A 72,089-nucleotide genomic window follows, 5' to 3' on the forward strand; every position below is an offset into this window, starting at 1 on the left:
CTTGGAATTCATATAATCATGTCTGAAGGTACTTTTTCAAGCCTTTTAAAATAAAGCACAGCAACAGTAAACAACTATTTCTTTTTCTTATGAATAACCCGAAGAGTAATTAGTATCTGGTTATTATGTGAAGCATATACAGGGCACCAGAAAGAAATGAAGCAGCAGGAACCTAGCTTGTAGTTTTAGGAATCCTACCACAAAGGGCCGTATACCTATCTCCCATTTGAACTTTGAGAAGAACCAGCTGCAATTATTGCATTGTGACACCCCAAGAAGGTCATTTTAATATAGATATAATTTGATCTCTGTTGAGGCAGAGAGAAGCCATAAAAAACTGGTCTCAAGTTTTTCATTCATGACCAGAAGTTTTAGAAGGAAATATCCATGAGTTTTAGGAGAGATTAAAGGTAATTGAACAAGTTATGCTAAAGAAATTGAGATTTCTAAAAGGCTGAGTGTCAGAGCCAGGTTGTGACAAATTGCTCAAACTTCGAACCCAGAGGTCAGACCAAAGATCCCACAATTTAGCAACAAATACAGCAATACAGATGCCAACAGCCAAAATCCAATGGGTGAGTACATGAGCAAAAGATCTTAAAGACTGGAATTGCACAGTATGCACTAAATTACCCATCATTAGGTTCCTGATGATCCACTGTGAGCTAGATGGTGTGCAAGGTAGTGGACCACAGTTATTGGAGGGGGGGGTATCTCAAGTACCTACCCAATGAGGACCACATTTCAGTAAATAAACTGTTGTTTTCTCTTAAAAAATAGTAGAATATAGAAACTCTGAAAAATGCAATGAAGAATAGAATAATAGAACATGGAGTGGAGATAGGATTGTGTGCTGGGAGAGAAGCTGTTGCAATTTATAATAGAATGTTCCTCTTTGTTTCACTAAAAGAACAAAGACCTAAAAAGTGGGAAGGTGCTGCATGTGATGTAGAAGGGGAAACATATCCCTGCCAAGGGAGAAGGCAAGCACAAAAGCCCTAGGGCAGGAATAGGCATGGAGCGGAGAGAAGGTGAATAGGAAACCATACTATTAACTAATCAAGAGTGAGGTCATGTGGGGCTGCTCTGGCAGGCCCTACAAGGAGTTTGAATTTTATTTTAAATGAGATGGAAATTATTAGAAAATTTTGAGCAGAACAATGATGGTATCTTCCCCTAATTCTCTACCTGTGTCCAATGCTATACCCTGAAAGAAGAAAAGGAAATTCACTTTAGAGAGGAATATAAAAAACTTGAAATTGATTGACAGTGCATCATAAATTGGTCAATAACAATAAGTGTTATTTGTAAATTAGAAAGGACACTGTTATCCTGAAAAAAAATGAAATAAAGGTTTTCTTACCTTTAAGTATATTGCGTTGGTGCAAGTTTAGTTTAAAATTATGGAACACAAGAGAAGCTGTATTTATGTCTATCTGAGAAGTGTTTATATATTTGAAAACTTTTTCTTTTATATGATCAAGCAGTGAGGTGAATGGTACCAATAATTCAGCTGGTACCATTAGAATGTGGTAGTAATTGGTGTGTCAACATATGTATGTATGTGTAGGGGAGATCAATTTAAAATTCTTTTTAGCTCTACATAACATTAAAACATTTCTGGATCATCTTTTTTTAAAAAAAAACAGACATCAAACTTTTATTTATTTATCTTTTTAAATTTATATATGACATCAGAAGGCATTACAATTCTTATTAAACATAGAGAGCACAATTTTTCGTATCTCTTATTGTATATAACGTATATTCACAGCACTTCGTGACTTCATAGCTGTACTTTGCATAATAATGATCATCATATTCCACCATCATTAACAACCCCATGTCCACTCCTTTCCCCTCCAACCCCTCGGCCCTATAGGAGTTCGTCTATTCTTCCCATGTTCCCTCTCCCTATCCCACTATGAAATCAGCCTCTTTATATCAAATAAAACATTTGGCATTTGGTTTTTTAGGACTGGATAACTTCACTTAGCATTATCTTCTCTAACTCCATCCATTTATCTGCAAATGCCATGATTTTTTTTTCCAGCATTGATAGATTTTTTTTTTATTTTTTATTTTTTTATTGTTGGTAGTTCAAAACATTACACAGTTCTTAATATATCATATTTCACAGTTTGATTCAAGTGGGTTATGAACTCCCATTTTTACCCCGTATACAGATTGCAGAATCACATCAGTTACACTTCCACTGATTTACATATTGCCATTCTAGTGTCTGATGTACTCTGCTGTCTATCCTATTCTCTACTATCCCCCCTCCCCTCCCCTCCCCTCCCTTCCCCTCTTCTCTCTCTACCCCCTCTACTGTAAATCATTTCTTCCACTTGTAATATTCTTCTCTTACCCCTCCTTTCCTCTTATATGTAATTTTGTATAACCCTGAGGATCAACTTCCATTTTCATGCAATTTCACTTCTCTCTCCCTTTCCCTCCCACCTCTCATCCCTGTTTAATGTTAATCTTCTTCTCTAGCTCTTCGTCCCTACCCTGTCCTTAGTTACTCCCCTTATATCAATGAAGTCATTTGGCATTCGCTTTTTAAGGATTGGCTAGCTTCACTTAGCATAATCTGCTCTAATGCCATCCATTTCCCTCCAAATTCTATGATTTTGTCGTTTCTTAATGCAGAGTAATACTCCATTGTGTATAAATGCCACATTTTTTTTATCCATTCATCTATTGAAGGGCATGTAGGTTGGTTCCACAATCTTGCTATCGTGAATTGTGCTGCTACAAACATCGATGTAGCAGTGTCCCTGTAACATGCTCTTATTAGGTCTTTAGGGAATAGACCGAGAAGGGGAATAGCTGGGTCAAATGGTGGTTCCATTCCCAGCTTTCCGAGAAATCTCCATACTGCTTTCCAAATTGGCTGCACCAATTTGTAGTCCCACCAGCAATGAACAAGAGTGCCCTTTTCCCTGCATCCTCTCCAGCACTTATTGTTGTTTGACTTCCTAATGGTTGCCAGTCTTACTGGAGTGAGATGGTATCTTAGGGTAGTTTTGATTTGCATTTCTCTGACTGCTAGCGATGGTGAGCATTTTTTCATGTACTTGTTGATTGATTGTATGTCCTCCTCTGAGAAGTGTCTGTTCAGGTCCTTGGCCCCTTTGTTGATTGGGTTATTTGTTATCTTATTGTCTAATTTTTTGAGTTCTTTGTATACTCTGGATATTAGGGCTCTATCTGAAGTGTGAGGAGTAAAGATTTGTTCCCAGGATGTAGGCTCCCTGTTTACCTCTCTTATTGTTTCTATTGCTGAGAAAAAACTTTTTAGTTTGAGTAAGTCCCATTTGTTGATTCTAGTTGTTAACTCTTGCGCTATGGGTGTCCTATTGAGGAATTTGGAGCCCGACCCCACAGTATGTAGATCATAGCCAATTTTTCTTCTATCAGATGCAGAGTCTCTGATTTAATATCAAGCTCCTTGATCCATTTTGAGTTAACTTTTGTGCATGGTGAGAGAAAGGGATTCAGTTTCATTTTGTTGCATATGGATTTCCAGTTTTCCCAGCACCATTTGTTGAAGATGCTATCCTTCCTCCATTGCATGCTTTTAGCCCCTTTATCAAATATAAGATAGTTGTAATTTTGTGGATTGGTTTCTGTGTCCTCTATTCTGTACCATTGGTCCACCCGCCCGTTTTGGTACCAGTACCATGCTGTTTTTGTTACTATTGCTCTGTAGTATAGTTTGAAGTCTGGTATCGCTATACCGCCTGATTCGCACTTCTTGCTTAGCATTGTTTTTGCTATTCTGGGTCTTTTATTTTTCCATATGAATTTCATGATTGTTTTATCTAGTTCTACAAGAAATGCTATTGGGATTTTGATTGGCATTGCATTGAACTTATAGAGAACTTTTGGTAATATTGCCATTTTGATGATGTTAGTTCTGCCTATCCATGAACAGGGTATATTTTTCCATCTTCTAAGGTCTTCTTCTATATCTCTCTTTAGGTTTCTGTAGTTTTCATTGAATAAGTCTTTCACCTCTTTTGTTAGGTTGATTCCCAAGTATTTTATTATTTTTGAGGATATTGTGAATGGAGCGGTTGTCCTCATTTCCATTTCAGAGGATTTGTCACTGATATACAGGAATGCCTTTGATTTATGTGTGTTGATTTTATATCCTGCCACTTTACTGAATTCATTTATTAGTTCTAATAGTTTCTTTGTAGACCCTTTTGGGTCTGCTAGGTATATAATCATGTCACCTGCAAATAGTGATAATTTAAGTTCTTCTTTTCCTATTTTTATGCCTTTAATTTCTTTCGTCTAATTGCTCTGGCCAGTGTTTCGAGAACTATGTTGAACAGAAGTGGTGAGAGAGGGCATCCCTGTCTTGTTCCAGATTTTAGAGGGAATGACTTCAATTTTTCTCCATTCAGAATGATGCTAGCCTGAGGCTTAGCATAGATTGCTTTTACAATGTTGAGGTATGTTCCTGTTATCCCTAATTTTTCAAGAGTTTTGAACATAAAGGGATGCTGTACTTTGTCTGATGCTTTTTCTGCATCTATAGAGATGATCATATGGTTCTTATTTTTAAGTCTATTGATGTGGTGAATAACATTTATTGATTTCCGTATATTGAACCAGCCTTGCATACCAGGGATGAATCCTACTTGATCATGGTGCACAATTTTTTTGATATGTTTTTGTATCCGATTCGCCAGAATTTTATTGAGGATTTTTGCATCTAGGTTCATTAGAGATATTGGTCTGTACTTTTCTTTCTTTGAAGTGTCTTTGTCTGGTTTCGGATTCAGGGTGATGTTGGCCTCGTAGAATGAATCTGGAAGTTCTCCCTCTTTTTCTATTTCCTGAAATAGCTTGAAAAGTATTGGTGTTAGTTCCTCTTTAATGATTTTGTAAAACTCTGCTGTATACCCATCCGGTCCTGGGCTTTTCTTAGATGGTAGTCTTTTGATGGTTTCTTCTATTTCCTCAATTGATATTTGTCTATTTAGGTTGTCTATATCCTCCTGACTCAATCTGGGCAGATTATACGACTTAAGAAATTTATCGATGCCTTCACTATCTTCTATTTTATTGGAGTATAAGGATTCAAAATAATTTCTGATTATCTTCTGTATTTCTGAAGTGTCTGTTGTGATATTGCCTTTTTCATCCCGTATGCTAGCAATTTGAGTTCTCTCTCTTCTTCTCTTCGTTAGCATGGCTAAGGGTCTGTCGATTTTATTTATTTTTTCAAAGAACCAACTTTTAGTTTTGTCAATTTTTTCAATTGTTTCTTTTGTTTCGATTTCATTAATTTCAGCTCTGATTTTAATTATTTCTTGCCTTCTACTTCTTTTGCTGTTGTTTTGCTCTTCTTTTTCTAGGATTTTGAGATGAAGTATGAAATCATTTATTTGTTGGTTTTTTCTTTTTTTAAGGAATGAACTCCAAGCAATGAATTTTCCTCTTAGAACTACTTTCAATGTGTCCCATAGATTCCGATATGTTGTGTCTGTGTTTTCATTTAACTCTAAGAAGTTTTTAATTTCCTCCTTGATGTCTTCTAAAACCCATTGATCATTCAGTAACCTATTGTTCATTCTCCAAGTGATGCACGATTTTTCCTTCCTTCTTTTATCGTTGATTTTCAGTTTCATTCCATTATGATCAGACAAGATGCATGGTATTATCTCTACTCCTTTATATTGTCTAAGAGTTGCCCTGTGACATAATATATGATCTATTTTTGAGAAGGATCCATGTGCTGCTGAGAAAAAAGTGTAACTGCTTGATGTTGGGTGGTATAGTCTATATATGTCAATTAAGTGTAGGTTGTTAATTGTGTTATTGAGTTCTATAGTTTCCTTATTCAACTTTTGTTTGGAAGATCTGTCCAGTGGTGAGAGAGGTGTGTTGAAGTCTCCCATGATTATTGTATGGTGGTCTATTAGACTCTTGAACTTGAGAAGAGTTTGCTTGATGAACATAGCAGCACCGTTGTTTGGGGCATATATATTTATGATTGTTATGTCTTGTTGGTGTATGGTTCCCTTGAGCAGTATGTAGTGTTCCTCTTTATCCCTTTTGATTAACTTTGGCTTGAAATCTATTTTATTTGATATGAGTATGGACACTCCTGCTTGTTTCCACAGCCCATATGAGTGATATGATTTTTCCCAAGCTTTCACCTTCAGTCTATGTATATCTTTTCCTATCAAATGCGTCTCCTGTAGAGCATATTGTTGGGTCTTGTTTTGTGATCCATTCAACTAGCCTGTGTCTCTTAATTGGTGAGTTTAAGCCATTAACATTTAGGGTTATTATTGAGATATGGTTTGTTCTTCCAGCCATATTTGTTTATTATTGTTACTAAACCTGATTTGTTTTCCTCTTTGATTATTTTCCCCCCTTTACTGTCCTACCTCCCACTGTTGGTTTTCATTGTTATTTTCCATTTCCTCTTCCTGTAATGTTTTGCCAAGGATTTTTTGAAGAGATGGTTTTCTAGCTGCAAATTCTTTTAACTTTTGTTTATCGTGGAAGGTTTTAATTTCATCTTCCATCCTGAAGCTTAATTTTGCTGGATACACAATTCTTGGTTGGAACTCATTTTCTTTCAGCGTTTGAAATATGTTATTCCAGGATCTTCTAGCTTTCAGAGTCTGTGTTGAAAGATCAGCTGTTATCCTGATTGGTTTACCCCTAAATGTAATCTGCTTCCTTTCTCTTGTAGCTTTTAAAATTCTCTCCTTGTTCTGTATGTTGGGCATCTTCATTATAATGTGTCTAGGTGTGGATCTCTTATGGTTTTGCATGTTTGGCATCCTGTAGGCTTCCAGGATTTGGGATTCTGTCTCATTCTTCAAGTCTGGGAAGTTTTCTCGTACTATTTCATTGAATAGATTGTTTATTCCTTTGGTTTGGAGCTCTGTGCCTTCCTGTATCCCAATGACTCTTAAGTTTGGTCTTTTAATATTATCCCATAATTCTTGGATGTTCTGCTCATGGTTTCTTAGCAGACTTGCTGAGCTGTCTATGTTCTTTTCAAGTTGAAATACTTTGTCTTCATTGTCTGATGTTCTCTCTTCTAAGTGATCTACTCTGCTGGTAGTATTCTCAATTGAGTTTTTAAGTTGGTTTATTGCTTCCTGCATTTCTAGGATTTCTATTTGTTTGTTTTTTATTACCTCTAACTCCCTGTGAAATTGATCTTTTATTTCCTGGATTTGTTTATGTAGTTCCTTGTCAAAGTGATCTTTCATTGTCTGATTTTGCTGTCTCATGTCTTCCTTGAGACTCCAGATCATCTGAAGCATGTATATCCTGAATTCTTTGTCTGACATTCCATCTGTTGCAGCTATTATCTCTTCTAGAGTTGAGTTGACCTGCATTGCTTGTGGTCCTTTCTTTCCTTGTCTTTTCATATTGCTCACATTTCTTTCTGCTTGGTGAAACTGTTGTGTTTTTGAAATTTTCCCTCTATTTATTTATATTGCTCTTGTATAGTTGAAAAAACTCCCTTGCAGGGCAGGTAGTGGCTGTGATCCTCCTCCAATTGGGGTGATCTGTCTAACACGCTGGTAGGCTGCTGGGTCTGCTCTGCCGGTCGGTCGCAGGTCCGCCTACCCTCAGGCGCGTGGGACAGCTCTGTCACTCCTCAGGTTCCTGGGCCTGACCTGCTAGTGGGTCGCAGGTCCGCCTCTCTGGATCATCTTTATATGCAATGTTAAAGGAGTTTCCTTAAATCTTTGCAGGACTAGAATATTTATAGATGACTGTCTCTCTTACCTATCTCTCTCCTATCTTTCTCTTTTATTTTCATCCTAATATGATGATGAAATATATTAAGTACAGTTTAGTGCCAAGTCCTTGGGGTGAAAATCTACATTCTCATTAGGATTTTTAAGTTCTTTATTCTCTGTATTGATGACTCTCAGAATTCTTGGAACAGTAGTATCAGCATCCCCCAAGATCTTTTCAGAAATGCAAATTATCTTTCCATAAACTAGACAGATTGAATCTGAAACTGTGGGTAAGGCCAGCAATGTGTGTTTTAATAAGCCCTCCAGGTGACTTACCTGCATTCTGTACTTTCAGATCCAATATCTAAGTAGTAGAAGAAATTCAGCTATTGAATTACAGCTCAAAATGCCTTCTGTGGACTGCTGCTGCTCCTGTAGCTAGTGTAATGGCTTTATTGGACCTTCCACCCTCTTCCACAATCACCTCTTGCTGATTGAGTCTCTCTGCCTTTTAAAAGCAATTTTCACCTAATTTGACTAAAAGATATGTCTTTCCTTCATTTGAAATATTGGTAGAGCTCATGAACAAATAAACCTGAGTGTTTTCATGATGGTCATCTTCATTCTTTATTTTTACTTTAAGATTTTCTGATAGTGGGGATTGAAACCAGGGGTGCTATTTGACTGAGCTATAGACCAGATACACACACACACACACACACACACACACACATATAATATTTATTTATTTATTCTAATTTGTTATATATGATAGCCGAATGCATTATAATTCATATTACACATATAGAACACACTTTTTCATACCTCTGGTTGTGTATAAAATATATTCACAACATTTGTGTCTTCATGCATGTACTTAGGGTAATGATGTATACCTCTTTCCACCATCTTTTTTACTTTCATGCCCCCTCCTTTTCCCTCCCACTCTTTGCCCTATCTAGAGTTCATCTAATCCTCCCTGCTCCCCCTCCCAACTCTACTATAAATCAGCTTCCCTATATCAGAGAAAATATTCAGCATTTGTTTTGGGAGGATTGGCTAACTTCACTTAGCATTATATTCTCCAACTCCATTCATTTACCTGCAAATGCCATGATTTTATTCTCTTTTATAGCTTAGTAATATTCCATCATGTATATATATCACATTTTCTTTATCCATTCATCTACTGGGGGGCATCTAGGTTGTTTTTTATTTGGAGACTTGAACTGTTTCTCAGACTGCAAGTAAAATATGAGGGGAAATATGGGAGAGGATGCAGATAAGTTTTCAAAGTTTTATCAGATGACTAAATTTAGGGAGCATAGCCTTTCTGGTATTTAGTAGAAAGAGGAAGTGTTACTGAAAATTTGAAATACTCCATACTGGAAATATTACATCACTTTGATTGCTCTCTATCTGGATTTTGATTGAACTATTCTTACTAAAGGCTGCTATTGACCTTCTCTCTCAGTAGTTTGATGAAAAGTTTAAAAAAATCAAAATTATAACAAAGAATTTGCTCATTGTTTCCCTGCATGGGGTATTCAAAATTGATACAAGTTTAAATTAAAAATCTTCTGATAACCACACCTCAAAGCCATCAACCTACCATCTCACATCACCCCTCTCATTATCTCCTGACAAAGGCACCTGCAATCATGGACCACAGTTGCAAGAGTCTCTTGATAGACAATATACAGGTATAAAATGATTCATATGCCCAAAAGATCTTTTCACAGTTTATAGCTAGTTATATAGAGAAAACAAAATATCTAGACAAAAGATAGCCCTCCATTCAATGTCTTCAAATGACATTATTAAGTCAATTGATTATACTTTGAATATGGGCTATGAATTAAATAAAATTGCTGTATTGATGTTAAATTTTCATCATGATTAAGAACTCTATTTGAGTCTATTTGACCTAGGTCAATTTGAGCTAAAAACTACATGATAGCAATGGACTATATATATGATAGCAATGAAATAGAATAAAAATCCATAAGTATACACTGATATAAACATTTTGGTAGATAGATATAGGATAGATGAGGGAGAAAACTATCTGCTCTTTAAATTAGAATGTAAACTCATAATAGAGCATGATAAAATTAACAAATCATAATTGGCTTAGGCAGTTGTTGTAGATGGATGCTAAAACTGGTGGGTACAAAGTTTACGATTAATAGATATTTTATTCTCAAATTATATTCCTTCAAATTATTTATCAATTATATTTAACTTCCAGCAGAAAACATGGTAGACATCAATCTGCTTGTGCCACCTGGTTATGATGCATAGAAAAAAATACACATCATTTCTATTCTTTCCAAATTGCATAAACATAAGTACAATTATGAATAAACATCAAAAAAACAATTGTAGGAAGATTCTATAAAAATAAAATGACTGTACTCTTCAAAAATATGAAGGTCAAGGAAGAGGAACAACAACATAAGAAAAACTACAGAACTATTATGGAGTTAAGGAAACGAATGGGACATGACCACTATGATCCTGGATTGCATCTTGGGCCCAGAAAACGATAGATCAAAAGACATTATGAAGACATGTGAACATGTCTTAATAATATTATTATTTCTTAGATAATATTATTGTATTGATATTAAATTCTCATTGTGATTAGGAACCACACACCAGAGTATTTGTAAGTAAAGAAACTTCAGCTTGTTCCAGTTTTGGGATTTTTTTTCTTCCACTTTCAATTAACAGTGTAGATTTCTAAATTTTAACAAGTCCCTTTATTTATTTTGTGAACCTAAAAATTTTTAGTTGGATTTATAAAATCTAAGACTATAAAATGGAGAATGGTAGAAAATGGATAAGTAAATCAATATAGATTTTCTATATTTGTTACATCTGGATATGATTTTTAAAAATTAATTTCTGAATTCCAAATCATTCACTGACATTATTAGACATGTTGAAATTTTTTTCCAATATCAAAGGAAATGTAAGGGGAGAGAGTTGGGTGATGATAGATTCTTTTATTTTTTCTATCAGGTAATGTATCAGTAAGAACTATCTTCATCACTAAAAGGGAAGAAAAATATTTTCTTCTCTTTCCCTCAAAATAAATAGGGATCAATGAATGGAGATCTGGTCCATAAATATCCATATCCACCCAAAGAAAGAACTTTGTATTTTCTAAAAGGGCTTTTTTTTTTTTTTTGGTGGGGGGGTTGGAGAAGGAGGGACTCTGCTTCTACCCCAAGGCCAGGAAGCTTAAGAGACACTTTTCATTCTTTCTGGAGGGGAAAACAAACCAAATTTCTCAAAATGGCTTAAGGGACATTATTGCCGTGAGAAATTGAGTTAGTGATATCCTAAATTCTAAGGCTATGAACTTGGGACTTTTAAAAGAGAGATAGAGAAAAGAAAGAGAGAGAGAGAGAGAGAGAGAGAGAGAGAGAGAGAGAGAGAGAGAGAGAGAGATTCCTATAATTTAAAAAATGCTCTTTGCTATAAATTTATATTATTTTCAGTTGTGATCTCAGAAAAATCCTAATTTAATTATTAGTGAGACTGTATCAATTATAATTAATATTCCATTATATGAAATACGAGGCTAATATTTTGAACATTTACATGATGACTCTTTAGTCCCTAATCTTAGAGTAATAAAAATTCAAAGTGATTTTAAGCCTCCCAAATTCTGAAGCATAGCAATAATCTGAAAAAAATTGTTATTTTACTATACTTCAACCTTTTAAACTTTTTATGCTGTTTGTGAGGAGAAAAGCTAGGTATTATGATCTTGAGGACATAAAAAATTAAAGATTACCCACAGGCATTTAGCTATTTTTCCTAAAAAACAAAACCATCAATAATGGGGGGAAAACATAATTAAATATAATAAAGAAATTCTTTCTTCACTGGCATTAGTGCCATAATTTATCATATTTTTTATAAGATAAAAGGTGTTCATAGGCAGTCTCTTCTTAAAAGATTTCATAGTAACATGTTCTTCTACTACATAGAATTTAACAAAGTCCTTATTTTACATTAATTTGTAAAATATTTTATTTACTATCTGTTCCTTAGCTAGACATAGAACCATGATAACTGGAACCACACTTATTTTGCTCCCATCATATCCTTAGTACATAATTTACTGAATGGAATATAAAAGTGATTTATTAAATATTTACTGGGGGAAGAAAGTGAGGGAAGGAGGGAGAAAAGAAAAGAAAAGAAGGATATTGAGGAAAGAGCTAAGGATCACTCAACTTTCAGGATAGAGAAATTGTATGAATGACCCCAGAGAATCAGTCAAGACCCTGGAGAATTTGGGAAAACCTAGGAAGGAAAACATGTGTACTGAGGGAATATAATGAGTTTGGTTTTACAGAAACTGAGGTTCATATTCTTGAGTGATATATATTAAGATGTGAAATTAGTGATTAGCTATGCTATACTACCATTCAGACAGGAGACCTGACAAAAGACACATACTGAGGAGTTACTGAAAACAAAGTGGTTGTATTAATTTGCAGCCCCACCAACAATGTATGAGTGTACCTTTTCCCCCACATCCTTGCCGTGATTTATTATCAATTGTATTTTTAATGATTGCCATTAGAATTGAAATGAGATAAAATCTCTCTCTGTAGTTTTGATTTGCATTTCCCTGATTGCTGGCAATAGTGAACATTTTTTCATGTGTTTGTTGGCCATTTGTATTTCTTCTTTTGAGAATTATATGTTTAGCTCTCTTTGGCCCATTTATTGATTAGGTTATTTGGATTTTTTTGTGTTAAGTCTGAGTATGTGAATATTAATCCCCTATCAGAGGATGAGCTAGAAAATATCTTCTCCCATTCTGTAGCTCTGTCTTCATGGTCTTAATTTTTTCCTTTGCTGTGAAGAAGGTATTTAATTGTATGCCATCCCATTTATTGATTCCTGGTTTTATTTATTGAACTTTATAAGTCTTGATAAGGAAGTTGGTGCCTGTGCCAATATGTGGGAGTGTTGAGCCTATGTTTTCTTCTAGCAATTGTAAAATTTCTAGTCTAATTCCTAGTTCTTTAATCCACTTTAAGTAACTTTGGTACAGGGAGAAAGGGATTTAATTTCCTTTGTCTACATATGGATATACAGTTTTTCTAGCATTATTTGTTTAAAAGGCTATATTTTCTCAAACACATGTTTTTGGCATCTTTCTCAAATATCAGATGACTGTATCTATATGGATTTGTCTCTTTGTATTCTTTTATATTTCCTTGGCTTTAATGTCAGTTTTGATGCCAATATCATGCTATTTTTTACTGTACCTCTGTAGTATAATTTGAGATGAGGTATTGTTGTGCCTCCAGTATTGCTCAGGATTGTTTTAGCTATTCTTGGGCTTTTACTCTTCCAAGTGAATTTTAAGACTATTTGTTCTAGTTCTGTAAAGAATGTCATTGGTATTCTGATGGGGATTACATTGAATTTGTTTCATGCTTTGAAAGTGTTGCTATTTTGACAATATTAATTCAACCTATGCAAGAACATAGAAGTCTTTCCATCTTCTAAGATATTCTTCAATTTCTTCAGTGTTCTATAGTTTTGTAGAATTCTTTCACTTCCTCAATTAGCTTGACTCCCTAGTATTTTTTGAGGTTATTGTGAATGGGGTAGTTTTCATGATTTCTTTCTCAGAAGATTTACTATTAGAGCAAGAAAAGTAGTTGATTTATGTATCTTGATCTGGTATTCTGTTACTTTGTTGAATTTGTTAATCAACTCCAGAAGTCTTCCGGTGGAGTTTTCTGGGTCTTGTAGATATTGGATTATGTCAGGAGCAAATAGATAATTTGAATTCTTTCCTAATTGTATTTTGTTAATTTATTTTTCTTGTCCAATTGCTCTGGTTAGAATTTCAAGAACTATAATGTATAGACATGGTGAGAGCGGACATCTTGGTTTGTTTCTGATTTTATAAGAAATGTTTTCACTCTCCCCATTCAGTATGATGTTGGCCTTAGGGTTTGTTATATATAGCTTTTACAATTTTGAGGTAAGTTCCTTATATCCCTTATCTTTCCAAGGTTTTTATGAACGGGTGCTAGATATTTCTGAATACTTTTTTTCTGCAAATATTGAGATGATCATGTGATCTTTGTCCTTAACTTTATTTCTGTGGTGGATTAAATTTATTGACTTGCATATGTGAACAAATCTTGCATCCCTGTGATGAAACCCCCTTGGTAATATTGTTTGTCGTGATCATGTGGTACCAGATTTTGATATGTTCTATCTCTGTTCTTATTTGTCTGTAAGATTTTTTAAATTCCCATTGATTTCTTTTATGGTCCATTCATCATTCAAAAGTGTTTTATTTTATATTCAGCTGTTAAAATGGTTTCTGTTTTTTATCTTGTTGATTTCTAATTTTATTTCATTATGATATGGTAGGATGCAAGGAATTATCTCTATATTTTATATTTGCTAAGACTTTCTTTGTGTCCTTAAATATTGTCTTTTTGAGAGTGTTTCATGTACCACTGAGAAGAAAGGGAATTCATTTGATGATGGATGACATATTCTATAGATATATGTTAGGTTTATTTGGTTTATTTATATGTGGATTTGCTCTGAAGTAATCGCAGTTAAGAGACCGTTTGTTTATGTTTGAATGACCTATCCAATGGTGAGAAAGGTTGTTTTTTTTTTCCAATCATTCAGTATTATCATACTGTGACTTATTTAATTCTTTTATTGAGAATATCTGTTTTATATAAGTAGGTGTACTGATTTTGTTGCATAAATATTTAATTAATATTATTTTTTGTTGGATGATTCCCTTAACCAATATTAAGTGACTTTGTCTTTTCTGATTAACTTTGGCTTGAAGTTTATTTTGTCTGATATGAAAGTAAGTACCCTTGCTTTTTTTTGGTCTTCATTTGCATGATATATATATATATATATATATATATATATATATATATATATGTGTGTGTGTGTGTGTGTGTGTGTGTGTGTGTCTAGTTTCCTTCCTTCCACCCTCAACTTGATATGTCTTTGCCTATGAGCCTCCTATAAACAACATACGGTTGGGTATTGATTTTCAATTCATTTTACCAATCTACATATTTTGATCAGAGAGTTTAGACCATTTACATTTAGTATAATTAAAGGAAGATTATTTTTTATTTCCTACTATTTTTATTTTTTAAAATTCTTAATCCAGACTTGAATCTCCTTTAATGACTATTCTTCTTGTGAGATTAATTCCTATCCTAGCTCTAATTCTTATTTTTTATTTCTCTGCATGAAACCTTTCATTGAGTGCATTTTACAGTGCTCACTTGGTGATTATGAATTATTTTAGTTTATGCTTATTATGAAAAGAATTCTGAAGTATAGTTTTGCTGGATATAGTAATCTTGGTTGGCAACTATTTTATTTCATAGCTTGGTATATATTATTCTATGCCCTCCTGGCTTTTAGGGTCTGGGCTGAAGAATGAATTAGAGTCCTAATTGGTTTACCTCTAAATATAACATGAGATTTTTCTCCTGCAGCATCCAAAGCTCTATCACTAGTCTATAGATTAGGCATTATAATGTGTCTTATAGAATTTTTGTTTATTTATTTTTGCTTAATTTGGTTTCTAAGTGCCTCTTTTATTTGTATTTCTATGTCATTCTTAAGGTTTGAAATATGTTCTGATATTATTTCATTGAAAAGGTGCATTCATTTTGTATTTTAATTCATGTCTTTATCTACACCAATAAATTTTAGATTAGATCACTTAATGCTTTCCCATATTTCTTACATACTCTGGTCATGATCTCTTAATATCTTTTCTTTATTGTTGTCTTTATTTTTATTTTTAAGATTATATGCATTGTCTTCAAGACTTGAGAACCTGTCTTCCATGTGATCTAATTTATTGGTGATACTCTCAACTGAATTCTTAATTTTATTTATTGAATCTTACCAGGATTTCTGTTTCGTTCTTCTTAATAATCTCTCTTTATTGAAATGATCATTCACTTTATGTATTTTCCAAGTTTATTCCTTACATCTTCTTTTACTTTATTGAACCTGTTAACTATGAAATTTCTAAAGTCTTTCTCTGACATTTCCTCCATGGTGGTGTCAATGGAATTGGTTGTTGAAGAATTGTGGGATGGTTGGGGTGATTTATTTCATTGCTTTTTTATAATATGTATTTCTCTCTCATGGGGTGATTATCTCTTTTAGTTTTTTGCAAGGGGCTATTTAGTGAGCTTCTTTCTCTTATGTGCCCTGGGCTGGGCCAATATCCAGGTATTGATATTCCCACTCAACATGTATCTTCTTTTGTTCCCAGTATCAGCACCACTTTGAGAGAAGATATTAAACTCTCTTAACTGCAATTACTTCAGTGCAAATCCACATACAAAGAAACCTCAGAGGGGAACAAGCACTTATTGAAAACTTTTTATATTTCCTCAAATCTGTGTATAAAATTGTAGTAATGTTCTGAAATAGGTTAAGAAATTAGTAACTAAAATTAGTAAATAAAGTAACTAAATTAGAATTTAGAAAGTTCATAGTTAATATGTTCAATAAGGTAAAAGAAGATGTATGGAATAACCTTGGAAAATACATAAGGTGAAAGATCATTTATTATGTTTTCATGGGCTTAAAACAGGAAGACAGAAAAATTGGGTAAAGGAAAGAAAGAAAGAGAAAAATAAAAATATAAAAGAGTAGTATAAAGTCCCCCCCCCAAAAAAAAATGGAAGAAAAATGGTCTGGGGCAATTTGAGGCAAGAGATGGTAATGCACGAGGGAAAAGAAACAAAGAGGAGCAAATGTAAACCTGAGCTAGGAAAACAGAATGATTCCAGTTAAAGCTTTAAAACATTATAAAATATACAATCAAATAGGTATAGAGCATAATATTAAATAATGGGACATTTATTTATTCAAAATGAAAAGACATACATGAGATGTTAAAGCAATCTACCATGCCAAGGTAGAGAAAATTTTTGAGTATTTCTGAATTGGATTTCATTAAGATTCGGGATCTTTAGAAGACGTCCACCACTTTTAAGATTCACCTCCATTTTCCCCTATATATGGAGGCAGTGATCACACCAGCTCACCTCTAATACAGTTCTAGGAGACCTCTTCCAATCTTCAGTGTATCCAGGAACCTTTCTGTTGTGTACCTAGGAAAAGGAGGAGATGGTCTCTAATGGTCTGTGACTTAGCAGCCCAGTTATTCCCCATTCGAGGTTGTCATGTTGTGTAAACTCCTGAAGAATAGCTCTGTTTATGCAGCACTGTAAAATTCAGTGTGGGCTCCTCATCTATATTTTAGAGTGTGCAAGTTATGGCAGTGAAGCTTAAGTTATTGTATTCTGTTTGATGTGGTGCTTGCATGGCCCATAGGGTAGGAGGTCTAGGGCTGCTGCCCTCTCTGGAGTACATAGATCACAGGTGAGTGGGTTTCTATCTAGGCACACTGCACAGTGGTGGGTGTCTTTGGGATGCTTCTTTATAAGTCCATTGTGGGTTATACTGCTATTGTGCCTGTGTAAGTTTCTCTGCTGGCTACTTGGAGTCATCCTCAGGAATTTCCTTCTGAAGGTCAATGCATCTGAGAATTGGATTAACTGACAACTCTGAGATTTACAGCTATGGATCCTTCTAGAAGTGCTCTGCACAGGGGCCACTTCCCTGGTGGTTATGGACTTCTCATCAGGCAATTCTTGTTTGTCAGACCAGAGGCCCATGCCTGAATGTTTTGAGGATGCTATGCTGCATCTTCTGACTATTTATGTTGGGTTTAGGGTCACAGAATACAGGGTTCAGGTCTGCTGATAACTACTATGGGACACTGTGTGCCTGCTACCCTCCATCGGGCCTTCTTGTGACATAGAGCTTGGTGGCTCTATGAAAGTATAGAACCTATCATTGTGGGCTTCTGCAGGTGGTGTGTGGTACAGAAGCATCCACCATGGCTGATCTAGATCAACAGAGTACCATCCCTTGACAGGCATTAGAGCATTAGTTGCACTTTGACCCACCTCTCTCTAAGCTCCTACTGCCCACAATTGTGAATTATGGGCACATGCTCCCCTTTACTGGGACAACCAACTCTGTAGGAGCCACTATTTAAGCACTTAGGCTGTCTGCAACTGTAGGGCCTGTGGATGCAGACTGCCTGTGGGCTGACTGTGGCACAGAAGCCTCACACTGGCTGGTGCAGCTCACTGGCTTTTGCCCATCACCAGGGTGGTGGTAGAATGTCAGTTGGCCTGTCTTTGCCTGACTTCCTATGGTGGCTGTGGGGAGATCTTCCCAGGAATGATTTGCCCTTGGGTCAGCTCCTCACTCCCCTTGTCCACGGTGAGAGGAGAAAGTTTTGGTAACTTTCAGCTAGCAGGATTCCCTCTACAAATTCCTTCTAGATGATTTGCTGAGAAGACCCATTTTAGAGGTACTCCCTCTGGTTTTATTTAATACCATCTGAAGGCAGGGAGAAGCTGTGTTGATTTAATTTCTTCTAGGGAGGCTAGCTGTGAATTCTACAAAATGGCTGCAGTGTCCAGCACAGCTTTAAATTGCTTGATTTCCTTCACTGTCTCTGCTATTCCTGTCCCATTTTAATTTGGTCTGCTTTTCTTTCCAGCTATTAAGGAAGTGAGCTTATGGGCTTTTCCTTTTTCTCTCTTCATTACCTCTCCCTCTTGACCCCTGGTCAGGGCATAGGGTCAAGAAATTCTCTTATCTTCTACTCCAGTAACCCAACTCCAAGTCCTTACACGTGCTGAATTGTTGAATATTGAATTTTAGAGCATTTACTAGGTCACTTGCCTCTTCCATCAGCTGTTATTGTACTGCTTCTTTTCTGGGCTGAGGACAGATTAAGGGCTGCTGCCTAAACCTGCTCTACCATCTTCTCTTCCTAAAATCTGTGATTTTAAGATTATGACAATAGAAACTGCCAAAATGAAAAGTAAAGAGAAAAAAAAAAGGATTGAAAAGCAGGGAAATTTCCAAAAATTGTGAGACAAAAATGTATGATGTGCTTAATGGGAATAGCACAAGGAAAGGAAAGAAAGAAAGAAACAGAAGCAATATTTGAAGAAATAATGACTAAGAATTTCCCTCAAAATTAATTTCAGATGAGAACCATAGAACTAGAAAGCTCAAAAAAAAAAAAAAAACAGAAAAAAATACCAAACAGAACAAACAACAACAACAAAAACAACAACAAAAGCTTCAGCAAGACACACGTTTAAATTTTAGAAAATCAAAGGTAAAAGAATAAATCTTGAGCTGGGCACGATGGCACATGCCTGTAATCCCAGCAGCTCAGGAGGCTAGGGCAGGAGAATTTCAAGTTCAAAGCCTGCCTCAGAAACACAATGAGACCCTGTCTCTAAAAAAAAACATTAAAAAAAAAAAAGGCTGGGAATGTGGTTCAGTCTCAGGTACATAAAAAAAAAAAAAAAAAAAAAAAAGAATAAATCTTGAAAGAAGCCAGAGGGGAAAACCACCTGAACTATATTATAGCAAAGATAAGATTTTCATCTAACTTCTCTGCAGGAGCTTTATGAACAAGAAAAAAGAAGAGTGAAAAATATTAAGAGAGAAAAAAGAAATCAACCTAGAACTCTCTACCCTCTTAAATTATCTTTTCAAAGTAAAGATGAAATAAAAAAAAAAAAACATCCTCAGGAAAAAATTTGAAGGAATTTGTTGCTGGTAAACCTTCCTTGCAGAAAACATTAAAGAAATTCCTACTAGTAAAGAAAAATAATATGTGTCAGAAACACAGATTTATGTAAAGATAATAAAAGCATTGGATAATGCATAAATAAAGATAACAAAAACTTACATTTTGTCCATTCTTATCTAACAGATTAGAGTTTGTCCAAAATAATAGGAACAACAATATATTTGATTATGTATGTTTATACACAAACATGATTTTGTATCCTGTTGTATCAATAAAATAAATGACAGCAATGACAGAAAGGATGGGAGGAAGTTATTTGGTTATTATAAGGTATTCTCATTGCTCATCAAATGGTATAATGTTATTTGAAAGCAAACTTGGACCATTTATACATATAAATTGTGAGCTTGAGTGCAATAACTAAGACAAGTTTTTAAAAGTATAATTAATGTGCTAAGAAAAGAGAGAAGGAATTTTATGAAATGCTCAATTAACCTGACAAAAGAGAAAGATGAGAATGTCACTTACTGGTAGCATGCTTGCCTTTCACAAGTGAGTCCCTGAGTTTGATGCCCAACATCACATACATAAAAAAAAATACAAAAGACAGAAAAAAATTCTGTAAAATAAAAATTGAAACAAAAGAACAAAGGCAAAAAATAGAATATAGTAAAAAAAATATGGTGCCAGGGACAGTGGTGCACGTCTGTAATCCCAGCAGCTCAGGGGGCAGGAGGATCACCGGTTCAAAGCCAGCCTCAGCAAGGTGCTAAGCAAAATCACTGAGACCCTGTACCTAAAAAAAAAAAAAAAAAAATAGGGCTGGGGGTGTGGCTTGGTGGTCATGTACCCCTGAATTCAATTCCTAGTAACCTCCTCCCCCCAAAAAATGGTACAGATCATTCAAATGTATCAATAATCATCTTAAATGCTAATGTTCTAAATTAAAAATTGAAAGACAGAGTTTATCAGAATCTACTTAAAGAAAAATGGGATCCAACTATAAGTTGTCTACAAGACTTTCACTTTAAATATAAAGCCATGTATAAATTTAAAATAAAGGAATGGACAAAGATATTCCATGATAATACTAATCGAAAGAAAATGAATGTAGCTACACTAACAACAGAGCAGGCGTAAGAGCAAGGAAATTTATTAGGAATAGAGAGGAACATTACTAATTATAAAGAGATCAATATTCCAATAAAACATGACAAACTTTCAAGTGTTTGCATCTAAAAATGGAGCATCAATATATCTAAGTCAAAAACCAATAGAACTACAAGGAGAAATCAATAAATCCACAACTACAGTTGAAGACTTTAATATCCTTCTATAAGAAATGCACAAATCCAGCAGGCAGCTTACCAGTAAGTACTTATTTGAACTTAAAGAGAATTACTAATTCTCTGACTATATTCAACAGCTATACTATAGAGTATTTCATCAGACAATAATTGATTATACATTCTTCTCAAGTAAACATGAAATATAGATTAAGACAGCTCAAATTCTGGGCCATAATTTACACCTTTAAAAAGTTAAAACAATATAAGTCATAGAAGGTCCACTCAGACAACAAAATAATTAAACTAGAAATCAATAACAGAGAGAAAGTTGAAACCCCTAAAATATTTGGATATTCAACAATAGACTTCTAAATAACACATGAATCAAAGGAGAAATCTCAAGAAAAATTTAAAAATATTTTGAACTAAGTGAAACTAAAAATAGAACTTGTCTAAATTTGAAAGCAGCACTTAAAAGAAAATTTATACCATTGAATGCATATAATAGAAAAAAATGGATAGAAAACCAATAAGTATCCACCTAAGAAAACTAAAATATGAATAGAAAACTAAGCAGAAGAAAAGAAATAATAAAATGGGAACAAAAATCAATTAAATTGAAAAGAGGAAATCTATGAAGAAAAATCTACAAAACCAACAGCTGGTTCTTTGAAGTAGTCAATGACATTGATAAGCCTCTGGTCAGAGGTACAGAAAATAGGGGGACAGAAAGAGGGACTAGGGAGAGATAAAGAGAAAACAAACTACCAATATTAGAAATGAAAAAAGGAGTATCACTACCAATCCCATAGATATTAGAAGGATTACAAGGGAATATTTTATAAATAACATTGTGTCTACACATTTGATAATGCTAGTGAAATAAACAATGTTATTGAAAGAGCATACAGCAAAAATCACACAAGAATACATAATCTGAATATGTCTATGTCTATTAATGAATCAATAACAAATAATCTTCCAAAACAGAAAGTACTTATGTTTCCCTTTGAATTCTAGCAAAACATTTAAGGATGAAATTATACCAGTTCTCTAAAATCTTTCTTGCTGTGCCCCTCCCCTGACTCAGGCAATGGCAAGGCCCTACTGAGGTGGATGGCGCAAGGCGTCCATCCTCTGGAGGAGCGCAATATGTTTCTGGGAATGGGCTGATTTGTTTTTGTATTCCTTTAATAAGTATAGTTGTGATTTCTCATATGACCATTAAGTATGAAGGAAAAAACATGACTTTCCCAATTAATGCAACTACTTCTAAAGAATAGATCTGTTTGCTCTAAATGCAATGATTCAGCTGTGGAGTGTAAATTGTTGATGTCTAATGAAAAACTCCCTGTATTCCTGTCAAGGAAGTTTTTGAGAAATTAAATTAAAATCTAGAGAAGATAGATTAGTGCTTAGTACTGGGCAACTTGTTCTTGTTCCTGTGCACAATGGTTTGTGCTCTTACTTTTGTTTGATTAAAAGTAATAACAAATCAACCACTTGCCGTAACCATGGCACCGGTTCCAGTCAGTAAGTCAAGAAACAATAGTCAAGGTATAGGCCAATAGTTTGGGACATTTGTAACTATTATTAAAAGTTAACTAAGCAGAAACAGCTCAAAACAAAACGCGAACTGAAAATACAAATGCTTGCTTATGCATAAGTCAAAATACATTCTTCTATTCTAATTGTAACTACGTAATATTTTGTTTCTTTGAATAATGATTACTGTTTTGTAACCACAAAGTACTGTAAGCCTGCCAAAACGAAAAGTATATATGATCAACTTCACAAGTAAAGATTGGGATCAACACCTTCACTTTGGTGTCTGTGTTGTTTCTCCACCCCCTCTTTCGCCGACTCCTCACCATCCATTCGTCTCCTGAGACCCCCTGTTGGAGCTGGTCTCTGACACTTTCTCAGAAATAAAGCAGAGAAACTACTTCCCTTCTAATTTTGTAAGACCAGCATTATCTAATATCTCATATCAAACAAGGAAATGATAAGAAATTTATAGACTGATTTTTTTCCTAACACAGATGCAAAATGCCTCAACAAAATATTTTTAAGTCAAAGCCAACAATGTACAAAAAAGGAATTATATAATATAACCAAGTGGGTTTTATCCCAAGTGTATAAGACTTGTTCAACATTCAAAAATTAATTACCAAAATAAGGCATCTTATCTTATCCATATATGAAAAAAGCTTTGAAAAAAATACAGCACCCATTCACTATCAAAACTCTCAGCAAACTACAAGTAGAAGCAAACTTTCTGAATTTAATAAAAGACATTTACAAAATTCAAATATCATATATAATGGTGGTGAAGTTTATCCACTAAGATCAAAAACAAGATAAGGATGCCCCCTCACTTAATTGCTTTCCAACATTTTTACTAGAAGATCTAGATAATGCAATAATAAAAGGGGGGAAAAGGTATACTGTTTGGGACACTGTCTCACAGTTTTTTGTTTGTTTGTTTGCTTTGCGTGTGTGTGTGGGGGGGTTGTTGTTGTTGTTCGTTTGTTTCCCCATAGACAACATAAATAATTATGTAGAATGTAGGCATGATTATTTATTTTTACTTGAAAAAAAATTTGAAAAACCACCCTGGAACTAGTAATCAATTGTAGATAGAATGCAGAATACAGGGTTAATACTCAGAAGTGAATTTCTAAATAGTAGCTTTTCCATAATTGCTGGCTCACTATCAGTATATAATGGGATTTGAAATTAAAGACACACTACTATGACTAAACCCATTCTAAATTTTATAGGGATAAGCAAAAGACTAGCTGACTTTATTAAGGATAAGAATAAAGTCAGAGGATTGACACAACAACTTTTAATACTCATTCGAAAGCTACTTAATCAAGATCATTTGATATTAATGAAAGAATAGACAAACAGATGAATGGAACAGAATACAGAGCTCAGAAATAGTTCTGCATGAATATGGACAACTGATTCTTTAACCAACAAGCAAAAGTAATCCAAGAGAGCAAAGATACCCTTGTCAACAAATAGTACTGGAATAACTGGACTTCTACTTGCAAAAAACTGAATCAAGACACAGATATGCTTGGCATGGTGGTGCACACTTCTAATCCTAGCAGTTCGGGAGGATGAGGCAGGAGGATCATGAGTTCAAAGCCAGTCTCAGGAACTTAGCGAAGCCCTAAGAAACTCAAATAAAATATTTTTAAAAGGGCTGAGGATGTGGCTCAGTAAAGCATCCCTGGGTTCAATCCCTGGTACTAAAAAAAAAAAAATACCTAGACTTTACATTCAGCACAATTTTTAAAAATCAACTCTGACAATCTAAGTTTTTATTGGAATGTTTAGTTAATTCATATTTAGTATAGTTAATGTTATAGTTGGGTTTAGGTTTACTATCTTATTATTTATTTATTTATTTTCATATATTTTTGTTCTGTTTGGGATGTAGAAACTCTGAAGAGATTCTTCTTTATGTATTTTGTTTGTTTTTGATTGTTTTGGTTTGATTTGTTTTTGCTTTGAGATGGAGTCTGTCTATATTTTCCATGCCAGCCTGGAATTCCTAGGCTCAAGTGATCCTCTTGTCTCAGCCTCCCATGCAGCTGGGACTACAAGCACATATCATGGTTTCTGGCCTGATATTTTAATGGCTGTGTACAAAAGAATAATAGAGACTGAAATATTTACACCTCACCAAAAGCCATATTCTTTCCACTGTTTCATTACTACCATGGTGAGCTCAGATAAACTAATATGAAGTTGAGCAAGATCTGGGCTTCATTGAAGCTTTAGATTTAGTTCATGGTTTCAAACATTGTGAGGAAGGGGTCAGCTTCTTTCTATCAGAGCTTAGAGGCACTAGCAATCTGTTAGATTGACATTGTCTTGACTTCAACATTCTGTAACTTTCTTCATTCTGACCCAAAGTAGGATTTGCCTTGCACTGTGGTTTTTCAATTACAGTTCTGAGTTTAATACTATGTGTCTCTTCATTTATTTATTGGTCAGATTTTCCATTCTAGCAATTGTTGTACCTTGTATCCATTTTTCTAATATTTTGTTTTGTGTAAATTTTAATCTATACATTTTAATTGTTTAAATCACAATTGCTCTTGGGTATCTAATCTATCATATACCCCCCAAAACAGAAGCTATCAAATCATTATTTTTAGATCTATGCATATCTGTGTGCTGGAACTTATTCTTACTATAAAGCCTTGCTCTGGCTGTTCTGCTTGCTGTGAATGCTCTTCCTTCTGATGCTTTTGTAAGTGATTTCATGTTACGCACATTGCAGGTAGGTGTCTCCTTTGGGAGAGTTTTCTGTAATTCCATAATGTAAAGGGGCCACCAATCCACTTCTCTTTATTAATGGCCTTCCTTTTTATTTATTTCTACGTTTTCTGTTTTCTTTTCATTAATACAGTCTTGGTATGAATTTCATCACTGGTCTATGCAAGGTCTAGATATTTTGTTTTTGTCATTTGTCCTCTTTATTCCCTAAACCTAAGCCCCTGACCTTTCCTAATAAGTATACACTTTCATTTATTTATGTCCTAGCTGCTAACATTACACAATTTACTTGAAAACATTTATATGAAGAAATATATTTTGTGCTATCATGACACGTGACTAAACTGGTCAGGGTCATTCCAGGAGAACTAGGCTGGCATGAAATAATGACACACAGGCAGAGAAATACCTTTTCCTTTGGGTTCTTTTTTATATAGCAACGTGGGTAGATGACAAAGCACATCATTGAATTAAAGGTAAAATTTATTTTATAATGCCATTTGTTTACATTGGGTTCTGTGATGGACCCTCTGACCCAGCTTCCAACAAGGAGGCAAGGCAGGCAAGAAAGAGGAGGAGCATGGCTCTAACCTGGGTTTTATTAATGGGGGGAACTAATCCATGGAACATTCTATCCAAAAAAAGGGCAAAAGGGTAGGATTACAACTGTAGGGTATTGATTTAACATTAGAGCAGCCATCTTAAATGTTAACTGCCATCTTATAAGTTTCGCTTTCCTGTTCTTCCTCTTACCTCCATTAGTGACCTACCCCATGGTACCATAACCTTACCAATCCCAGAAGGACATGGCCTCTTGACTCTGGAAAGCCCCATAGAGCCATCAACCTAAGCCAATCCCATGCTATTCCCCATCCTCCTAACTGTGACACAAGCACCCCTAGCCTATCCTATAGCACCACAACTACAACTCCAAATCCCTACCCTATAAAAGCTGAACACCCTAACATCTTAGGGCCTCTCTCCTCTCTGTAGGGAGATGGCCTTTATTTGTCAGCTTTGATAAATAAACTTTTGTGTGGATCTCTGCCTGGTCTCCATCCTTCATTTCTTGCTCACCGTCTCTTGCTTTCTCACTTTACTTTACAACAAACAGGCGGGTGTAATTCAACCCCTTCAGGTGATGCCCATTCCCCAAGCTAAACCTTTCTCATCTGAGTGGAGGAAAAGTCCATTTGCATTGCAGGGTGCAATACCAGTCCAGACTTTACTCAAGACTTAAAAGTGTGTGCATAGCTCCTGAACAGGGTGTCCCCCGACATTGTGTCTTGGCTTCTAATGTAAATAAATGGCATTATAAAATAAATTTCACTGTTTTACCTTTAATTCAATGATGCATTTTGTCATCTACCTACACTGCTATATGAGAATTTAATATTACTTCTGAGTACATTCTATCAAATACATACATTACATGTTACTTATCCTAACAATATCTATTCTACCTCAGTCCCTTTGAAACCACTTATAATACTCCAAGGAACACTCAATTGTATATGCTTCTTTTTTATTTCTATGCAGTCTCACATCTAGTTGCTTTGCCTAGTACTTATAAATGTATAAAGGTTTCTTATTATATTTATTGTTTGCATATTTTTTATATTCTCAGCCCTGAATATAAGACTTATGAGAGTGCAGACCTGGTTTTATTGACCAGTATATCTCTGTCATCCAGAAGAATAGCTGGCTTATAGTAGACAATTACTGTCATTTGTTTGTTAAATGAATCAAATTCTCAACATAAGCTTGAATATGCATTTAAAACAGCCTACAAAATAGGCTACTTTACTGAAGAAAATTGGGAGAAGAGAATCTTTTGCCATTTTTTAATACACTTCTGTTTGTGTGTCTTGCAATGGAAGTGATTCACTTCTGAATTTTTTAAAGGATTAAAAATATAAAACAAACATTTCAGGAGAGAATGTATTTTAATTTTTCATACTATATAGTGTTTTTATCAGTGGTTTATGTATAATAATAATGGTGATAAATACCTCTTATATTTTAAGACATTTATATTTGTAAATATGAGTGTTAATATGACATACTACATGTTTTAATTGCTTTTATTTTTTAAATGCATAACAGTGGAATGTATCACAATTCTTATTACACCTGTAGAACACAATTTTTCATATCTCCGTTTGTATATAAAGTATGTTCACACCAATTCATATATTCATACATGTACTTTAGATAATGATGTTTATCACATTCCACCATCATTGCTAACCCCCTGCCCCTTCCCTTCCCCTCTCACCCCTCTGCCCTATCTAGAGTGTACCTATTCCTCACATGCTCCCCCTCCCTACTCCATTATGAGTCCCTCACATTATATCAGAGAAAACATCCTCCATTTTTTTTTTGTGTGTGTGGGGGGGATTGGCTAACTTCACTTAGCATTATCTTCTCCAACTGCATCCATTTACCTGCAAATTCCATGATTTTATTCTCTTTTATTGCTGAGTAATATTCCATTGTGTATATATGCCATATTTTTTTACTCCATTCATCTACTGAAGGGCATCTAGGTTGGTTCCATAGTTTAGCTATTGTGAATTGAGCTGCTATAAACATTGATGTAGCCGTGTCCCTGTAATATGCTGTTTTTAAGTCCTTTAGGTATAGATCGAGGAGAGGGATAGCTGGGTCAAATGGTGGTTTCATTCCAAATTTTCTGAGAAATCTCCATACTGCTTTCCATATTGGCTGCACCAATTTTCAGTCCTAACAGCAGTGTATGAATGTGCCTTTTTCCCTACATCCTCGCCAATGTTTATTATTGTTTGTCTTCATAATAGTTGCCATTCTTACTGGAGTGAGATGGTACTTAGAGTAGTTGTGATTTGCATTTCTCTAAATTGCTAGAGATAATGAACATTTTTTCATATATTTGTTCATTGATATCCTCTTCTGAGAAGTGTCTTGGCCCATTTATTGATTGGATTATTTGTTTTTATGGTGTTTAGCTTTTTGAGTTCTTTATATACCCTAGAGATTCGTGCTCTATCTGATGTGTGAGGGGTAAAAGTTTGCTCCCAAGATGTGGGCTCTCTATTCACCTCACAGATTGTTTCTTTTGCTGAGAAGAAACATTTTAATTTGAGTCCATCCCATTTATTGATTTTTTATTTTAATTCTTGTGCCACAGGAGCCTTATTAAGGAAGTTGGGGCCTAATCCCACATGATGGAGATTAGGGCCTGCTTTTTCTTCTATTAGACGCAAGGTCTCTGGTTGTATTCCTAAGTCCTTGATCCATTTTAAGTTTTATGAATGGTGAGAGATAAGGGTTTAATTTCATTTTGTTGCATATGGATTTCTAGTTTTCCCAAAATCATTTGTTGAGGAGGCTATCGTTTCTCCAATGCATGTTCTTGGCACCTTTGTCTTATATAAAATAATTGTAGTTTTGTGGATTAGTCTCTGAGTCCTCTATTCTGTACCATTGGTCTACCAGTCTGTTTTGGTGTCAATACCATGCTGTTTTTGTTACTATGGCTCTGTAGTATAGTTTAAGGTCTGGTATAGTGATGCCACCTGCTTCACTCTTCTTGCTAAGAATTGCTTTAGCTATTTTGGGTCTCTTCTTTTTCCAGATGAATTTCATGACTGCTTTTTCTATTTCTCTGAGGAATGCCATTGGTATTTTGATTGGAATTGCATTAAATCTGTATAGTGCTTTTGGTAGTATGGTCATTTTGATAATATTAATTCTGCCTATCCAAAGGCAAGGTAGATCTTTCCATCTTCTAAGGTCTTCTTTGATTTCTTTCTTTAGGGTTCTGTAGTTTTCATTATAGTGATTTTTCACCTCTCTATAATGAAAGTTGATTCCCAAGATTTTTTTAGGCTATTGTAAATGGGGTACTTTTCCTCATTTACCTCTCAGAGGATTTGTCACTGATATACAGAAATGCCTTTGATTTATGGGTGTTGATTTTATAACCTGCTACTTTGCTGAATTCATTTACTAGCTGTAGAAGTTTTCTGGTGGAGCTTTTTGGGGTGTGCTAGGTATAGAATCATAACATCAGCAAATAGTGCCAATTTGAGTTCTTCTTTTCCTATATGTATCCCTTTAATTTCTTTCCTCTAATTGCTCTGGCCAGTGTTTCAAGAACTCTATTAAATAGAAGTGGTGAAAGAGGGCATCCCTGTCTTGTTCCAGTTTTTAGAGGGAATACCTTCAGTTTTTCTTTATTTAGAATGATGTTGGCCTAGGGCTTAATGTAGATGGCCTTTGCAATGTTGAGATATGTTCCTGTTATCCCTAGTTTTCTAGTGTTTTGAACATGAAGGGGTGCTGTATTTTGTCAAATGCTTTTTCTGCATCTATTGAGATGACCATATGATTCTTATCTTTGAGAATATTGATGTGATGAATTATGTTTATTGAGTTCCTTATGTTGCACCAGCCTTGCATAGCTGGGATGAATCCCACTTGATCATGGTGCACAATCTTTTTGATATGTTTTTGTATTCAATTTCCAAGAAATTTATTGAGAATTTTTGCATCTATGTTCATTAGAGATATTGGTCTAAATTTTTCTTTCTTTGATGTGTCTTTGCCTGGTTTTGGGGTCAGGGAGACCCTGGCCTCATAGAATGAGTTTGGAAGTGCTGCCTCTTTTTCTATTTCCTGAAATAAATTGAAGAGTATTGGTATTAGTTCTTCTTTAAAGGTCTTGTAAAACTCGGCTGTGTATCCATCCAGTCCTGGGCTTTTCTTGGTTGGTAAGCTTCTGATGGCATCTTCTATTTCATCACTTGATATTGGTCTGTTTAAATTGTGTATATCTTCCTGATTCAATCTGGGCAAGTCGTATGACTTAAGAAATTTGTCAATGCCTTCAATATCTTCTATTTTATTGGAGTATAAGTTTTCAAAAAAATGTCTAATTATCCTCTGTATTTCTGTAGTGTCTGTTGTGATATTAACCTTTTTCATCACATATGCTGTTAATTTGAGTTTTCTCTCTCCTCTTCATGAGGGTACCTAAGGGTCTGTCGATTTTATTTATTTTTTTCAAAGAACCAACTTTTTGTTTTGTCAATTTTTTCAATTGTTTCTTTTATTTTGATTTATTTTAGCTCTAATTTTAATTATTTCTTGCCTTTTACTGCTTTTGCCATTGATTTGTTCTTTTTTTCTTAGGGCTTGAGATGTAAAGTGAGGTCATTTATTTGTTGAGTTTTTCTTCTTTTAAGGAATGAACTCCATGCAATGAACTTTCCTCTTAGAGCTGCTTTCACAATGTCCCAGAGATTTTGATATGTTGTGTCTATGTTTTCATTTACCTCTAAGAATTTTTTAATCTCCTCCTTGATGTCTTCTGCAACCCATTGTTCATTCAGTAGCATATTGGTCAGTCTCCAGGTGTTGCAGTAATATTCATTTTTTATTTTTTCATTGATTTCCAGTTTCATTCCATTATGATCTGATAAAATGCATGGTAGTATCTCTACTTTTTTGGGGATTTGCTAAGAGTTGCTTTGTGGCATACTACATGGTCTATTTTAGAGAAGGATCCATGTGCTGCTGAACAGAAAGTTTATCTGCTTGATGAAGGTTGAAATATTCTATATATGTCAGTTAAGTCTAAGTTAAGTCTATTGATTGTGTTATTGAGTTCTATAGCTTCTTTATTCAAGTTTTGTTTTGAAGAACTATCCATTGGTGAGAAAGTTGTGTTAAAGTCACCCAAGATTATCATGTTTCGATCAATTTGACTCTTGAACTTGAAAAGAATTTGTTTGATGAACGTAGCTGCACCATTGTTTGGGGCATATATATTTATGATTGTTATGTCTTGTTGGTGTATGGTTCCCTTGAACAGTATGTAATGTTCATCCTTATCCCTTTTGATTAACTTTGGCTTGAAGTCTACTTTATTTGATACAAGGATGGAAACCCCTGCTTGCTTCCACAGTCCATGTGAGTGGTATAATTTTTCCCAACCTTCACCTTCAGTCTGTGTATCTTTTCCTATCAGATGAGTCTCCTGGAGGCAGCATATTGTTGGATCTTTTCTTTTAATCCAATCTGCTAGCCTATGTCTTTTGATTGGTGAGTTTAAGCCATTAATATTCAGGGTTACTATTGAAACATGGTTTGTATTCCCAGCCATATTTAATTATTTTTGTTATTTAACTTGACTTGATTTTCTCCTTTTATTTAGTTTTTTCTTTAGGGTACTATCTCCCTCTGCTGATTTTCATTATTGTTTTCTGTTTCCTCTTCATGGAATATTTTCCCAAGGATTTTTGTAGTCAGTTTTCTAGTTATAAATTCTTTTAGCTTTTATTTATCATGGAAGGTTTTTATTTCATCTTCAAATCTGAAACTTAATTTTGCTGGATACAAGATTCTTGGTTGACACCCATTTTCTTTCAGAGCTTAATATATGTTGTTCCAGGTTCTTCTAGCTTTCAGGGTCTGTGTTGAAAAATCTGCTGTTATCCTAATTGGTTTTCCCCTATATGTAATCTGATTTCTTTCTCTTGTAGCTTTTAAAATTTTCTCCTTATTCTGTATGTTGGACATTTTCATTATAATGTGCCTTGGTGTGAATCTGTTGTGATTTTGTACATTTGGTGTCCTGTAGGCTTCTTGAATTTGGATTTTCAATTTATTCTTCATGTTTGGAAAGTTTTTTGGTATTATTTCATTGAATAGATTGTTCATTTCTTTTGGTTTGGACCTATAAGCCTTTCTATATCCCAATAACTCTTAAATTTGGTCTCTTTATGCTATCCCATATTTCTTGAAAGTTCTGCTCATGGTTTCTTATCTTTATCACTGTGTGGTCTCTATTCTTTTCAAAAGTATATATTTTGTCTTCATTGTCTGATATCCTGTCTTCCAAGTGGTCTACTCTGTTGGTTATGCTTTCATTTGAGCTTTTAATTTGGTTTATTGTTTCTTTCATTTCAAGGATTTCTGGGTGATTTAAAACAAACAAACAAACAAAAAAAAAAAAAAAAACCTCTACTTCCCTGTTGAAGTGATCTTTTGCTTCCATTTTTGTTTTATGTAGCTCCTTGACGAAGTGATCTTTCGATCACTGTATTTGCTCTCTTATATCTTCCTTGAGTTCACAGAACATTTTAACCAGGTATATCCTTAACTCCTTCTCTGTAATTTCTTCTGCTATGGCTGCCAATGATTCTAATTATGTGGTGTCTTCATTTGTTTGGGGCACTTTCTTCCCTTGTCTTTTCATGTTGCTCATGTGTCTTCCTTTCCAACTCTGTGGGTCTAGATTGTTATTGTTTTTACCTATAGGTTTCTTGTGCTTCCAAGTCCTCTTCTTTGTTAACAGATCCCCAAAATCAACAATATACCACCTATGAACAATTTTTTGTTATTTAGACATTTACAGTTTAGTCTCAATGTACATATGTTGAATTCAATTATTATCTAATATATAATCAGTAGCTTTGTTTAAAGGTTTAGAGTTTCTGAGGTGGACAATAAACTGGGTGTGGGGAGTAGAACAATATGCTGAGAAGGTAGGATGTGAGGATATAGAGTTAATATATCTTAGGAATTGTGAAGGAGAAATATAATGAAGAGGGTTAGTAGCAAGAGAATAGACAGAAAGTAACTTAGGTAGGCAAGCACGTGGGATGACGTAGAGTACATAAAACAAACACATATATATATTTAGAAAAAAACAGATGTTAAAATGGTAAAATTTGGAGGGGGAAAGAAAAATGAAAGAAAAAGGAAAAGGAAAAAATCACATATACAACACTCTATATTTTTTATTCAGATGACTCAGTCCTCAAAGTCCTATTTCATGCATATGTTGGGGATGTGAGGGCCAGAGGATAGAGGGGTAGAAGAGAAAAAACAAACAAACGAACAAATAAAAAACTCAAAGGAAGAAACCAGGCTTGTAGCTAGCTTTAGAGATCCATATCTTTCCTGCTTCTCTTCTCATCCAATTGGTGGGGTCATCAACTGTAAGCTGGTGTCTCTGCCCTCCGGATGATGGAGGTAACCAGGGTGGGAAGACTGGTCCTGGAACAGGGCGCCTGGATGCAGGGAGTGGCACCCGCCAGTCCCTGCAGGGAGACTGCATCTCATGGGTCTCTTTTTGGGACTGCTTGTATGACTTGATCGCCCAGTATATATCCCTCACTTGCCTGGAGATTTCCCAGTTCCTAATCTCTCTGTTAAGCTACAAACTTTAGCCCCATCCCCCTCTCCCCTAGCAGTTCCCTATTGAGGAAACTCTCACCCAAGGCTCCCGTAGGCGGCTCCCTTGTCACACTACACACTTGTGTTGGGCAGCTAACTGTGTTGAGTTACCACCGCTGGGGAGAGGAGGAGGTTGGAAACCTGGTACCTGGCTGCTGAAGATCTGACCTAGGAACTGCCCCCACCTAATATGGCGAGAATGTTGAGCCAAGATGGTGGCAGTCTGCTTTCAGGGCTGGGGTGTCTGGTGAGGTGGGGGGAGCTGGGTAATGGTGCTGTGCTGTGAGTAGGTAGCAACTGAGTGACCTGTGTGGGACTGGAGTGAAGTCTTGGCGATTTGCAGATATGTTGATAGGTGATTCTGCTAAGGCACTCACTGAGCCTTGTGTGGGCTATAACTTTGACATACTACATTTTATAGAGCATGTTATAGTCATTTCTGATTTTATTTCTCTGCTAATCATCTGAAGTAGGCAAAGTGGGTATTTTATTTCCATTTTACCCAAGAAAATACTAGCCTTAGAGAGGCTCTAATTAAATATAGCTAAGTGTGGCATCTTGGAACAACCCCATCCTTTACTATTTCCTTCACTACTCATGGAGAAGCAAGAGTGAACTTCTGCAGTCCTTATGCAATGATCATGACTGAAGTTTGGTGGTATCCAATGCAATAAAAATCCTTTAATAAATTGCTGAATCAAGTTCTTGACATTTAGAAGGACAAAATATATTTTAAGACTCTTAATCATTCCAGAATCTTCTGTTATGTAAAATTACGATACAGATGTTTCACAACATTTAATTCACATTGGTGTTGGAATCATGGATGACCACAATTTTTTAGACTGGTGTTTTATCCTGATATTTCCACTATTGCTATAATATTTATTACTTAGGGACTTTCTGCTACTTAAGCATATAAATACAACTGATTTGAATTCTTTATTTTCCACTCCTCAATCCTATCCCCAGTCCTTATGCCAATTCCACATCCATAGTCCACTACATGTTCCAGTTTCCCATCCTTTCACAGGAACTTAAGTTTTCGTGGTGTTCTGAGTATCTCTGCTTTTTACCCACATTGACACAGATCTCTTTAGATCTTCAGGCTGCAACTAGACAATTTTGTGCTCATTACCACCATTCACAATGGTCTTTCTAGAAATAATCATGAACTAACTAATAGCAGGATCATTCTCAAAGATCAGGATTTCTTTAGCACTGCTTTAGGAGCTTCATTCCTAAAGAATTGCAATATACATGGAACTCCATTGCCAAAATAAGCAATGTAACTTACCCAGGTTTAGCTAACACTATATGCCTTAGAGGCCATGAAATAACAAATCAAAGCTACACTCAGTGCTTATTATTCTTTGTGATTTGCTTCTTTCATTCAATATCATGCTTTTGATATTCTTCTCTATTGATGAATATATATGTATATATACATAAACATATACACATTTTTATTTCACATTACCATAAAATATTGTTTATTAAAAATATACCAAATGTATTCATCCCTTCTGCAATGATGGATGTCCTAGTTCATTTGTGCTGCTATAACAAAATAACTAAGGTTAGGTAATTATAAATAACCGGAATTTATTTTTTACAGTTTTGATGGCTGGGGATTCTAAGATTAAGGTGCTGACATTGGTGTCTGGTGAGCACCCTCTTGTTGCATCTTCCCATGACAGAAGGATCAGAAGAACAAGAGGGTTCATTGTATTATCACATGGCAGAAGAGTAAAAGAGAAGAAAACCAGTCCTTCAAGTTCTAAAGGCCCTAATCCCATAGTTTAGGGCTCTGTCCTTATGACATAAACACCTCCTAAAGGATCCACCTCTTAATACTATCATTGGGTAATTAAGTTCCCACACATGACTTTGGGGGAACATTCAGACCATAGCAATGGATATTTGGGTTTTTTTCTGATTCTCATCTATTAGAGCAAGTGCTGCCATGAATATCTTTGTCTATGTAAATAATGCATATGTGTATGAGTTTATTTAGGATATTTGCCCACTAGTAGAATTGCTGGTTTAATATCTGATCTATTTTTCTATTCGGAGATAATGCTAATCTTTTTTTTCTAAATTTATCACACCAACATATGCTCCCTACAACAATGTGTATTTCTATTTTGTTTTTAACCCACACAATTATCAGACTTTCATTTTTTCCCTTTATCCAATAGAAGTATAATTTCCTGTTATTTTGATTTTAACTTATATTTCCCATTTGATTGAACATATTTTCATTTGTTATTTTGGACATGCAGGTTTTTTATTTTATGATGTTACTTAAGTTTGTCTTTTCCTTAATGATTATTTTTGAAAAGCACTCAGAGGTAATTTGTGTTCTCTCACACTGTTAACTGACCTTTTGTTTTCCCCATAATTTCTTGTTTTACTAAGGAGTATCAACATGATTTTTTAAATTGTCTTTCATTTAACTGACTTTAAATTTACTAATATCCTTGAATCTGGATGCTGAAGTCTTTTTTTTCAACAATGCTGCAAAATTCTCTGCCATTTGTCCTCAGATATTATCTCTATCGTATCCTCTCTTAGACTCTCATTAGGTAAATGTTGAATTTGCTTTCAGTTCCTCAATGACCATTCATCTGTCCTGTTTATTTTTCATCTCTTCATGAGTTGTATTCCAGATAGTGTTTTTCAAATGTATCATTTAATTTACTAAATCTTTCTTCTGTTAGAATCATTTGGGATTAAAAATGTTCTTAGATTTTTTTAATTCGAATTATAACTTTATTTGTAGAATTTTTTTCATCTTTGAAACTGGTCATTTGGTATAGTGTAGTATCTACAAATTTTCAAAATTTTATTTCTTATAAGAGATCAAACATATGTTGTAATCATATCTGATATTTCATTGTCCTTGAAATCCTTGAACAGCTATGTGTTTATGCTGGTTCTTCCTCATGGTGTTTTATTTTTGACTCCAAGCTGCTCAATGGCTTTAGAATTTATTATGGAATGATCATGAGGACTGGCATGATAATGGGTCCTTCCAGAGATTTGCATTTGCTTCTGCCAGGTGGTCTTTGGGACGACAACACTTTAGGAGCACTCTGAATTAAATTCTCAGCTTGAGGTTTTTAGACCACACGGGTGCTGTGTATTTAGGTTTCAAATGCCGCTGAGGATTGGTTTGTGGTTATAAATTCTAGAAAGATTTTTTTTTTCCCGTTCCATTCAACACCTAGGTTGAGAAAGTTGATTTTCACATTAAACCTGTGACTGGGACCGTTAGCCATGTGGGTGTGAGCTTTAAGGGAAGGGTAAGGAGCTTTATTAACCTTGACATGGGTGGAACTTCCACATGTCTCTTCCTTGTTGATCCAGGTAAGACTATAAAAACCAAAGCTCCTGCTAATTCAGTTCAAAAATTTTCCTCAAAGCAAAACCCAGCTGCAGTGGTTTCCTTAATTCTCAGTCTTTAGGATTTCTTAGTTTTTGCTGACTTAATGATTCATTCCAGAAGGTTAATTTTTTTTTGTCCTAACCAAGACAGTTAGTTGTTTTCAGTACCAGACACAAAAATTGCACTGGTTTTCTTTAAAGTCCTTTCAATTTCCTGCTGGGCTCATTTCATAGCTGGAGAATCCTACTTCTCACCCAGCTTCACATGACAACAGAGGCAGACAGAAGTGGTGCGGCTGTAAGCCAAGGAATCATGGGTTGTGGGCAAAACCCCAGAGGTTAAAAAGGGGCAAGGAAGGAATCTCCTCTACAGGTTTAAGGTGGAGCATAGCCCCACTGACACCTTGATTTCAGACCTCCATTTTCGAGAACTGAGAGACAATAAATGTCTGTTGTTCTAAGGCACCCAGTTTGTGATGCTTTGTTACCACAACCCTAGGAAAAAATTCAGCCCCTATTTGAAATAATCTATTTGTATTGATAGGATTGTCAGGATAGGTGATCCTTTATGAACATGAGGGTACGTATCCTGAGAGAAAAAGAGAAAAGGTGTTTATTGGTATTCTTCCCAGTGTTGAGCCTATGCAGCAGTCAGGAATGGCCAGAGGGAATATGCTCTAGCATTTGTACACACCCATTGATGTTTCACATATTTGAAACAATTTCTGATAAAAATTCAGTATCAGTTTGTCATGTACGTATGAAAAGCAAACTTATCTCTTTGTAATAATTTAAGGACAGAGTCACAGAACATCATTACACCTAGAAAATAAGCTTCTTTTCAATTTTTTATTTATTTGAAATAAAGATGAATATTGGACCTGTTTTGGCATCTAGCTTAAAAGAAGCCAGAACCAGTTGGAAGGCTCACATAAGGACAATTTGGGACTACTGCATGATTTCCTAATCCTGGTGTTCACAAAAGATTCAGGGAAAACAATGTCCTTGGGGTTGTTTATGTAAAGGTGCTCCTTGACTTCTGATGGCATCACATTCCAATAAACCTATCACAAGTTGAAAATACCATAAGTTGAAATTCATTTAATGAGTTTACTATAATCATGGCTTAGTGATGCAGTAGGCTGTGAAGTATCAGGTTTTTTCCCTGGTGATGTGGCCGACAGGGAGCTATGGCTTGCTGCTACTGCCCAGCATGGTAAAAGAGTATTACAGCAGTGGTTGCTCACCCAATAAAAGACCAAAATGCAAATCAGAAGTGCTGTTTATATTGAATGCATATCACTTCCACATCATTGTAAATTTTAAAAATTGCAAATGGAGGATTTGGCATGTTATGCAGTGGTAGAGTGGTTGCTTAGCAAGAGCAAGGCCCTGGGTTGGAATCCCCAGTACTGAAAAACGAAAAAAACAAAAGCAATAAGTGGAACCATCATAAATCCAAGACCATCTGTAGTTGAGAGGCAGCATTGATAGCATGGCTGTACACTGCATTAGGACATTTTGGTCACTGAAAGGCCACTGTTAACTTCTTCCATAAGATTAAAATGGACCTGAAGCATTCCTGTTGCCCAGTAGCATCATGGCCATCCTTACATCATTATGCACAGGCTTGGGTTGATGCTGGATAAACAAACCTACTGGGTTGCGCAGTCTTATAAGAGCATGATATATAAAATAGCATACAGAACATAATACTTGATAATGGTAATAAGACTATGTTACTGGTTTATGGATTTACCATACTGTACTTTTTATCATTAGAGTATACTTCTATTTTTAAAAAACACAATGTTTATTGTAAAATATTATGTCCTGTTTTGCTGGCAGCAGCCCCACCCATCTCTTGTTTATCGCATCCCTTGATTGCAACACTTTCTCTTGTGCTTGATTTAATCTCATGTTGTTTTTGTTCATCATGGATCCTAAGCATACAAAATCCCCTAGTAAGGTTGCCGGTAAGAGAATTAGTCTAGGGATTGACCTGGAAACAAAATTAAGAGTGATTAAGGACTACAGAGTGGAAATCAGTAATGGGTATTGCTTGCCAGTCAGGCATGTCTGATTCCACCGCAGCTACAATCTTGAAGAACTCTGGGAAGCTTGCACAATGACAAAATCACCTAAGGACACATTTTTCAATACGTATTCCTATCTCGTTGTGTAGCATGACTGTGCTTAGCAGAAACCTGAACTAATTTAAGAGTTGATTAGGCAAAGGAGGAGAAGGGATTAGGGTAAGAAGAACATTCCAGAGAAAGAGAAGAGCATATGCAAAGGCAAAGGGGAGAGGTAGAGCATTGTGCCCTCCAGGAAATGAAGGCCCTGCTGTGTGGGGTGTCTAATGCAGAAGGACTGTGGTGCAGGGTGAGGCTGAAAGAGTCAGGGAGGGCCCAAAGCATGAGGCTTTGCAGAGCTTAGTAAGGCAAGGCATGAAAGTGCTTTCATTTTTGCACTGGAAAGCTACATAACAGAGGAAACAAGATAGAGGTACAGGTCTGTGAACAATTTGAATATTGGTTGATCTTGACACCATCGTCTTTCCTACATGAAACACACAGAAATGATTAGAGGACAGGAGGCCTTGATACCAGACTCAGAGACGTTTAGTTATCTTCAATTTCAAATGGGAAAACTATGGCTCAGAGACTTTGAATAAGTTGACCAACTCTATTATCATACCTCCATCACATGTTCCCAGTTCTCCTCTCCACAAGGAGGGCTTTGTTTTGTTTAAAAATGGTCCCACTATGATGACAGTAGGCTCTAAATTTTCCAAGGGAGAAAAATCTGGCTCTTTTAATAAGCAGTTAAAACAAAGTGGTATACAAATTACACTGAAATGCTTTCCTAAAAAATAAAAAGACATCTTCACAACCTGGTATCCATAGCCTAAGAAAACAAGTAGCCTTTTCTGGTGCTGACTTTGAAAAGTCAAGGTCAAAGAATGAAAGGAGTTGAAATCAGTTAGAAGCACTCTGTAAGGAGCAGATGACTTAGACACTGCTCTCACTGCTTTCTCTCGGCAAGAGTTTACCAAAGAACAAACTGCCCTTTACACACACACCTAAAGCACTTGCCATAAGAAAAGGTGAAGAATAGCCTGAGAAAAAAAAAAATTGGGATAATTTAATATGCACTGATTTATAACAATTGAATTTGATGAGAAACAAAATATTTAAATTCACATTCCATTTTATATTACCTTGATACTCAGCAAATTGAGAATATCGGTACAGTTATTTTAATGAACATTATATTTTTTGAAGAAAAGCTCACAGTACCTTAATTGTATAGTGTCTGTCATCCCTTACAGTTCTTCATACCTAAAAGTGGCTGAGTTTCTATAACTTTCAATGGGCACTTCCTTTCTATGGGAAGCATTTGTTGACCCAGTCTGCAAGAAAAACCTGTGAACACTACCTCCAATCCGGTTCCTACAGCTTCATTTCTGCTCTACCATATAGTAAAAATAGTTAACTATACTCATATTACCATACCCCTGCTCTGCTCATTCCTGATCATGCTACACTTAGGATTTTGCAACCAGTACTATCTCTAAATAGTTTTTCAAGAACTCCAAAGACATATGGACCTCCATGTTGCTAAATCCAGTAGTCAATTCTTAGTTCTCATCTCATTTGACTCGTGAGTGGCATCTGTCACTGATAATCATGCCCTTTGGCCAGGGAATGCTTTCTCATCTGGCTTCTAGGAAATCATTACCTCTCCCTCTCTTACCTGTTTTCTCCCTGGTTGGTTCTTCCTCACTGACCTGCCTTCTAAAATTTGACATGATTTAGTCTGTGACCTGGGACTTCTCTGCCTTCATTCACTCTTTTGGTGTTATGGTTTGGAGATGAGGTGTTCCTCTAAAACTCCTGTGTTAATGCAGACATATTCATAATCTAAATGATTAGATCAGGAGAGTTGTAACCTAATTCAGCCCACCCTAGTCTGAATGGGCTAACTGGGTGGATGACTGTGGGTAGGTGGGACCTGATTGGAGGAGGTGGATCACAGAGGATGTGCTCCAAAAGGGCTTATCTTTCCTGCAGCCCCTTCCCTTTGCACCTTGTTCCCTGATCACCACGAATGCTACTCTGCCATACCTTTCTGCCAAGATGTTCTGCCTCATCTTTGGCTCTTAGCAACAGGATCAGGCCACCATGGACTTAAATTCTGAACCATGAACCAAAGTAAATTTTTCCTCCTCTATGTTTTTCTTGTCAGATATTTTAGCCACAGTGAAAAAAATCTGACTAACACACTTGGTGATTCCTTTCACTCCCATGACTTTAAATTTCACCTCAGTAGACAATTCCCAAATGTATATCCCTAGCCCAGATATTGCTACAGAATTTTAGACTCACGTGTTCAACCACATAGTTACATCTGCAACAAGAGAATTCTTGGCTGTTTAAAAAGTGAGAGGAGTATTTTTTAAATATCATAAAAGATTAAAAAAATACATGGTTATTTCTGCCCAGAAAGAAGGACAAAAAGTCAAAATGATGGAAAATGTGAGAAAAGGAAAAAGAAATTTGGGGATTTATGTAAGAAATGCAATATTGGACTATTATTCATTCAGACAAACTGAAGAAACAAACAAAAGGAAATTGAAAAAATAAAATAATTTTTTAAAACAAATTGTTTTCATACATCTGGGTCTATATGAAACATTCCTCTGAATGCATAGCAGGATTTAAAAAAAAATAAACATGCAAATCAAATCTCTGGAAATAAAGAGGACATCCCATGTGTCCAGGCAGAAAATACATTGCAATGGGATTGAATTTCTCAAGATAGCAACACTGTAAGTCATTCAACAATGACTTAATGGGTGTCTACTCTGCACTGGGCACTATTTCAGGTGCTAACAAAAAGAGATGCCTTTAGAATTCTCAGAAAAAAATTAATTCCAATCTAAAATAAGATATTCAAGCAAATTAAAGTATGAAACCAATAAGTGCACTCTGTATGCACTCTTGCTGAATAAGCTACTAAACATGTGTATCACCAATATAAGTTTGTAAACCAAGAAGGAGGGAGTCAGCCTCAAAGGACAAGGATGTATATTACAATTAAAGGGCAGACTTGCCAGGGATTGGAAGGGATGTCAAAGGACAGAAGTAGTTGAGCTCCAGGAAAGATGTCACAGGACTGGTGAGAATGGAAATGACTGACACTCTCTTCTGTTTGAAACTTCTATTAATGCTGGAAATCCAATCAAAATTGTTAGTGGTTTGGGGAGTGAGACTTCAGGTGAGGTGCTTTTGTTGTATAGTGATATTTGACACCTTAAGCCATGGTTATTTGTTACTCAATAAAAATAATGAATACATATTTTTTAAAGATTGAATAGTATTTTCTCTAATCTTTCCTTAAAACTTCCTTGCTTAATTCCAAAAAAGATGAAATTTTTGCTTTGCCTTCAAATAAACATGATATTTTGTTTTCCACCATTGTCTCTGAAATGTTTTGAATAGATGAACATTAATTTTCTGCACATTGAAAAACAGATTCTGTAAGGAAAGGTTGGAAAGTTTATGGCCTCCATAAACAATTGCACCATGCTATGCAGCCTGTATTTTCTTAAGAATGAAGATAATGCTTTCTTTATCAAAGTAAGCCAAAGTGGCTATAAATTATTCATGTCTATCTCTCAGTTCACAGAGAAGTACAGTCCATCTGGAACCAAGTACGAATGGAGCTCTATGAAGACGTACTGAGTTCACATGAATTATAGACAGAGGAATGTTTCCATCTTGGTACAGCCATAGGTCTGTTGGTTCCTTTCCTAGTCTTTGGTACACATGGTGTCCAACTGGCAAACTGACTACCAGATACCCAGGACATTTTTTTATTTACTCCCCAATGATTAAAATTCAATGGAAATAATAAAAAATCATGAGGCAAACAGGCAACTTTGATCAATTTAAAATTAAAATGCTACTATTGGAGTACAAATGTCCCAGTGTACATACAATGAGAACCTGAGGTCTGTAACATTAATATGGTGGTAAGAACATAAAAAGTTAGAAGTATTAAAGTGTTTAGAATGTGAACAATCTTTTCATCCCCTAGAAACCCGAGTTCAAAGACGGTTAACCACAAAAGTGAAAATATCTTGGGTGGTCTAACTCTAGGTATTTTATTCTTAGTGTATTTGGCCAAGACACAAAACCACCAAGAAGTCTGGCATAATGGATAGTGTCTTCCTAGAAGGTACTAGGGGTTAGGTAAATCATCCATCAGGCACAGGTTGAAGAATTGCTGCAAGATGTTTGTGGAGAGGTTACTAAGTTCCAGGTCACAACCAGCCCTTTCTTTTGGAAAGGTTATTAATAGAAGCCAGTATCTTTAAAAAAATATATTTTTCCTGATTCCTCCTACTTTTAGTACAACTAAAAGTCTCTCACATTATATATAAATCACACTAGGAAGACTCTTAAAAGTGGAGAGAGGAAAGCAGACCAGCAACCACCTCAGGACCCAAAGAATGATAAGGTAGCCTCAGATATCCCAGACTGGGAGCTGAAAAACATGGCAACATCAATAAGTGCAGATTATATAAAGCCCCAAGGCGAACTTGCACTTTCCAGTCAATAGACCAGGAAATAATCACCTTGTAAGGCAGACCAAATGCCGCAGGGGAAAAAACCATGGTCCCATCCCCATCCACACCAACAAAATCTGATTAGAGAGCTTAGACCTTCATCCTCATCAAGTCCCATTTTCCCCTCCCACCTCTACCAGGATGGAGTCAAAGAAAGCTGAGTAGGAAATTGGGACTCTCATCCGCACTAGGCCATAACAAGACCACAACCACATTCTGCACATTCTGTCAGTGGCAGCCAAGTGGGATGTAGCAAATCTGATCCCCAGATCCTCTCAATTTGGGAGGTATTGGTAGCAGCCTAATGGGCAGTGGTGACTCCCATTTCTGCCCTAGACAGGAAGAGACTTTGCTATGATTTGAACATAGTTTAATGTTCATCGAGTGTCCATTGTGATTGAGAACTGGATTCCCAGGGTGGCAGGGTTGGGAGGTGGGGCTGAATGGGGAGGTCCTTAGATCATTGAGGGTATCGCATGTCAGCGGGATTGTGGGACCCCCATTTCTCCCTGTTCCTGAATTTAGATGGGACCACTCAGTCTGACATCCACTCCCACTATTGCCTTCCGCCATCTGTCATAGGCCCACACCAGAGAACCAAGCCATGCAGATGCCATGCTCTTGACCCTCTAAACCTTTTTACTCTAACTATCCTGTGTCAGGTATTTCACTGTAGCAATACAAAGATCATACAAAACTTTTCACGGAGGACGATATACAGATAACAAATGAGCACATGAAATGATACTTGACTTTAGCCATTAGAGAAATGTAAATTAAATTAAAATCACAATGAGATATCAGTATACACCTATCAAAATGACTAAAGAAAAGAGGGCAACACCAAATGATGAAGAGGGTGAAAGAGATCACTCATGTATAACTGGTAAAAATATAAAATTGTATAATCTTTTTGGAAGAAGTTTCCAAAATAACATACAACTACCATATGAATAAGAAATCACACTCTGGGCAGTGTGATTTTCTTCCCAGAGAAGAAAAACTTATATTCACACAAACTTATATCCAAATATTCACCACCAGACATAGGAGGTTGAAATCAGGGCTTTGAACATAGGAGGCAAATCCCCTACCCTTGAGCTGTACCCCTACCCCTCACAAACCTTCACAGCAGTCTATTCATAAAAACTAAAAAATGGAAAGAATCCAAATGTCCTTTAATGGGTGAATGGTTTTACAGACTGTGGTACACAATATCCTCAGCAATGAAAAGCAACAAACCATTGATAGAACCATCTGGATGAATCTCAGGTTGATTCTGCTAAAAACAAAAAAACAAAAAACGCCAATGCCAAAAGGCCACATGCTACATCATTCCATTAAAATAGTATCCTCAAAGTAAAAAAAAATATACATAGATGGAAAACATATTAGAAATTTTTTAAGGGGTTAAAAAGGGTTGGATTCAGGAGAGAGTGTGGCATGAAAGGCATGGAGTGTGATCCTTGTGACAGCTGAGATATTCTCTGACCTCCCAGTAAAGCGTCTGGAATTCCTGTTTGTGATCCCATGCTGTAGTCTTCCAAGATATTATCACTGATGAAAACGGAGTAATGACTTTGCAGGGTCTCTGTGATTTTTTTTCACTTCATTTGAATCTAGAAATATCTCAGAATTAGAAATTTAAGGAAAAACTCCCCAAAGAGCTGCCTCCCCCACACTAAAACAAAGAAACAAACCAAAATAAAATGCCAACATGACAATATACTCAGGTTCTTTCCCCTTTCTGCATTTTGCATATCTTTACCTTGCCTCACTTTGTAGACACGACTTAGATAACATGCTCTCTGCTTTTTTAGTGCTGTTTTCATTATTCAGTGATCTTCATTTGGATCCTCCTCCCCTTCTGCTATGTGTGCCCTGCCACCCTTGCCTTCCAAAATATTGATCATTTCATCAGGTTATCCTACTAGTGCTTTCCTAATCACCAACCAAGCACATCACCCTTCCAGCTGGTACCCTCGTATTTGCCTGGTAATCCAAGTTTTCCACTTTTTGTGTGTGATTTTAAATTTTTAAACACAGGGTGTGTTGTTTATTGTTCCCTGTGATTGAAATGTTTTTCTCATCCTCCAAGCCTTCATTCTCCTTTCTCAGATTGTTCACTTATTTGAAGCACTTTAAACATTGCACAATTTACATGGATATTACTTCTTTACATGATGTAAAGAAAATAGAAGTATTTAGAAAAAATTATAGCATTGGTATCTGAGAATTTCTCAGATATTTCTCAGAATTTCCTTGGCTACTTCATGCATCTTTTTAAATTTAAGAAATTTATGATTAGACAGACTTACTCTGAATTTGATTATTTTCCCAAAATATGACATCTTTATGATTCAAGTCTTCATAGACTATGACATTTTTTTCAGGTATTTATACAGGGTTCCCTTAATATCAGTTCATAATTTTATATAGTTCTGAATAATTCATATTAAAGTTATGTCTATGGCATTTATGATCTTTTGAGAATAGAATGTTCTTTTACCAAAGTATTTCCCAATTATTTATCATTGATGCATAGGAAAAATTAGTAATTTTTAGTCTTTTACTCAGTTTTACCTTTTAGAACCTTCTAAATTATTAATTATAGTAGTCTCACAGTTTTCTTGATATTGTCTAGATATAAAACTATGTGACTTGCAAATAATATGAGTGTTATTTCTCTCATTCAAATATATACATACTTAGACTTACTTAAGTATAAACTCTGTATTTGCATGCATAAATTTATCTGATTGTATATGAAATTCATATGAAATATACACATTATTTTGTGCATGTATTTGTATTTTTCTTAACTTATATCACTGAGTACCTACAATACCATACTTGACTGTGATGTTGATGGTGAACGTTTTATTTTTCTAGAGTTTGATTTCATTGGACTTCACAGAAAATCAAATTGGTTTTGTTTATTCACTTTTAATATTATTTGCTGAATTTAAGCATTTACTTATATTCATTTTATTTTGGTTGTACATTTTTATTTTTCAGTTTTTTAAATCTTATACTTAATTCATTCATTTAAATGTATTTATTATGTAACAAGAAATAAATTTATATATTACTCAGACATCCTGTAAAGGGCTGCCCTTTAGAAATTTTTAAATGATATTTGGCTATATTATATTGCTGAACCCTCCTTTACGGGTTTATGAATCACTCAAATTTGGAGGATAAGGGAAGATGGACTGTGGATAAAGGGTGATGCAGAAAACCAAAGAAACTGTGCTGTGCATCATAAATCTAAATCGTGATGAGCTTCACAGAGTCTGGGCACCCCAGGGAGTAAATGAGCAGCTTTAGGGTTAGGAATCATTATCCCTGGGAGAGAAGAAACAAAAACACAACACAAAACAAGTCTTCTGGTTCCATTTGGTAACGTGGTTATATTGCCTTACACTCAAGCTAGCTAGCTACATTTCTAGGTTTACCCTCATCTTTTATGGTATTTTAAAAGTCAGGGAATTATTTAGGGTTCCTCATAAACAAAAAAAAAATAATAATATTTATGTTTATTGAAAAACACAATCAAAACAAGAAATCAAAGATGAAGATCAACATGTTGTTAAACCAGACTTTCAGGATTTCCTACTTAGAAAAAATAAAAGCCTGTGCATATTTTGTTCCTCACTAAACAGCAATCCCTTTAGCAATACAAAAACATGGGAAACTGGGTCTCTGTGCTATCAGGCATGGAATATGGGCTGCAGACCTTCTGGTGTTATCATTATTTTAGAGGATGATTAAAGGGAATCACTAGACATAGCTTCCAGGTGTTCATGTGAGGTGACCAGGGCACTTAAGGTACAATTCCAGAGCCTCTTGGAGAATCATTGATGTAAAATCTCCTATTGACATTAACTGAATATGCAAGGTGTCTTTTTCTACTCACCTTAATTTTAAATGTGTTTACTGATAATATGATAAAGTAGCAATTTAGGTAAAAGTAGTTCATTTTACAAATGTACTTTTGTAACCCTTCATGCCAGAATCTAAATGATGGGGGACAAATCACAAGAATTCTAGAATTCAAAGCAACTGTCTATTAGACTTCTAAATTTCACTACAATACATCCTAAGTACTAAAAAGTGAATCCTGAATGTGAACTGTCTAGACTCCACCCTCTGTTGCACGTTTAGACAATTTGGGGCAGCCTGAACCTGGTTCTGTGGCTAAGAAAGGTGGATAGGCTTGAAACCAGGAAAACCAGAGCACGAGAGAGCTGGTAGAACTCCCAGATGCCCAACAAAAGTTTTCTCCCCACAATTAGCTGAGGAAATGAGCTGCATGATCAGAAACCTCTCCTTGGCAGTGGTCGTTAAAGACTACAAAAGTGAGTCAGAACCAAGATAATTTTTCCCACTTTTCAGTGATCTCAAATGCCCCCAGAGGACAGTGAATGAGGCAGGCTCCAACATGAGACTGTTCTTCAGACACCAGGCCTCTGCTTCCCCAGCAGCCTCCTAGAGAAGACTGGTTACTTCAGGACACACAGCAAAGTTTATAAATACCTTTCCCTGTTCCTGTGCCTGTTTACATATAAAAATATAATGACAAACAGAGGGACACATGGACTCTGTTTCTCAGCATAACATAACCATAAAATGATGTGACTCTCTCCTAATTACATTACAAGTGAGTCTTCTCTGGCCATTGACTTACATATAATAATGCCTCTTGCTATGAAATGCCAATAAATATGCAATTCATGAACAGTCTAGCTAAAAAGTCTGGTGAGAACCATGACTCCTCTTACTGAGGGAGGCCAGGAAACTGCAAAGACAATAAACTTTGGAGTCTGCTTCAGGCTAACTGGATGTGGCCAAGGCACACTGTTCACATGTCACTTGGGTCCCTGCCAGGCCATTAGTCATTACGCATTCTGCCCCAGTGGCACGTTAAAATGGAGTGGGCTTAGAGGAAAGGAGAAATACCAGTCGATGTGCAGTTAGGTAAAAAAATTTTTAGCATTTTTCCCTTCCTGAGAAAATTATAAAACAAAAACTGACATGTTTGTTTGTCAACCTTCAAAGTCACTTTCCCTATAAAAGTACACAGTAGTTATTAACAACTGCTCAAGGAAGAATGGTGAGAGCTAAACAGGAAAATTAACATTAAAAATGGCAGATTTCATTAACAGAACAATTAAACCCACCCCCTCAAATAATCAGCTGACATTTTTTTCTTTTTCTATTCATCTCTATGCATTCTAGAGAATTTCACACTAGCTTTTTTTTTTTTTTTTTTTTTTTTTAGAGAGAGTGAGAGAGGAGAGAGAATTTTTAATATTTATTTTTTTTTTTTTAGTTATCGGCGGACACAACATCTTTGTTTGTATGTGGTGCTGAGGATCGAACCCGGGCTGCATGCATTCGAGGCGAGCGCGCTACCACTTGAGCCACATCCCCAGCCCTCACACTAGCTTCTTTATGAATTAACACTGCTAATAGTCTACTCTTTGTCCTTTGTTCTTTGGGCAGTGCTATTGCCCAAAGAATCTTGGCATTGTATTTTTAAGGACACTGTCTTTTCATAGGTAATAAACTACAGAGATTAATAGCATCTCTACCCCAAACACAATAATAAAAGACAGCTGACTATTAAAAGTAAAACAACATAACTCCATTTAGTTTGATCACCAAACAATGGTTTGACTTGCCTAGCAATTGAGTCAATTAAGTTCAGATATCTACAATGCTAAAAGCATTAAACTGAGCATATAAATCAACCACATGTATGCTGGTCATTCCAATCACTGCTTACTCAGCAAGTAAAATCAACAAACATAAATCTGAAAATATAATTTGATATGATTTTTTTTTCTGGTGACAAATAGAAATTTTCAGCTGCAAAAGATACATATACATTTCAAACTGTTTCCACAGAAATAACCAAATAATGCTGAAGTACATTAGTTTCAAGTATAGCAAGTTCAGGACTAAAACGATGTCTCAAACCAGTGTCTGTAAGTTACTCTGTCTCAAAGAAGTAAAGCTTTTTATTAACGGAAAAGATGGTCAGATGTGGTGACACATACCTGTAACCCCAGTGACTATGGAGTCTGAGGCAGGAGGATCGAAAGTTCACGATCAGCCTCAGCAACTTAATTAGGCTTTAAGCAACTAAGCAAGACCCTGCCTCAAAATAAAAAATAAAAAATAAAAAGTCCTCAGTGGTAAAGCACCCATGTACTTCCTGTTTATGTTTTGTCATTCTTATAATTTTCAATACCACAAAAAAAAAAAGAGGCATCCTTTGGTACCCCACACTCACATAAAAAATTTGAAGAGAACTATTTTATTTTACATTTCCCTTTTTTAAATTGGTGCATTATAATTATACACAGTAATGGGATTCATTGTAATATAAATGCACACAGTACGACAATATAATTTGGTTACTTGTGTTTCCCATTACCTACCCTTTCCCCGACCTCCTCCCTACCTCTGGTTTGAAGATTATTATTAAAGTCTGCTTTGAGCCACATTCTCAAATGAGCTTGGATGTGGGATGGCATTATCATTTCGTTCAGCCTGATTCATGTGCTCACCTTTGAGGTGGGAGGGATATATGGAACATCGTCTGACCTCACTGGGTCATTCAATTGTTCTGCCAATTGACTCTTTTTTCCAGAACCAATAAGACATGTCTAAAAGTTATTGGTCCCTAATCAAAGTTAATGTGACATAGGTATGGAATCAGGAACTAGAGTGGGAGATAGCATTGGAGAAGAGGGACAATTCAATTCCGCATCTCTTCCCAATCTCTGCCAGCCTAACATCCCTTGATTGACAATGACAATTGATCATTCCCACCTTAAGGAGATCTCAATTAGCCTACAGACTGAGGCAAGGAAAAGACATGTAAGGAAGAATAAGACTGGCAGTTCTATCATATCCACATGGATTTAAGGTTTGCCTTTCCCAGATATAAGGGAAAATAATTCTGGCCATGCCCACAGAAGACACTGTTAATAGAAATCAAACTGATTTGATCTTCAAACAATGGCAAGTATTAAAAATCTTTTTACATATAGCCGAATGTGTCTCATCAGTATTGTTTAGCTCAGCCTAGATCCTGAAGCATTCAGTTCAATTACACATTATCTGTTTTTTTTGTTGTTGTTGTTGTTGTTGTTGTTTATGCAAAGGTGGTATGTCTGGGCTACAAAATCTGGTAACAGATGTTGAAGTAAAAATGCATGTCTTATTCTTCATGATTTCATTTTATTAATGAATATCAATATCAGTAAGTGATCTCAAAACAGAAATGATAAATGATGAGATAATACCCATATAATTGTATGTCATATTTTATAGACAAATTTAGCTGTAAGGAGAGAAAGGGAGTGGAAAGGGGGTGGGGAATGGAGGGAGAGAGAGGGGTGAATAAAGGGAGAGAATCTAAACCTACACATGAATGATAAATTGTTCGTTCAATTGAACATTTTTCAGTTTTGCAATCAAAATAGGATTGTTTAGATAGCTTTATCTTAAAATTAATAAGAATTAATTTGTAATGGAGGTTTAAAAAATATACTGAAATCAAATTCTAATAATATCAGAATCTACATCAAATACTTTCACAATATGAAGCAGATGTTTAATCCATGAGGCATTCCATCTGGGACTCTAAATGTTATTTGAGCCATCAGAACTCCCCTAGGTTTTCCTATTGAAGGCAACTAAAATATTAAAAATTGATACTTTAAAATTTAATATAAGATGTTTAAAATAAAGACAGAGAAACTATTTTTGTATAATTTAGCAAACTTTGTGCTCTCTCAAAAGAAAGAAGGAAACTTACTTTCAATTTTTCATAAAGAAATATGTAGTATTTTTCTTTTATCAAAGGAACATTATAAGGTTTAGGCCATAAACCAAAAAAATAATGAATGGAAAAATAAAACGTCTGAATTTAGTGTTCTCAAAAAAATAACACCAATTCCAGTGAATTGCAGCCTCAAATAAACTGCTTTTCCTACTTACTGTATTACCCCTATTCAGCTCCATTTTCTACAACACTTTTCCTTTAAGAATCCTGAATTTCAAGAAAAATAAATAACTATAAATTATTTCATGAACCAGCAAATCCAAGTAAATATATTTTTTGCAATTCTACTTCTTGATTTCATAAATTTATCTTCTAATAAACTATTTATTTATCTTCTAATAAACTATCTTCATACTATAGAATAAAACTAGTATGGTGTGGGTTTATTTTTAGCATTGTTTTCAAAATCCCAGCATTCACTTTAGAGAGGCTGGAGTACATCTGGGTAAGAAGAGTAGTCAGTCAACAACCACCATGTATAGTGTGGGGATCATGGATGATCAACTTCATCTCCATCTTAAATGATGGAATGCCAGTAGCTTAAGCTATTAAAATTGATTTATATGGCAGCAGTGAGGGAAAAAAATGTTTGGAAATAAAGAATGGAGAGAAAGCTCTACATGGAAGAGAAATCATTATGGGAATAAGTTTTTATAATAAAAAGGAATACACCACCACCACCACCCCACCACCTTAATTTTTTTTTTTTTTTTGGTCTTCATAGAATAAAGAACAAATACTACCTTCAACTGTTTCTTTTAAGTCAGGCTTAATTTCTTTCAAGCCTTGAGTTTATGGGTCAGAAACAATTGACTGAGTTGCATCTATAATCTGAATTTACAGTGCTATCCACTACTTTCTCATTTTGAATATTATCTATTTGTTCAGAAAATGTATACTTGAAACCCGGAGTTGAGCTCATCTTTGCCTAGGATGTGAAAGAACTTCCCAAGCGCACACAATAAAGCATTGACTCAAAAACATACAAAGTCATGTAGCAAAAAAGATGGGATTCTAATATTATAAATTCAGGTATCCCAGAGTGTCTTACATGCTTTCCATTGTATTTACTACAAATAAGTAAAAGAATAAACTTTTAGTTGAATGATCACACATTTTGTTTATATCATACAGAGGACTATAATTCCTCAATGAACCCATTCAGGCTTTCCATGTTTTTTTGAAAAGAAAATATTTCCTTTTGTATTTCTGAGGAGGGGAGCCCAGTGAATTAAAATCTGCACTCAGAGATCTCGTTAACTTCAAACCATTTGTTCAGCTCCTGCCCTCTGTTCGCCTCTGCAAGAACTCTAGCAGCTCTAAGGGAAGTTTATTCAACTGCTTCTCATCACATCCACCTACGCAGATTTACATGCAAGAGCTCAGGATGTCCAAAATCTGGGGAGGTTGAAAACAGAAAGGAAGAAAGAAAGAGCAGGAAAAAGAGTGAGAGAAACATTTTTGAAATGTGTCCCTTCCAACCCATTTGTAATGCCGGCAGCCTTTCAGTCAGGTCATTTTATGAAATTATTAGCTGTTAGAAAGACGTTTTGTCGTCATCATCAGAGTATGTTGAGCTCACCAGGACACCTCATGCTTTTCAAAGCAAAAAAGAAAGGCAGGAAATAACTGCTATTCCATTTTTTTTAATTTCCTGAAATGTGATGATAAATTAAGGTGATTGCATGTACAAAAGGGGTCCCCAGTGAGGCTGGTCTCTTAAACTCCTCATGGTGGCACGTCTGTATTGCCCACCGTGGAGGGCTTCTTAGCCCCTCATCTTAAATCTACTACACACTCTTTTCTCTTTCAGTGTTTTGAAATTATGAGGTACTTCAGAGTCAGTTTGGATCAATTTATTTATTCCTCAGAGGGGAAAAAAATTAATAAAATTAAACAGAAAAATGCATAAAATTAGAAGAAGCTGGCTGGAGCAGAATCTTTTTTCTCTCTTTTATTCTACTTATTCATTTATATATTTATTTGGTACTAGAGATTGAAACCAGGGATGCCTTGCTACTGCTGAGTGACATCTCCAGTCCTTATTTTTTATTTTTTTGAGACAGGATCTCACTAAATTGCTGAGAATCTTGCTAAATTGGTAAAGCTGGCCTTGAATTTGTGATCCTCCTATCTCAGCCTCCCAAGCCTCTGAGATTATAGGCATGCATCATCATGCCCAGTTAGAATCATCTATCTTCTTGATGCTTGTCTTGCCCGTGGATTTCTTTTAAGAGAGATCATCACCTCCATAGTCCCAGCCAAACGAAGCCTTTCACAAAACCCTTCAACAGAAGTGGTAGTATTCTCAATGGTTCAAGCAATCTCTCTGGTAAGAATCCCTGGGCCAGGGAGGTTATATGACAGAGAGGAAACTGATCCAAGGACAAACCCACAGTTGAAGAGGTAGCCCTCAGCCAACAGTGATCACAATGACTCTCCCTCAAAAATTACAACCCAGACCAAGGGCAAGTAGGAAAATTCCACACTCGGGTGGCAACCTGGGAAGACACACACAACACAAAGATATCAAGAACAGCTGATTTTTACTGACTGCTAAGGAGGCCAGACTAATAGAAGCAATACCAGCACCTCATTGCAAAGGCAACTCTGGGTCCTGAATAGACTTAATTTCTTAAATCTTCTCGGGATGCCAGTTCTCCTCTGAGTGTGTGTGTGTGTGTGTGTGTGTGTGTGTGTGTGTTCTACCTGGCTTCTGCAAAGCCTGGCCACTGTGACTGAGGAATCTGTTTTGCTCACTTCCATGTAAATCCTCAGAGTAAAATTCCCCTTACTTGAAGCTCTTCTAAGGGTTTCTGTTATTTGCAACCAAAGTATCTATACCAGAGGTCAGTAAAGACACTACAGTTGGAATCTGTAGGGTTTTGTATATTTATGTAAAGAAAAATAAGTGATTAAGAACATCTTCCGCATAACTATGAGAGAACGTACGTTTTAGAAATGTACTCATGAATTCAACACTTTGGTTCCCTTTCACTTTTGTTCTTCCTAAGACTCTGTATATCATCCTTGATACTTTCTTTCCTCTCTCTTTCCATAGGCACCAAAACCTGATGATTTAAACTTCAAATTGTATCTTAAAGTCTTCTACAGTACCTGAAATCCTTTACCTTCTCTACCCTTCCCTATACTAGCTCACATGCTGAGATGGAGGACATAGACTTCAGTGCATGGAAACTGGCTTCTAACCCATGACCTCAAAGCTTCTGACATGCTTTCTGCTCTCCAGTACATTCTTTTAAGTCTGTTCTATGTTCACATCTTTTCAATGCCATCTCAGTTCTTTTAGGTCAGGGCAAACTCTCTTAGCGAAATCTCTAAACTCTAACATCTTGATACCTGTGAATCACTCCAGATTTAGCTCCAGAGTCTTACTTTTGTTTCCCAATTATAAATTGTTCTTTTTTCTCCCTCCAGGTCTTTTTTCTGTCCCATCACTTTAGTTGAAACATTTCCTCCACCCACTATCTCCACTCCCACTCTTTGCACCTGGCTCAATTCTTAGTTCTAATGGCAACTCAAGAGCCCTCGTTTAAAATCTATGTTTTTAGAGAACGTCCCCTGACACTGCACTGCAGGTCAGGTTCCCTGGTCATGTGGGGTCAGTCATCCTGTATCATTCTATCCACAGCACTGGTTACACTGATGACTATCCAATCATCTGGGATTGCAAATCTTGGATTCTTGTAAGATTACCCTTCCTTCAATATTTATAGATGGAATGCAGTTTCTGCATTCAAAAGTATGAAAATTGTTAGATATATTCCTCTCCAAATCTCAAATATGTTTGAGATGTTTGAATGAAAAATACAGACTATGTGATAGTATCAAAATTAACTTTGTGACACCTGAGGACCTCAATTATCTTTTCTTTCATAATAAATAACATGATTTCACAAATATTTTTTGAAATGTATAGGTACAAAATTTATATTCTCTAAATTTATTATAATATCATGCAGGTGAGAACTGGTTCAGAAGGAGATAGGAAATTAGAGGAAAGTTTCAAGTATTCAGAAATTTTAGAAGTGTCAGAAAATATTGTTTTTGTTTCCTATAGATACATAAGCATATGTATGTAAAGAACAATGCCAACATAATAATAGACAAATCTCATTTCCTCATTAGTAAACCATTAAGAATTTCTGAGAAAGATTAAAAGATCATTGAAGAAGCACAATCATTTGAGAGTAAGCCTAGGAAAGATTTTTTCAAGGCAGACAGAAGCATTATCTAATTAAGAGCCCAGAGAGGTATACACTTGTCAAAAGCACTGAAACTGCCACCCAACCTAAACAATGTTTAAGCCTCCAAGAGAAAGTGCCATCATCCACTAAAACAGAGTCCACAAGAAAGTCATATCCATGAAACTGACCATGTATATAGACCTTTTCAAAATCAGTGGAACCAAGCCTCGCACAATAACAATTTACTACCAATTGGGTGACAAATGCCATATATATTAAGGCAGAAAAAAATTCAAATATTTAACCAAAATTGATCATACTAAGATGATAACATCAAGAGGTATCTGAGAATTGGTTCTGTAATTAGACCATGATTTGGAAAAGTAAGTTCATTGCAATACTAAGATCCTCTTCCATTCTGCTGTTTGATGTGCTGTAGAATTTCTGTCTGGCTACTATCCCAGGATCTCATCATGTTATTGCATATTTCTTTCTTTCTGTCCCTCTCTCCCCCTTCTTCCCTCCCACCTCTCTCTTTCATCCCTAAGCTACTCTTGCCAATCCAATCTGTCCCATGAAATTTAAAGTTTTTTCTACCTTAATAGGTCAAGCAATTTAATACTTTTCAATCTATCTAGTTTATCTCATCCATGTCACGTGGATTCTCTCTTTGACACTCAGGAAAGTTATGGAGACAATTTCCTAAATAATTTCCTAAATAACAACAGTTATCTCCTCTGGAATAACAAGCTTTCTATCACTGTTTTTTTTTTTTTTTCTTGTTACTACACTTGTATAATTCTTTGTTTCTTCAATGTCTCTTCTCTCCTAAAGTATAAGCTCTGGATGAGCAGAGACTGTATTTCTCTTCTTTTCAGAAGCTGATAGCATTTAGCAAGGTGAAAATAAGAGCCTAATATATATTTCTTTGATTAATTAGTTCACACGTGTTAGAACATCTTCAGCACAGATTGAGAGGTATTGCTGATCCCTTCCTGCACCTCTCCACACAGAACTTTCAGGACTCTTAGGATCTGAGCACTTAGGACTGGAATCACAGTCCTTTTGAGCATAAAGTATGCAGGGATGATATTTAAGACTAGGTTGAGAATGCTTGGTCTACAGACCTGGATATGGATGCTTAAAACGGCTATGGCTTCACACAATGCCTAAACCTTGGAGCAAAGTCAAAAGTAGCAGAGCAATAGTGGGAAGCCAGATAAACTGAGAAAAAGCACATGTTGAAGCAGAACAGGCCCTCGGGGATACAGTGAACACCAATGTACCTAATGAACACAACGTGCATAATGATTGTCACAGTTGTCCCTGAGTGACAGCTGGTGGTCAGAACTGCCAGGCCTCACAGCACTCCATTGTTGACTACCTTATCAACTGACAAAACAAACCACTGCAAATATGAAGGCTCAGGAGCATTATCTTTATTTTACATAGGAAGGAACAAAGCTTAGAAGTTAAGAAGCTTATCAAAGACCTAGCTGATAATGAGGGCTCCAGAGTCTACATCCTGGGTAAGTGTGGCCATTTTCCATCCTTCTTATACTGTCATTCATGTTTCCACAATGGTTAGAAAGTAGAAGGTTTTTGAACAACAATTTTTTTGACTAATGAAGATAATATCACCAAGTATTTCCTTTACATCAGTCTATGGGGTTCTATTTTATAGGCATAAAATTTAAATCAGGTTAAATATATCCATCCTCTCAAACATTAATCATTTTCATATATATATATATATATATATATATATATATATATATATATATATAATGATTATTTATAATCACTCTGCTATACAATAGCACACCAAAACTCCTTGTTTCTGACTATAACTTAGTACTTGCTGTAGTTTACATATCAAATGTCCCACAAAATCTCATTATTGCAGGTTGTTCACCAATCCGTGGCAATACTGGGAGATGGTACAGCCTTCAGGAGATGAGGCCCAGAGGAAAGGATTTAGGTCTTCTGGGCCATGCATTGAGGTAGGTATTGGGACCCAGGCCTTCTCTTTCCTTTCTGCTTCTCGGACACCAAGAAGTGAGCAGCGGGCTCCACCACACGTTTCTACCATGATGTACTCCTTTTCCATTGGCCCCAAAACAATGGGGCCAACTGATCATGACCTGAACCTCCCCAAAACTAAGAACCAAAATAAACTTTTCTTTTTTTTAAAAGGAAAATTGTTAACGTATATATTGATCAACGTTTCATCATCCTTCCTTTCCCCCCTGCTTTCCCTCGCCTGGCGAACACCATTCAGCACTCAGTTTCCATGAAATCAATATTTTTAGATTCCACATATGGGGGAGATCATGCCATACTTATTTTTCTGTGTCTGATTTACTTCACTTAACAATTGCCAGTTCTGCAGGATACAGTTGTTTGTTTGTTTTTATGTAGACTAGTATTCCATTGTGTTTATGAACCACATTTTTAATCCATTCATCTGCTCATGGAAACTTAGTTGTTGTTGTTTTTTGTTTTATTTTTTCCATTTCTTGGTTATTGTGAATAGTGCTGTAATAAACACTGTGTGTGCAGATGTTTCTTTAACATTCTTAGCCCATTTTATTGTGAAGAGATTTCTGATCCAAAAATTTGTATGCAATAAAATAGACAAAATTGTCTGCTAAACTGCCATATATCTATGATACTTATGTTGAAATCTAAAAGTCCCCTAAGACAGTTTCTAAAATAGCATCTCCTTAATACTGAACATACCATAAATTTTAAATGAAGTATTCATTGTTTCTTAAATTAGAAAACTAAAAATTCTGAATATTTGGTTCAGATTTAATTCAGATCCAAAATGAAATAGGGGTGAAGTCATTTCATAAGTAATTTTATAATAAATATAACTTTATTTTCCTTGATGATCTAAGTATTTAAGTGAAAGTTAAGTTTTTTTATTACTTCATCTAGACATTTCCCCTATTTTATACATTGGAACTTAAAATGTGTCTTAAGTAAACTTTCTTCATAAACATGCTTTTCAAGAAGAATGAATGACTGAAATATAAGTTTTTGTGGCTAGCATGTTATATGTCAGTTTCAGAGTATCACACACGTCTTCCACATTAGAATTTGTCTTTCAGTTGTATTCTGTCCCAGATTTCTAAGCACATTATTTACCCTGTTTCAAGTGTTACTGACATAATGATAAAAAATACTCAATATTGGCAATCATAGGTTGGGTTCAAATGTGAGCAACACAGTATTTCCAATAAGCCAAATTCTTATATTTCATTTCATGTGGGCAGAACTTCCTCTCTTTTGTTTTCCCTGGACACCTGCCTACTTTCACAGTACCCTGTGCCATACATCCTGTTTATTAGTTTAAAGGAGTTTAACAAGGGGATTTATTTTACGGTATTCTCTGTCCACCAAAATGCAACTTACTACTTTTATAAGAAGTGATTTCTCCAGTGTATTCATATTGTACCTCGTTATGACTCCTGTAACATTTTGTGTAACCTTCAGTCACCTTGGTTACCTCATCCATGAAATTTTCCTTTCATGAACATTGTCTAATGGATATTTAATCATCAATTTGAGTTAGAACTTTAAAAGTTGTCTAATTCATTTTCAAAGATTCAAAATATTTTTCAATTCTACATTTTGTGAATCATGTTCTTTAAAAGAACCCACCACTTGTTCCAGTGTATGAATCTGTGTCCACTGTGGAGACTCTTACTTTAGATTCATTATTCTTAGCAAAGTGGACAGAGCACATCCTGCTTTAATGTAATTTCAACATAGTCCCTAGCACAGCTGCTTGAACAAACTACATACCATTACACTGATGTTCTATTTACAGAAAAGGTCTTATTATTTAGCATTTATGTAAACTGCTTGCCTAGTTCCCTTAGAGACCCATCAATCCAAACTAAAAATATGCCCTATCATTTTCCCTGATGTTACCGCTACCAATTCTCCAACAGTCCTGACATTCCTTGATGTAAGGAAAAAAGCACAGAATTAGAAATGCCAGCCATGTGATATGACACATTGCTAATTTACCTCTCTGGGGCTTAGGGATTATATTTTTTTAAATTACAGGGTTTTTTTTCTTTCCTGGAGCCAATCACACTCTAAACAATGGTATGCAGGAACACATTGGGAACACTGTTATATTCTTCATCCAAATGTCTTCATCTTTTTAAATATTTCACAACAATGAGTCCTGGCCCAAGGCCATGTCCCCAAGCAGCAAATAATCTTCCTTAATCAAAATTTTTTAAAAAGTCCTGTCTTCAGACTCATCAACTTCCCCATTTTACACCAGAAGAGCTTCATCTGGCTCGCCACATGGAATGTTGTTTTCCTGGCTCCAAATATCATGAACACTAAATTCAATTACATAATGGACCATGTGATGTGGACACTGCTAGCACTCTATGTGGGTCAGTGGGACTAAGCACAAATAGAATAATCAAAACCACAGTGAGCGTGGAATGCTCATTTGGGCTTGTTAAGGAGGCAGGAAAGGGGGCTGTGGATACTATTAGAGTGAATCGTGCTGATTATATTCTGATTCCATAAATGAGCTCTTGTATAGTACGAGGAAGAATGCTGCACTCAGTTTGCCTCAGGTGCAAGGATACACTGTAAGGTAAAGAAACAGCTAATCATTAGCAGAGAATGTCCAAACCAAACCTCCTGTTGGCCCACTGGTTTCTGGGTCAGGCCTTTATCCCTAGTGAAATCAGCTTTTACAAGGCAAAAGGGCTTAAAGTTAGCATATTATGCTAACTATGGGTACTGGCTGTCTGTGGCTTTTGCCAAAAGGGACCATGGTAACAGAGAGGCTGCATGGAATAGTAGCAGAACAAATGGAGTGAGTCTACTTGGGTTCATAGCTCACACTTAAATATGACTACCCATGGGATGTGGGGCAAAATACCTATCATGCCTGAACCTCCATTTCTTTTTCTACATGAAAATTAAAGTAATGACTTCCCTCAACATGTTCTTGTGAAGATATCCATATAGGTACAGAAGTCATTTTTGTAAACAGATTTAAGTGATCCTCAATTGCTTAGACCTTTATTAAGAGCCTTTTCCTTTGAAGTTGTAGAAACCACCCTCTTTAGGATAACCAATCATCCTAGTTTGTCACCAACTGGAAGGTTTTGTGGACATGGGATTTACAGTGCCAAACCTGGGAAGTCCTGGGAAAACCAAGATGAGTTGGTCATCCTAATTCAGTTCTGATTAAGGTACTAGCTCTATTACTTGTATTCTTTGTTCTAAACAACAACAACAAGGAGTGGGAAATGTAATTACTAATGAATGAAACTATATTAGAAGAGGTAGAAATATTAGGCTAAAATCTTTACGAAGGGCAGACATTCTTTTTAGTAGAATCACTAACAAAAATATAGTAACTAACATTATTTTATCTATTTACTACATTTTTTACAATTGTTCTTCTGATTCATCATTACCACAGTGATTGCTAAGACAATCATTTCTGGATGAAAGCAGAAACAAGATGCTGATGGGACTCTCTCTCTGCTATGCAGCCATCTGCAGGGGAAATGATTTCCTGATTATCTGTGTCCTAAGGGTGGTCATAGGAATAAAATAAAAGAACAATATTAACTGCTCTGGGATGGAAAGTGGGAGTGAGAAAGGGAAGTGCTGCAAAAAACATTTGTCTAAGGCTAATCTTTGGAAGGGAATGTAAGGGATGTTATTTTTTGTTTTGTTTTTGTTTCATATGACTTTATATATTATGAAAATATTGGCTAGGGTTGTGACATCTTCAAAATGAAATTTCTTGAAAAAAATTTGAGTCTTATGGTATGAAGATTGTTCATTCTCTACATTCGTCAGAGTGGAAGATCTCCTGGTTTCTGACTCTTTAATCGACCCTCAGAAGCTAGAGAGGCTGGAATCCCCTATATTCTCCCTGATGTTGCCTAAGACATAAACAATGACAGTTACCTCTTAATGGCTTGGGAACAGAACTCACAAAGCTGAAAAGACATCGAGTTCCCGCTTGTAGATGGCCAAATGCCACTTTACATATATAAACAATTCTATTCCCCATATCATTGTGTCAGATACCAATGTGTTGAAATTGAAAAGAACTCTGTACAAAGAATCAATCATCTTCCTTGATAGGTATGTGAACTTTTCATTTTTGAAATATTTAGCAAGTAACATAGTAATAATTATATACCAATCACATAGCAGATGCTGATCATATAAATATGCTTACATATTTTACATCATTTATTCATAACAACTATGCAGGAGGTATTATAAGCTCTTCCAGAAAGATGAGAAACCTGGGGCTAGTTAGTACTTTCCCAGGTCTCCCTAGTAAACCTTAGCAGAGCTTAGACCTGAACTCAAATTTGGCGAGCTCTAACATCTGCAATTTTTCCCTACATGTTATATTTTTCTGGTTCTTAAAAGCATCCGTATTAGACACAATGAGACACGCAGCATGCCCTCTATAGGGCATAGGATATGTAAAACACTCTTCTCATCTAAGAGGACTGGACTAAGCTCTAAGACTTCTCTTCCACCTCAGAGTTCTAAGTGCACAGGCTACCTTCTCTCTTCAAACTTTTTTCTGCCTGATCCCATTTACTCTACTCTTCTCTCTTTTCCTTTCTTATAGTAGCCCTTAATCGTCCACCAGAAAGAGCATTAATAGCTCCTTAATAATGGATTCCAATTGTGAATATCAGAGAATTAGTTCCCTTTCCTTGTATCCTATTATGTATGCATTAAAATATCCTTTACTTTCCATCCCACCCCACCCAATAAGTGTCTCCATCTTTAAGGGAGTATGTGTTTCCTAGGGAAAGGACTGAGCCACAGCCAACTGCACATCAGTTTCGCCGCCCAGGAAAAACAAAGAGGACTCTGCTCCTTGCCTGCTGCTTCCTCACTGTTATGTGATTAGTTTCAGAGAAAAAGCAAAAATGAATGGAGGCAGGAAAAGAAAGACCCTCAGTTGAAAATGTCGTCACTGATTTTCTAGAGGGTAAAAAAACAGCAGTGACAGAGTAAATTTAAAAATTATAATATGTTCACTCTATGAAAAACTGTATCAAGTAATATAGTAATAATTATTAAGTACAATAATATATAATGAGCTAATGAAAAAGTAACTTTACATATTACTAAGTGGGAAAATCAAATAATTTTTTGAGAATTATCTAAGTGATACCCTTTAATTAAAATCCAGATTTGTATGTATGAAAGTACAGAACACAGAAGAGGTTTAGGAGGACATACAAGGAAATGCTGACGTAGATATTTTGGGGTGAGACCACAAGGATTGGGGAGGATGCAGCACAGTATAGAAGATACCTGCATAACACTCTATGCCAATAGGTTAGTTACAGTGTGAAAAAAGAGTTTGAAAATTTGTATCTACTTTTCTCAAAGTGTCCCAAATACAGTCTCATACCTGCATCATAAATACAAACACATGTGTTAGTGACTCATTTTATACATGAATGGACTGTGCAAATGAGCTGAGAGAATTACAATCCTCAACATCTCTTTCTATAGGTTAGTCATCACATATACACCCACCAGATAAACAGGTTTGAAACTATGAATGTCATAACCATATGCCCAATGACCCCAGGAATTTTTTACACTCATCACTGTATTCATCAAGCATATTTGATGCTTAAGATATTCCAAACAAATACAAAAATATCAGTGAGCAAAACACAGCACTGTTTTCATTGACCACTTTCTAGAAAAACCCTATTCCTTCCTAAATTGCTCTAGGAGAAATGGCTCTCCAATAGTGAGCATATTATTAATAATAACAGTTTACATGAGTCATGTGTCAAGTACTAAACAGAAAACTAAGCATCTATTACCCTGTTTTATATTTATAGTAGCCAAAGGAGGTTAAAAAAAGAAACACTGTCATTTTCCATGCTTCAGATGAGGGAACTGAAGTTCTAGGAGTTAAATACTTTTCCCTATTTATACAAATATTCAAAGGCAAAACTTGAACAGAAATCTACATATCTAACTCTAAAACCTGTGCTCCTAGTCTCTATTTTTCACTGTTAATGTCATTGTGAAATAAGGTAAAAATCAACCAAAAATGCAAAAGAATCACAAAGCAGAGACTAGAGTTTCTGTGAAGCAATGATTTGCACATACTTTGTGCTGAATTAGAACATAAACAAGATTTGAAGTAAATAAAATGCTTCCTAGGAAATTACTAGGCAATATGGTCAATAATAATTCTCTAAAATATAGCACTGCATATTTTAGGATATCAAAATGAACATGCCAATAGGATTATGTTAGGAGACAATTTTGCCTGCAATGTAGGTATTGCTCCCATTTCTCCTCAGCAATTGGGAACGTGTACCCCATCATCAACAACTATACAGGATATATGGCAAAAAGATTTGGATGATTCATTAAATGCAAAGCTTTGGCAGAACATATGGGGAAGTGTTTATAAAGCAGTTTGTGAAACAAGACTGCAACAAATTCAGGTTAATATTCTTCCCAGAACCTGCTGGTCCTCATCCAGATAGGGTTATAGACAGATGCTTCATTTTAGAAATGCTGAAAACACAGAGCTCTTGTTCTTTGTTGCATCAGTTGGGACCTGATCTTACCTTAAAGAAGTAAGCCTAATTCCTTTTTATCAATACTAGGTCTTTGGGTGGGTAATTCTAGAACACAGCACATTATCAACAAAGCAATAATATATATTTTCTTTTGAGCTCTGCAACCAATATTATGAATTGGGAATGAACAGTGGCCATACTCAAGCCATTAAGGAAACTGCTAGGACAGAAAGACTGACTGGAGTACTATTAGATGGAGTTCAAATTGTTTTAGTAAGACAGAATCTGGACCATTCACTGGTTCATAAGCAACAGGCTTTGCCAAAGAATCAACTTTATGTTTTGCCTCCAAATTTTACCTCATATAACATGGGAAACTGCTATTATTTAAATTATACAAGCTACCCTGAGTTTGCCAGGAGCTCTTTGTCACCCCCTTTATAGGGGAACTTGCTAGCTGAATGTTGATCAAATTTTAATAGGAGAGAAAAAAAAGTTCATTTTTTTTCTTTAGGTCATTGGGGTAAAGAGAAGTTGGGAACAATGCTAGACCTAAAACTAGCAGACAGTTCTGCAGTGCTTTGAATGTTATGAGTTCCTGTTGGCTTACCTTCTGACCCAGACTGGCCAGAGTGAGCTCCAGAAAAATCTCAAGAATGTCAGGTGATGCCTCAGTCCATCAACAACCAGGAGGAGTGCTGCTGCCGTGGCCCAGGAAAGAGTCTGGTCATGGGACTAAACATGGCCCAGAGCTTTTGGGCAGGGACAGCAGTCTTCTGTCTGCCTAAGGTGGCTACCATTTTGTGGTAGAGAGCATTTATAGGGAAACTCCTTGATTCACTGCCTTCTGCAGTTGTCAGCTGCTCCGACTCCGGTCTCAGAGTCTTCATGGTAAGAATCCACCATCACTGTTGACAGGGAAGTTATGAAAGTAATGAGATCTACAAGTCTCTGTAACTATGTTGACGAGTGTTATAAACTTCCTGGAAGAGGATCTGATTTCTGTATCACATACAATCTTGAACCATGCTGAAGAGATATATCAGACAGTGAAGGAGGCACCAAGGGCACGAGATCTTGGAAAGACAACATTAACTAAACCCAGTTAATGAGTTCCTAGCTTGGCCAAGCTTTGTGCTGCTGCTTCATTTCAATTATTTAACTGAAATCTCACAATAACCCTATGAGGTGAGAATTACTAGTCCCATTTGACAGCTCCATCGGTCACATGTTGAAGTTAGAAAGTTAAAAAAAAAAAAAAATCTTGCCTAAAATCTGGCTGATGCGATTGCTCTTCTGTTGACCAAAATTCTATTCACTGGAGTCCTGAGCAGACAACTCAGGATTTCCAGGAGCACAGTCCTTGTATGCTCCAGCTGGCCCCAGAGGCAGCCAACATTCTTTGGGCTGCACACCCGTGATGGGAGGCTGGAGTCCAGCACTCTGCACAGCTGGCTCACAAGCAAGCCTCTATTTTCCCTCTGGAACTCCTTCTGTCTACAGGTTAATGATGCCCAGGCCTTTCTTTGTTAAATCTGGCTGGACTATAAATGAGAATAATACTTTGCATTTCTACCAAGACTCTTATCTGAAAATCTGAAGGATTTTACAAATTACATTCAGTAACCACTCTCTCACTCTAGTTTAGGTAAACGTTTTGGAAATAAGTAACAAAGTGATGCAGATTTAGTAACTTGAGGGTTTTAATAACCACTTAATCAATTGTTAATGAAGCATCCATGGCTCTCACTGAGGTGGTTGGTGGTAGAATGATGAATTTCTAGACATGAGGCAAGTTTTAATACAGGCTTTAATAGAACATGTTTCTGTCATTCAGCACATCAAAATCTGTGACTTCAGTATGGTATGCGCAAGCCATGATTCCCTCTTCATGGTAATTCAGTCACTCTCATGGGAGCAGGGAGGACAGCAGCGGCCATAGCCTAATAGCTGCAACCTAGAAAGTTCCATCCTATTATTGGCTTCTTATGAAAATGTCAGTCTAAGTGACAGGTTCTTGAGAGCTTGTTTGGAGGTTCTAGCAGGGGAGTGCAGCTACTCGTATACCCTTGACTGAAGAACGGTCTTCCTCTATAGGGGAAGGTCATCCTCTTGGACCGAGTGCGCAGCTTCAGGAGGGACGCACATGGAGTGGTGAGGGAGGAAGGGGACACCCGCCTAGCCAGCCAGATCAGCCGAATCAACCCTGGCCATCAATGGGCTGACCGATGTCACAGCCAGATCATCCTCACATCCATAAGTGACAGGTTCTCTACATGAAAATTGACCATTGTCATCAAACTCTCCCTCCTTAGAGTGTTAGGAAACATACCTAGATGCTGAATTTCCTGGGCTTAAATATCAGCTCTATCATAAGACATTTGGATGTACTAGGTAAATTATTCAAAATTTCTTTGTCTCAGTTTTATCATTCATAAAATGGGAGTAATAAAACAGGTCCCACTCAAAGGTTTGCTGGTGAGGATCCATTAAGTTAATGTATAAAAATTGTTTAGAACACAACCTGTCATACTTTAGGCTCTATATAAATGTTGGCTACCAGTATTATAATGAATATCAATGTCAAAAATCTGTACATGAAATAAACCATACTATAGCTTTGGTATGTTTTTTGCCTTTCCACATGATTCTAAGAAAACATTTATAGTAGTTCCCCCTATCTGCAGTGGATGCCTGAAATTGCAAATACTGTCAAACCCTGTATGTGTGTGTGTGTGTGTGTGTGTGTGTGTGTGTATAACTTTTTCATAACTTACTTTATAAATAAGGCACAAGAGATTAACCATAATTAATAATAAAAATAGCTTAAGTATAAAGATACACTGTACTAAAGTTATATAAATAAGTATATGAATATGATCTCTCTTTCAAAATAGCTTATTATACTGTACTCACCCTCGATTTCTTTTTCAATATTAAGGTCAACTTTTTTCCTTTCAACTAATTATTTTACTTCTCCTCTTTGGCATATTAAAATTGCATGAATATTCTCTTACTCTTGGAGGCCCTAAGGTAAAATAAAGGTTACTTGAACACAAACATTGGGATACCATGACAGTTGATCTGATAACTAATGATAATGTCTTAGTTTATTTCAAAATACCTGATATTAATACCTGTAATTTGCTTTAGCAAAGGTTTATTTGGCTCACAATTCTGGTGGCTGGGTAATCCAAGTAACCTGGCACCATTTTCTGCCAAGGATCTCCCTGGCTTTATCACAGCATGGCAAGGAAGTGGAAGGTGAACTAGGTGGTGCCAAAGTGACCAAGCCCATAGGGTATCTTCACTTTTTAATAACTCACTCACATGGCAACTAATCTAGTCCTATAAGACCTTACTCATTTCTTTAAGATGAACATTAATCTGTTCCCAGTGTAGTGGTTCCATGACCCAAAATACCTCTGAAGGCACAACCACCTCTCCACACCATTATTTGAGGGACCAAGCCCTAACCTGAGTGTTGACGAGGACAATTACATTCAGACTACAGCAGCCATGAAGTGTCGATGGGCTAACAGAGTGTGCAGCATAAATGTGCAGGACAGAGCTGTGGTTCTCAAGGCAAGATGGAGTGGGTTGATACTAGATGTCTTTTCACTACTCAGAAGACTGTCTAACACTTACTATGTATTTCTGAAATCTTTCCGCTTAATACTTTGGAAGCATGGTTGACCATAGGTAACTGAAACCAGAGAAAGGGGATCTACAGAAAGGGACTGCATTGTCTCCATGAAGATCTTTTCATTTACAACTGAACTATAAAGAAAACAACTCACCCAAGTAAAGAAATACCCTCCTCATGTTACCACTGTAGATAATCTCAAAATCAAGATGTGAATTTACCTTCTAGAGAAAATTTGGGGAGTCACTGTATTCTAATGTCCAATATTGAATATGTTAAATTTCATTGAATTTGCCTCTTCCTTCCTTGATAAACATACTTCTGAGTTTCTCATAAAACCTTTTACTATTAAAATACTTTCTTCAATTTTCCAGGTATATATTTCTCATGTTTGAAACCAAAATTTTGTTTTCTCTACTCTTGTTCTCAATGCTCACCATTTATGTTACCACGAACATTCATTTCATTTTCTCTTGACTTAATATAACTTCATATTCAATAATCTTTCTCCCATTTTAAACCCCAACACCCATATCTAGCTTCAAAAATGAATGTCCTTTCTCCTTCACTTTTCATTTTATCTGGTTTCTTTCTACTAGATTCTAAATTTACTTTACTTCTCCACCAAGAATTTTTCCCCTGAAAACTTTGACATAAATCCCTAAAAGTCTAATTTCTGGTAGTGATGTTTCCACCCATCTTTCCATTCCACCAGCCCTTGGGGGAAGTGCCTTTATCTTGGCTTCTTTTGGATGTGTAACACTTTGAAATCATCTTGGGGAAAAAATCAATATTTTAAGGACAATTCAACCAATAACATAGCTCCTCTATTATCCTAAACACAGCACTGGGAATATTCCCATTTGGGCCATATAAATCCCAGTCTTTAATGAGGAGTTTCCTTATTCATTTCAAGTACAGTAAATTCCTCAAAATGAAATGTGACTGACAGATAAATAGTACTCAGGAGAATGAACAAAAAAATCCCCAATGGCTTCTACATACTCCAACTACCCCATATAGTGTTTTGTGAATAGTTCTAGAGCCTTCGATGGGTCAGCACAGTTAGCAGAGCAGGCTGCCAGAGAGCCAGATGTTGCTGTTGGAAAGACATCAGCAGCACCTCGTGCACTGAGCCATGGGCTACAGAGGAGAGACTAGACGGCAAATAAACTTTGATCCTTTTATTAGAGTCATTCAGATGACAATTGCTAGAAAATATTGTTGTGTTGGGCTTTTTTCTTTTTTTTTTTTTTTCCCTCCTTGGAGAACTTGCCTTAGGCAATGGAGATTACGGAGATTAGAAATAAGCAGATGTTAAATTCTTGGTAAAAATAAGAAAAAGAGACTGAGGCAGAGAGAGACCAATTTTCACTATTCAAGGAACATGCTTTTTTTTTTTTGTCCCTCCTAGAATGAAATACAGCATGTTCCGCGTTTGAGTTCAATAACTATGCAGAGCCAAAGCAGCCCCAGCATCCATTGGGAACATTTTCCTTGGCATCGTTCTGCACATTTTGGATTGAACGTTGTTCTTTCTGAACTGACAAAGAACTTAGGTAATGCTTTTTTTTTTTCTTTTGAAAGAACTTTAAAAATATATTGGCAATGAAGCTAATCGCACTTCGAAAGTTCCCTTTTTCTAGTAATCGCAAAACAATTGACAAACACAACTGGAAAGAACATTTTTTTATCTTAAGTAAAGGTTTGTTTTATCCACTGTTAAGGTTTATCCATCTGTTGAAACCATTTGGTACTTGGAAATACAGAGTAGCACTTTAGAACATTTACTGAAGAAAAATGATGTGTCTGACTTCTAGCACAAGATTCTCCTTAAAGAGAATCTGCACTGGGAAATTTGGCCCTTGAACAGTGCAAACAGCAGTGAACTTCCCTCAGGAAGAGCAAGGGTCTCTTTTCACCTTCCTTATTTGCCAGCACGTAAAGTCTCTTGTCATTGGATAATAAAACTCTATAGACAATTAGAAATGTCACTAAAAAATAACATTTCCCTCATCACCATCCCTACCCGCCTCATGATGATAGTTACTATTGTCACTGCCTGCAGGACCCTCACTACAAGTGGGTCCTCCATCACCATGGCTAGCCTGCAGCCCCTCCCAATTACCACCCAATCACCACCATATCCATAACCACATCCTCATTACCAAAGAAACATCCACTATCACCCTCATCCTCATCACTACCATCTCTCTCAGTACTACCTATCCTGATAGTATCTCCCCTGCTTCTGTTTCCTTCCTCACTACCACCTTCACCAAGAAAATGTTTCAGGATGTTTTCTCCTCATTTTCACCTGTAGACATGGAATGTTATTCCAATGCCCAGCTCCACTATCATTTTTTTTTAATAACAATCCATCCCAGCCAGAAATAACTCTATATTACTCTTAGCTTCCTTGGGTTAATGTTACTATATTGCAGCTTCTTAGATGTTTTTCCTCACTTACTGTTTCTTCTAGACATTCCTTCACAGTCTATTATCTCCCATGCTATGCACTCCACAGGAAGGTAATAAAGATTAAATGAATGAAAAAAGAAAAAAATTCTCATGTCCCTCTTTCATTCTTCACCCTCTCAGAATGCCTAAAAGTAATCAAATGGTGAGACTTTGAGCAATGGAAGGGTCACTAGGGTCTTGACTCTACAAATATTAGGACAATAGCCATCAAATAACTAAGATTTCCCTGTATGTATTTGTATAACTTTAGAATCTTTGCTCCTGTTATTAAGTTCTATGGAATAAACAAAATCTGTAAAATTTTTAAAAAGGGGAAAAAAGGGTAGCAAAGCACTAGGAATAGTTCAAACTGATAACAGCAAATTCTTTATCAGATTTTAGTCACTTTCTTTAGCAGGGATTTCCTCAGGGGAAGGAACAGAATTAGAATTATAATAACTAATGATGATTCCTATAATATGCAGCCAGAAGACCTAGGACAAGTTAAGAGATTGATTAGGAAAGTTAGTGTTTTTTGTCCCAGGCAACCTCTGGCTGTATTAATTATCTATGTTGTACTCATTTGTATAAAACTTCCTCTTTGCATGCAATTTATATGGAAGGGGAAAGTATTTGATGCCTTCTGGAGTTCTTTGCTGCCCTGCTAGGACTTTCTATCATCTGTGGACAGAATTTGTTTTTACAAATCCCTTGAAACATGAATCATGGTTCTAGCTGCAGAAAGAAACATTCCTGAAAGTACTTTATCTCAGCCATGGCCTCAAAGCTGCCCTTGCAAAGTTTGTGAAATCTAATGGGATTATGGGGACAAGATGGAAAGAGACTGTCAGCATCTCTCACATGGGATAATGGCAATAATTCTAAAAATGCTTTGTCTTCTTGCAGCTACTTCATCAGAGAGGCTCACATTTTCCTCACAGCAGCAGCATCTCTACAGAGAGGAGTTCCTAGGGAGAGCAGGAGCCAGAGGCGGAGGGGAAGGTTTGTGTGTTGCAGCCCAAAGAACATAATCACCAAGATGTATAGTTTGATGGTCGCCTGGTTTCAGGGTTAGGGAGGAGGATATTTGTTTCATTTCCAACTCTTTGCTAATAAACTTATACAACTGGGGTTCATCTAATCATTATCTGCTCAAACTGTTAAGATTAATTTCCTAGCCGACGCAATCAGAAAAGAAGCCGTGCGATGTGATTCTTGGTTAATGTTGTTCCAGAAACATCAGGATCTAATGAATGGAGTCCTGGCCTTGGAGCAAAACTGATCTGATTCTTCTGCCAAGTCCTTTTCTGGCTGACTCAATCACTTCTTGATTAAATGGGCTCAACAGTGAGTTCCTCAGATCCTTGAGTAAGTAATTAAACTGCTCTGACCTGAAATCCCTTATCTTTAAAATAGGGATTTCGTAGGTTTTTATAAAGCCATAATTTCTACCATGCCCCAATACCTCTCTGAGTGGAAGGGAAGATGCCTATACTATGAGTTAAACTTCTCTTCCACACCATTGTGTACTGAAGGTACAGTTAGCCCTTTGCCTTGAAATACCTTTCATTTATTCAACAGGTGTTTATTGAACTTCTACAAGGTGCTTGGCATTGTGCTGAATACTAGGTATGCAGAGATCAAGCATAGATATAGTTACCTGCTTTGTGGAACCTATAATCTAGTGTTGGAGCCATATATTAATAAAGTATGTATACAAGTAAACGTATAATTACAACTCTGGAAGGAAAAGGAAGAATAAAGCATGATGCCAAGTGGGATTCAGGTACCCTGCCCATCACATGTTCTCAAGTCAAACATGTTAGCAGTGTGGCTGTAATAAAAGAGATTGGGGGAAAGAGAAGGAAACAGAAGTTTGTCATGGTTCATGGAAAACAATGACAGTCAAGCCACAGCGAATGCTGTGCCTCCTGTGATGGATATGCAGAGGGACCAAACCTGAACAGCAACTTACCAACTGCTAAATTCATGTTCCTGAGTAGTGAGGTGTTACATGCAGTCTAGTTTTCAGACCTCTCAAGAGA

The sequence above is a fragment of the Urocitellus parryii genome, chromosome 1 (genome assembly GCF_045843805.1).
Source record: "Urocitellus parryii isolate mUroPar1 chromosome 1, mUroPar1.hap1, whole genome shotgun sequence".
Taxonomy (NCBI): Eukaryota; Metazoa; Chordata; class Mammalia; order Rodentia; family Sciuridae; genus Urocitellus; species Urocitellus parryii.